The 72,089-nt window shown below is 37.9% G+C and overlaps 1 protein-coding gene across 1 annotated transcript; it reads left to right on the forward strand.

Moving 5' to 3' along the window:
- Nucleotides 1-1,940: 1,940 nt before the first annotated feature.
- On the forward strand, nucleotides 1,941-46,952 carry LOC137251795 (dipeptidase 1). The gene is made up of 3 exons (XM_067786657.1): nucleotides 1,941-3,351; nucleotides 41,223-41,797; nucleotides 45,668-46,952. The coding sequence occupies exons 1-3, from the start codon at nucleotides 3,037-3,039 to the stop codon at nucleotides 46,563-46,565; spliced, it is 1,788 nt and encodes a 595-aa protein (XP_067642758.1). The 5' UTR covers nucleotides 1,941-3,036; the 3' UTR covers nucleotides 46,566-46,952.
- The last annotated feature ends 25,137 nt before the right edge of the window (nucleotides 46,953-72,089 follow it).

Below are 72,089 nucleotides of genomic sequence, written 5' to 3' on the forward strand. Positions count from 1 at the left end.
CATACTTGTAAGGGATTTTTTTATTGAATGTGACAAATCGTTATTCTTTTTAATCAATGGAAGAGCAATACTTTCCAATCCGTAAAAGATTGCGCCGCTTTCAATAAAGTTTATATGCAATTCTACCCATCATATTCAATATTTATGTATATACATGCATGCAAAAGTGTGTCTAAAATTCAGATCCGAATAAACTTCTTTACAACATTTTAGCATTATTGAAGATTTATTACTTTTTATGACACATTTACAACAAAGCTTAACTCGGTGCATGTTTTGTGTGTGGTATTCGCCTGGCATACATATATATATACATACACAAGCAAAATCACTTAATATTACTTGCACAGATACTCTCGATTGGACGTTGTTATCGCTATTATTGCTGTTATTGAGGTATTTTAAGTTTATTGTTAGCTAATAAGCCAATTTGTAGACAGAAATTATTTTGAATGTAGCCACACAAATAGATTCTCAATATTATAGCTTAAAATTATTTTAGTTATGAGTATAAACGGACCTTAAATTATTTGATGTTTGTTAGGGCTTTAAAGATTTACTTTTACGTTGGCAGGATTAAAAAAATTTCAAATTAGCATTTAAACGCATTTCAGGGGGATATTGTTTGTGGACATATGAGCCAACTATTCGTCGAACTCCTTCCGCGGTACTCACTAAAATTTGTATTTATAACATTCATAAACCCTAGAACTAGTATTGTTTTGCTATACCTGTAATATCAAGGTATCAGTCTATTAAAATGTTTATATATGAACGTATGACAGCAATTGGATGACAAATATTATTTTTAAATATACTGGCACGCAGTCATAACACATAAGTTGCGATGTATAAGTGTTATTGTGAAGTATTTTCAAAGTGGTCTAATAGAGACCATTTTGCATTATTGGATATTGGAGTTATTTATTCAACAGTTTAGCAATACGAACGTTAGTATAAGGATACAAGTAAGCGGAATTTCCCTAAATTCGTTACAATATGTAGAGTCTAACCACTACTGCTGGCCACTAAGTATGGGTCCAGCTTATCACGTATCTATCTAATGTAAACTCCACCAAATAACACTACGCCCGCTGATATCAAAGAGTGGAAGCGATTTAAATTAAGTAAGGCAAACAGAACAATTGAAGCGTCGCATACATATGTAAATATAAATATTAATATTTGTAAGTATGTATGCATTCACCTTTCAAAAAGAGTGTATTAAAACAAACAACTGGCAAGCAAAGACAATTTATGTGCATTCTCAATACGACTACTTACATTCACACACACATACAAATACATATAAATAGAAAGGTACAACAGTTGGTTGCGAATAAAACTAGTGGAAAGGTTGCAATTCTCCCATACTTTGGTAGCGAGAAGAACCTTTGTCTACACATTTTTCGAGGAGGCTATATTTGCACAGAGCTAGAGGAGAATCCAAATAATTCATTAAAAACTAAGTTAGATCTCTGTAATGTACAAATAGAATATAATATAATTTTATAGGTTGTTAAACTTTCAATTACCAGAGCGTTTTAGAATAATGGAAACCAAATAAAATTACAGTCTTGTTTGATGCGCCTTTTTTTTTAAAGGATGACAGTCAGAGCAAATCATCAACAGACATTTTCATTGCAGAAAGTTGAGTAAAAGCTCTCAGAGAAGAAAAATCAACAATGCGCAGAATCTGCATTTCATATTCAACTGCTAAACATTAGCAAGAAATTTGAACTTTTAAAACAATATTTGGACGCTGATCCCTGGGAAGGCAGCACCAAAAGTTCAAAGAAAATGTAGGTAGGTCTTTCGTTTTTGTGGAAACTGAAGCAAGTACCCTCTGGAATCTGTCAAAAGAATTTCCAAAAAATGCCAAGGCGAGAGCGCGAATTTTATGTTGATAGCAGTTCAGTCATTATTCGGTTCTTCTTTGTTAAAGTTGTACCTCAATAAACTGTCGCGTCGCGAAATATAAACATTTCAATGAACGACCGGAAAGGGAAGTGTGAGCGGAAGGCATTTGAGTGGGCGAAGAAAAATTTGTAGCAAAATGTGATGAATAAAGTGAATTACCTGCAGTTACGTTCCGTGAAGCATACACGTAAATATACAAAATGGTGTGCCTAAGATACGAAAGCTTTAGCAGTTAATTTTAAAAGTATGAAATAAAAAAAATTATATATTTTTTGCAAACAAAACTTCGCTCTTTTTGGTTTTATGAAGATATGTGTCAAATTGAATTGATGCAGCGTTCTGGCAGTGCTGGAGCTAATGTGGCTACAGTGGTTCCCATCGTGATGATACCGACTTCAATGGTATCACCAGGCAACGCAGTCTTGACAACAGCAGCGGTAGCCCCACAAAAAACTGTCGACAACGAATTAGAAAACAGCGAGCACATCTATAAGATCCAACCTACACAAGTATTTTCTACATCCGCCTCTAATTCGCATCCAATTGCCCAACACCAACACAGTCCTCTTGGCATCCTCAGTGGTGGCACAAAATTGTTACAACCACAAACACTTTTGATCCCAACTATCGAGCAGCAGCAGCAACAACAACAACCACAACAGCATCAGCAGAGTTCACACCTGCAACAACATCCACAAACTCAGCAACAGATTCCACAAACACAGCTCCAGCAATCATTACCACCTACTCAAAATATAATTTATTCGGGCACAATCACCGCATCGTCCCGGATGCCAGACACAATTGAAAGCGCAACATTACCGCTTAGCTCCGCTCCCGCCAATATTGATGTCAACGTTAATGGGACAGGTATCTTAGTTGGCGGTGAAATTGATTTCGAGGGTAGTGAGTATGGAGGTAGCATATCTGGCACCACCTGTATACCACATTTTCGTTTTGGTGGATGCAGTATGATGCTTCAGCCTACGTTAACTGCTAACAACAATGTAGCTAGTGGACATCACCATCAACACCTACATCCTCATCATCAACAGCAACAACAACATCAAAGTCAAAATCAAGAGCTAGAAGCCGTCGTTGCACTGCTTTTCACAAATGATGGGCACATTTGCTTCAGCGGCAGGTGGTGCAATCAACTCGGCACGCTTCTCTGGAACACTCGGCTCACTAGCCGGAGTGAGTTCAGGACTATCAAATACATTGGGACGCGGCCGGCGGGCTTCGAGCTATCACCGTGGATCTATGCGTCAAACAGCTAAACGTGTTTCATTTAAGGGAGATAATTTAGCACGAGAGGGCATAAAAGGCGAGCAGGAAATACATAGCCATAGCGATGGTGATAGCGTTGATGGAACGGATGCCCTCAGTAATTGCTCATATATGCACTTCAATAACTTTATGGACTACCAGGTGTGTATGCATACCAAATTGTCTGCTTCTGATTCATTTATTACACCCTAACACGTACACAAATATATTGTGTGTACCTGAATACTTAAATGCACATCAAAGATGGCTTGCAAAACCGCTTTTCTGATGAAACTAAGGATATGTTTTTCATCTTTGCTTTTATTTGTGCTTTTTGTATACAAAATAAAACAAAACTGTGCAGAAAAATATTTGACATCTGTTTTCAACTTGCGGCCAAGAATGCTTTAGAGTATTTCTTGTTGGTTGTTAAGCTCGCGTGCAAAACTGAAAAAATGATTTGTATTCAATAACTCACTTAACCGTTATTTGACAATTTTATTTATTTTTATTTTCGCACATTGTTTTTAAGATTTTAACAGGAGGCTGAAAGTGCTTAGAGCTCTGACTTTCCAGCGCTCATTTTCCTTAATATGAGCTCTTGATTGATTCTGCGTATGGTCCGTTTTATAAAGTTACAGTTAATATTGATTAAGCTTTAGTCACCGATCTGGTGGATGATAGAAATGCACATAAAATCTTACGTTTCACGCTTTCAAGTTGTATTGTCCTCCTCTAGCTGCTGAACTTAATTTAAATAATAATCGGAAACAAATTTCCGCAAGTATTCCCCTGAGTTCAGGCTTGAAAAGTACTTAATCTACCAAGTGGCTCATTGGCTTCCATTGCACTATACGGCAACACTCAATTTATTTTGTCAATTGACCAGTAAGAAAGGACAAAGCGTCTGATTTTACTTATTCAAATGAAACTGAAAATATAATTTTTTTAAACTTTCGCATCTGAAAAATTTAATGTTCATCATACGCCCTGTACAACAAATTAAAATGCTGAACATCACATTTTTCAGATTCGAAAGTTTAAAAATTTAAGATTAATACAAATAAAAAAATTGAAAACCTTACGATCCTTGCGAATAAAATATATGTTAGTCGCTTTGATAGGCGTTATCTCTCATAAAAAGTGCAAAAATAAGAAAACCATTTACTAGTTATTGACCCACGACTATTTATAATTTTAGTCGCGAAAAAAAATCTAATTTTAAATATGTTTTTACAAGGCATGCACCTTAACGTTAAGCTAATCGCTTATCAAAAAATTTCCACCGTTTCCGTTGAAACACTTCGAAATATTATCGACTAGCCTTTACCCGCGGCCCCGTCCGCAAGGAAAAAATAAAATATATGTGCTATTCACGTTAGCCTGCTTATCAAGTTATCTGTTTAAAAATTATTTTTGTCTTATGTATTATATTTTTGTAATTTAGTAAAAAAAAAGAACTAAATGAGAAGATAAGCTGAATGGCACGATTTCATGAATAGTACAATACAGTTTTTTCGAATTAAAAAAATACATTTTGTTTTTAAATTAAATTAACTGATATGAAAGGGGTAAAAGAATTACTACTCATAGTTTTTAAATTAAATTAACTGATATGAAAGGGGTGAAAGAATTACTACTCATAGAACAAAGGTGTGAAACTACAATTAGCTAAAACTAAAGAGAATTTTTTAGATGATAATAGTGTAGCTTTTTCGGGTTTTAGTTGATTAAAATATTAAGTGTAATTATAGTTATAACAGTTCCTTACACTATTATAGAACAAAAATGATCCCGACGGGATCCCGGACGGGTCCCGAAAATTATCCAGAAATGATGCCGGAAAGGTCCTCAAATGATCCCCAATAGTCCCGAAAAACGGCTCCCGAAAACCATCCAGAAATGATGCCGAAAGGGTCTCCAAATGATCCCGAATTAGTCGAGAAAAAGTCACGAAATGACCCCGACGGGATCCCGGACGCATCCCGAAAACCATGTAGAAATGATGCCGAAAAATACCCCAAATGATCCCGAACAAGTCCCGAAATGACCCCGACGGGATCCCGAAAACCATCTAGAAATGATGCCGGAAGGTACCCCAAATGATCCGGAAAAAGTCCAAAAATGACCCCGACGGGTCCCGGACGAATCCCGAAAACCATCCAGAAATGATGCCGGAAGGGACCCCAAATGATCCCGAACAAGTCGCGAAATGACCCCGACGGGATCCCGGACGGATACCGAAAACCATTCAGAAATAATGCCGGTAGGTACCCCAAACTGATCCCGAAATATTCCCAAAATGACCCCGTCGGGATCCCGAACGGATCCCCAAAACTATCCAGAAATGATGCCGGAAAGGTCTTCAAATGATCCCCTAATAGTCTCGAAATCACCCTGACGGAATCCCGGACGGATCCCGAAAACCATCCAGAAATGATGCCGAAAGGGTAACCAAATTATCCCGTATTAGTCGAGAAAAAAAGTCCCGAAATGACCCCGACGGTCTCTCGGACGAACCCCGGAAACTATGCAGAAATGATCCCGAAATAGTCCCGAAATGATCGCGACGGGATCCCGGACGGATACCAAACCATCCCGTGATGTGATCCCCGATGTGATCCCGGTAGGTACCCCAAATGATGCGGAAATAGTCCAGAAATGACCCCGTCGAGATCCCCGACGGATCCCGGAAACTATACAGAAAAGGAAAGGTCTTCAAATGATCCCCTAATTGTCCCGAAATTACCCTAACGGGATCCCGGACGGATATAGAAATCCATCCAGAAATGATGTTGAAAGGTTCCCCAAATGATCCCGTATTAGTCGAGAAAAAAAGTCCCGAAATGACCCCGACGGTATCTCGGACGAACCCCGGAAACTATGCAGAAATGATCCCGAAATAGTACCGAAATTATCCCGAACGGATCCCGAAAACCATCAAGAAATGATGCCGGAAGGGACTCCAAATGATCCCGAAAAAGTCGCGAAATGACCCCGACGGGATCCCGGACGGATCCCGGAAACCATCCAGAAATTAATTTATCTCTCAAGGGTACGCAAATGATCCCGAAAATACCCCGACTGGATGCCGAACGGATCCCGAAACCCATCCAGAAATGTTGCCGGAAGGGTCCCTAAATGTTCGTGAAAAAATCCCGAAATGATCCCGGAATAGTCTCGAAAATATCCCAAAATAACCCCGACGGGATCCCGGACGGATCGCGAAAACTATACAGAAATGATCCCGGAAGAGTCCCAAAATTATCCCGAAATAGTACCGAAAAAGTCCCGAAATGACCCCGGCGGGATCCCGGACGTATCCCGAAAACCATCCAAAAATGATCCCGGAAGGGTGTCGATATGACCCCAACGGGATTACATATAAGGCGAAGCTAATTGTAGAACAATTTTAATAAGGCAGCAGGCGCGTTGGAGTGAATGAAGAGTTGCAAAGAAACATACAGGTAAAGCTAATAAAAGCGTGCTAATAAAAACAATTGATGGAGGGCGGATGGCGGGAGGAGAAGTACCGCTGCTCGTTTTTCCAAAATTTTTTAGATCTCGATCTGTATGTGCCAGATACCAAAAAGTATTGATTTAGGAGTAAATTTATATTGAGTTATAACAATTTATAGATTTTACGGCAGAGGGGTTAGAAAGGGGTGGAGGTGTCACTGCTCACTTTGTAAGCCCTCGACTTATTTGACCCATTGAGTCTGTGGTATTGGTGAAGGCCAGTCAGTATACATAAAGTTATAATGTGTAAAAATAATTAAAAAGTAATTGCTCAAAGGGGTCGTGGGACCCCACCCCTCTTTCCATGTTCGAAAAAGATTTCGCTAGTAGACTACTGTCTGTGTCCCAAATTTCATCAAAATCCGTGTAGCCGTTCTGGCGTGATTCAGTCGCAAAGACTAAAAAATATAATAATTAAATTATAACTGTTCGTAAGGGGCGGAGTCCTCCCCCCTTTTGAAAAATATATAGCTAGTAGATCCTTCTAGACTATTGGCTATATGTGTGCCAAATTTCGTCCAAATCCGTCCAGCCGTTCTTGCGTGATTGAGTCACAAAGACAAAGGTCTGGACAAACATCCAAACATCCAAACATCCAAACATCTAAACATCCAAACATCCAAACTTTGCCATTTATAACATACTAGCCTTTACCCGCGGCCCCGTCCGCAAGGAGAAAATAAAATATATGTGCTATTCACGTTAGCCTGCTTATCAAGTTGTCTGTTTAAAAATTTTTTCTGTCAATGTATTTTATTATTTAATACAGTAAAAAAAAAGAACTAACTGAGCTGATGGGCACGCTTACATGAATAGTACAATACACTTTTTTCGAATTAAAAAAAATACATTTTGTTTCTAAGTTAAATTAATTGATATGACAGGGGTGAAATTATTACTACTCATAGAACAAAGGAGTGAAACTACAATTAGCTAAAACCAAAAAGAAGTTTTTAAATGAAAGCAGTGTTGCTTTTTCGGGTATTTAGTTGGTTAAAATATTACAAAAATTTTAATTATAGTTGTAATAGTTCGTTACAGGATTCATTTAAAAATAGAACGAAAAAGCTGTGATATATTAAAGATAAAACATACCGAATTTTAATTACGATTAATTTGCCGTAAATCCACGGCCATGTGTGCTGAATTACCGGTTTCGAAGAGACCTAAAATGATCCCGGAAGTGTCCCTAAATGACACCAAACACGAAATGATGCCGACGGGATCCTGGACAAATCTCGAAAACTATCCAGAAATGATGCCGGAAGGGTCCCAAAATAATTCCGAAGTAGTCACGAAAAGTCCCGAAATGACCCTGACGGGATCCCGGACGGATCCCGAAAACCATCCAGATTTAATTCCTGAACGGTCCGCAAATGATCCCGATATAGTCCGAAAAAGTCCCGAAAAAACTCTGACGGGATCCCGGACAAATCCCGAAAATCGCCCAGAAATTATCCCGGAGGAGGCCCAAAATGATTCCGAAATAGTAGTCACGAAAAAGGCCCGAAATGACCCTGACGGGATCCCGAAAACCATCCAGAAATGACTCTGGAGGGATCCCCAAATGATCCCGGAAAAGTCCACAAACCATCCAGAATTGATCTCTGAAGGTTCCGCAAATGATCCCGAAATAGTCCCGAAAGTCACGAAAAACTCAGACCCATCCCGAAAATCATGAAGAAATTATCCTGGAAGGGTCCCAAAATTACCCCGAAATAACTCTGACGGGATCCCGGACAGATCCCGAAAATCATGCAGAACTGAGCTCTGAAACGTCCCCAAATAATCCAGAAATAGTCGGGAAAAAGTCCCGAAAAAACTCCGTCGGGATCCCGGACAGATCCCGAAAATCACCCAGAAATTATGCCGGAGGAGTCCCAAAATGATTCCGAAATAGTCCCGAAAAAGTCCCGAAATGACCTTGAGGGGATCCCAGACCGATACCGAAAACCATCCAGAATTGATCTCTAAAGGGTCCGCAATTTATCCCAGATAAAGTCGCGAAAAAACTACGAAGGGATCCCGAACAAATCCCGAAAATCATAGAGAAATTATCCCGGAAGGGTCCCAAAATGATCCCGAAATAGTCCCGAAAAGGCGCGAAATAACCCTGACGGGATCCCGGACGGACCCCGAAAACCACCCAGAAATGATCTTTAAGGGCAACTGACCCCGAAATAGTCGTGAAAAAGTCCCGAAATTACCCCGACGGGATCCCGAAAACCATCCAGAAATTATCCCTGAAGGATCCCCAAATGATCCAAGAACAGTCTCGAAACTCCCTGACATTTTCCCGAAAAAGTAAAAAAATAAACCCGACGGGATCTCGGACGGATCCCGAAAACGATCCAGAAATGATGCCGGAAGGGACCCTAAATGATCCCGAAAAATTCCCGAAATTCCCCCGATGGGATCCCGGACGGATCCCGGACCATCCAGAAATGATGCCGGTTGGTACCCCAAAATGATCCCGAAATAGGCCAGAAATGACCCCGTCGGGATCCCGGACGGATCCCCAAAAGTATACAGAAATGATGCTGGAAGGTGAAAAATTCCCTTAAAGAAAGATGAAAAATGAAATGATCCCCTTATAGTTCCGAAATCATCCTGACGGGATTCCCGACGGATCCCGGAAACTATCCAGAAATGATGCCGGAAAGGTTCCCAAGTTATCCCCAAATAGTCCCGAAATTACCCTGACGGTATCCCGGACGGATCACGAAAACCATCCGGAAATGATGGCGAAAGGGTCCCCAAATTATCCCGCATTAGTCGCGGGTTCCGAAATGACCCTGACGGGATCCCCGAAGGATTCCGAAACTATCCAGAAATGATGCCGGAAAGGTTCCCAAGTTATCCTCAAATAGTCCCGAAATTACCCTGACGGTATCCCGGACGGATACCGAAAACCATCTAGAAAAGTGGTCGGAAGATACCCCAAATGATCCCGAAAAAGTCCTGAAATGATCCAGACGGGATCCCGGACGAATCCCGAAAACTATCCATCTAGGTACCCCAAATGATCCCGAAATAGTCCCGAAATGACCCCGCCGGGATCACGGGCGGATCCCGAAAAAGTTCTGAAATGACCCCGACGGGATCCCGCACTGATCCCGAAAATCATCCAGAAATGATGAAGGTAGGTACCCAAATGATCCCGAAATGGTCCCGAAATGATCCCGACGGGATCCCGGACGGATCCCGAAAACCAACCAGAAAATGCCGGAAGAGACCCCAAATGATCCCGCAAAAGTCCCAAAATGACCCCGACAGGATCCCGGACGGATCCCGAAAACCATCCAGAAATGATGCCGGGAGAGACCCCAAATGATCCCGCAAAAGTCCCAAAATGACCACGACAGGATCCCGGAGGGATCCCGTAAACCATCCAGAAATGATGCCGGAAGAGAACCCAAATGATCCCGCAAAAGGCCCAAAATGACCCCGACAGGATCCCGGACGGATCCCGAAAACCATCCAGAAATGATGCCGGAAGAGACCCCAAATGATCCCGCAAAAGTCCCAAAATGACCCCGACAGGATCCCGGACGGATCCCGAAAACCATACAGAAATGATGCCGGAAGAGACCCCAAATGATCCCGCAAAAGTCTCAAAATGACCCCGCCAGGATCCCGGACGGATCCTGTAAACCATCCAGAAATGATGCCGGAAGAGACCCCAAATGATCCCGCAAAAGTCCCAAAATGACCCCGACAGGATCCCGGACGGATCCCGAAAACCATCCAGAAATGATGCCGGAAGAGACCCCAAATGATCCCGCAAAAGTCCCAAAATGGCCCCGACAGGATCCCGGACGGATCCCGAAAACCATCCAGAAATGATGCCGGCAGGTATCCCAAATTATCCCGAAATAGTCCCGAAATGACCCTGACGGGATCGCGGACGGATTCCGAAAACCATCCAGAAATGATGCCGTTAAGGTCCCCAAATGATCCTGTATTAATCGAGAAAAAATTCCGAAATGACTCCGGCGGGATCCCGGACGGATCCCGAAAACCATCTAGAATTGATACCGGAAGGTACCCCAAATGATGCCGAAATAGTCCCGAAATGACATCGACGGGATCCCGGACGGATCCCGAAAACCATCCAGAAATGATGCCGGAGGAGACCCCAAATGATCCCGCTAAAGACCCAAAATGACCCCGACAGGGTTCCGGACGGATCCCGTAAACCATCCAGAAATGATGCCGGAAGAGACCCCAAATGATCCCGCAAAAGTCTCAAAATGACCCCGACAGGATCCCGGACGGATCCCGTAAACCACCCAGAAATGATGTCGGAAGAGACCCCAAATGATCCCGCAAAAGTCCCAAAATGACCCCGACAGGATCCCGGACGGATCCCGAAAACCATCCAGAAATGATGCCGGGAGAGACCCCAAATGATCCCGCAAAAGTCCCAAAATGACCCCGACAGGATCCCGGACGGATCCCGTAAACCATCCAGAAATGATGCCGGAGGAGACCCCAAATGATCCCGCTAAAGTCCCAAAATGACCCCGACAGGGTCCCGGACGGATCCCGTAAACCATCCAGAAATGATGCCGGAAGAGACCCCAAATGATCCCGCAAAAGTCCCAAAATGACCCCGACAGGATCCCGGACGGATCCCGAAAACCATCCAGAAATGATGCCGGGAGAGACCCCAAATGATCCCGCAAAAGTCCCAAAATGACCACGACAGGATCAAGGACGGATCCCGTAAACCATCCAGAAATGATGCCGGAGGAGACCCGAAATGATCCCGCAAAAGTCCCAAAATGACCGCGACAGGATCCCGGACGGATCCCGTAAACCATCCAGAAATGATGCCGGAAGAGACCCCAAATGATCCCGCAAAAGTCCCAAAATGACCCCGACAGGATCCCGGACGGATCCCGTAAACCATCCAGAAATGATGCCGGAGGAGACCCCAAATGATCCCGCAAAAGTCTCAAAATGACCCCGACAGGATCCCGGACGGATCCCGAAAACCATCCAGAAATGATGCTGGAAGATACCCCAAATGATCCCGCAAAAGTCCCAAAATGACCCCGACAGGATCCCAAACGGTTCCCGTAAACCATCCAGAAATGATGCCGGAAGAGACCCCAAATGATCCCGCAAAAGTCCCAAAATTACGCCGACGGGATCCCGGACGGATCCCGTAAACCATCCAGAAATGATGCCGCAGGAGACCCCAAATGATCCCGCAAAAGTCTCAAAATGACCCCGACAGGATCCCGAACGGATCCCGAAAACCATCCAGAAATAATGCTGGAAGAGACCCCAAATGATCCCGCAAAAGTCCCAAAATGACCCCGACAGGATCCCGGATGGATCCCGTAAACCATCCAGAAATGATGCCGGAGGAGACCCCAAATGATCCCGCTAAAGTCCCAAAATGACGCCGACGGGATCCCGGACGGATCCCGTAAACCATCCAGAAATGATGCCGGAAGAGACCCCAAATGATCCCGCAAAAGTCCCAAAATGACCCCGACAGGATCCCGGACGGATCCCGTAAACCATCCAGAAATGATGCCGGAGGAGACCCTAAATGATCCTGCAAAAGTCCCAAAATGACCCCGACAGGATCCGGGACGGATCCCGTAAACCATCCAGAAATGATGCCGGAAGAGACCCCAAATGATCCCGCAAAAGTCCCAAAATGACCCCGACAGGATCCCGGACGGATCCCGTAAACCATACAGAAATGATGCCTGAAGAGACCCCAAATGATCCCGCAAAAGTCCGAAAATGACGCCGACGGGATCCCGGACGGATCCCGTAAACCATCCAGAAATGATGCCGGAAGAGACCCCAAATGATCCCGCAAAAGTCCCAAAATGACGCCGACGGGATCCCGGACGGATCCCTAAAACCATCCAGGAATGATTACGGAAAGGACCCAAACTGACCCCGAAAAAGTCCCGTAATGATCCCGGAAACCATCAAGAATTTATCTCTCGAAGGTACGCAAATGATCCCGAAAGTACCCCGACGGGATCCCGGACGGATCCCGAAAACCATCCAGAAATGATGCCGGAAGGGTCCCCAAATGATCGCGAAATAGTCCCGAAATGATTCCGGAATAGTCCCGAAAATGTCCCAAAATAACCCCGACGGGATCCCGGACGGATCCCGGAAACTATACAGAAATGATCCCGGAAGTGTCCCAAAATGATCCCGAAATAGTCCCGAAAAAGTCCCGAAATTACCCCGGCGTAATCCCGGACCGATCCCGAAAACCATCCAGAAATGATCCCGGAGGGTCTCGATATGACCCTTACGGGATTACAAATAAGGTGAAGCTAATTATAAAACCATGTTAATAAGGCAGTAGGCGCATTGGAGCGAATAAAAAGTTACATAGAAACATACAGGTAAAGCTAATAAAAGCGTGCTAATAAAAACAATTGATGGAGGGCGGATGGCGGTAGTAGAGGAGAGGACCACTGATCGTTCTCCAAAATTGTCTAGATCTCGTTCTGTATGTACCAGATGCCAAAAACTATTGATTTAGGAGAAAATTTATATTGAGTTATAACAATTTATAGATTTTACACCAGAGGGGGAGATAAAGGGGGGTGGGCGGTCGGAGGGTGTCACTGCTTACTTTGTAAGCCCTCGACTTATTTAACCCTTGAGTCTGTGATATTGGTGAAGGCCAGTATACGTAAAGTTATAATGTGTAAAAATTATTGAAAAATAATTTCTCGAAGGGGTAGTGGGACCCCCACCCCTCTTTCCATGTTCGAAAAAAATTTCGCTAGTAGACTACTGTCTGTGTCCCAAATTTCATCAAAATCCGTGTAGCCATTCTGGCGTTATTCAGTCGCAAAGACGAAAAAATATAATAATTAAATTATAACTGTTCCTAGGGGGCGGGGACCACGCCCCTTTTCAAAAATATATAGTTAGTAGATCCTTCTAGACTATTGGCTATATGTGTGCAAAATTTCATCCAAATCGGTCCAGCCGTTCTTGCGTGATTGAGTCACAAAGACAAACGTCTGGACAAACATCCAAACATCCAAACATCCAAACATCCAAACATCTTCACATCCAAACTTTGCCATTTATAATATATATTAGACTAGCCTTTACCCGCGGCCCCGTCCGCAAGGAAAATTTTAAATATATGGGCTATTCGCGTTAGCCTGCTTATTAAAAAAAAAAAATAAATGTAAGGCGCGATAACCTCCGAGGAGATCTAAGGCCGAGCTTCTCTTCCAATTTGCGTCGTGCTCCTCTTGATTTTCCCTACAAATTGACCGGATGGGACCTACATGTTTTATGCCGACTCCGAACGGCATCTGCAAGGCAGACGAGTTTTCACTGAGAGCTTTTCATGGCAGAAATACACCCGGAGCGCTTGCCAAACACTGCCGAGGGGCGACCCCGCTTAGAAAAATTTTCTTCTAATTGAAAAACCTTATTTCTAAAATTTTGATGTTGCTTTGCCCGGGAGTTGAACCCAGGGCATACGGTGTGATAGGCGGAGCACGCTACCATCACACCACGGTAGCCTGCTTATTATCTGTTTAAAATTTTGTTTTCTGTCTAATGCATTTTATTTTTGTAATTGAGTAAAAAAAAAGAACTAAATGAGCTGATAACCTGATAGGATCCCAAATGATCCCGAAATTATCCAGAAAAAGCTACGATATGACCCCAACGCTATCGCGGACGTATCCCGAAAACCATCCAGAAATGCCCCGAAAGGGTCTCCAAAAGTTCCCCGAATAGTCCCAAAAAAACCCGAAATGAGAGCGACACGATTCTAGACGTATCCAGAGAACCACGCAGAAATGATCCCTGAAGGTGTTCCAAAACGATCCCGAAAAGGTTCCGAAATTACCCTGACGGGCTCCCGGGCGGATCTCAAAAACCATCCAGAAAATATCCAGGAAGGGTCCCTAAATTATCCCGACTAACTCCAGAAAAAGTTCCGAAATGGCTCCGAGGGGATCCACGATGGATCGCGAAAACCATACAGAAATGATTCCGGAAGGATTCCAAAATGATCCCGAAATAGTCCGGAATTGACCCAGATGGGATCCCGCACAGATCCAGAAATGATCCCGGAAGGGTGCAAAAACTATCCCGGAAAAGTAACAAAAAATCCCGAAATGGCTCCTACGGCATCCCGGACGGATCCAGAAATGATCTCGGAAGGGTCCCCAAATGATCCCAAAATGGTCCCGAAATAACCCTGATGGATCCGGCAAACCATCAAGAAATTATGCCGGAAGGGTCCCAAAATGATCCCGAAATAATACAGAAAAAGTCACGAAACGACCCCTAGAGGATCCCCAAATGATCCCGTATTAGCCCCGAAAAGGTCCCGAAATAACCCCGACGGGATCCCGGACAAATCCCGAAAACCATCCAGAAATGATGCCGGAAGGAATCCCAAATGATTCCGTAAAAGTCCCGCATTGATTCCGACGGGATCCCGAACGGATACCGAAAATCATTCAGAAGTGATGCCGGAAAGGTCCTCAAATGATCACCTAATAGTCCCGAAATGACCCTTAAGGGGTCATGGACGGATCCCATAAACCATCCAGAAATGATCCCGATATAGTCCCGAAGAAGTCCCGAAATGACCCTGACGGGATCTCGAACGCACCCCTAAATGACCCTGACGGGATCCCGGACAGATCCCGAAATCCATCCAGAAATGATCTTGGGAGGGAACCCAAATGATCCCGAAAAAGTCCCGCAATGATTCCGAGGGGATCCTGATCGGATACCGAAAACCATCCAGAAGTGATGCCGGAAAGGTCCTCAAATGATCACCTAATACCAAAATGACCCTGACGGCATCCCGGACTGATCCCAAAATCCATCCAGAAATGATCTTGGGAAGGTCCCAAAATAATCCCGAAATAGTCTCGGAAAAGTTCAGAAATTACCCTGACGGGTCCCGGACGAATCTTGAAAGCCATCTCTAAACGATCTCGAAAAAGTCCCGAAATGACCCTGACTGGACCCCGAAAGGATCCCGAAAACTATCCAGAAATAATGCCGGAAATGTCCTCAAATGATCACCTAATAGTTCCGAAAAGACCCTGACGGGATCCCGAACGGATCCCGACAACTATCTAGAAATGATGCCGAAAGAGCCCGCAAATGATCCCGTATTAGTTGAGAAAAAGTCCCGAAATGAACCCGACGGGATGCCGGACGAATCCCAAAAACCATCCAGAAATGATGCCGGAAGGGACACCAAATGATCCCGAAAAAGTCCTGCAATAATTCCGACGGGATCCTGAGCGGATACCGAAAACCATCCAGAAGTGATGCCGAAAAGGTCCTCAAATGATCACCTAATAGTCCCAAAATGACCCTGACGGCATCCCGGACAGATCCCGAAATCCATCCAGAAATGATCTTGGGAGGGTCCCAAAATTATCCCGAAACAGTCTGGGAAAAGTCCAGAAATTACCCTGACGGATCCCGGACGAATCCTGAAAACCAATCTTAAATGATGCCGAAAAAGTCCCGAAATGACCCTGATGGGACCCGGAAAGGATCCCGAAAACTAACCAGAAATGATGCCGGAAAAGTCCTCAAATGATCTCCCAATAGTTCCGAAAAGACCCTGACGGGATCCCGAACGGATCCCGACAACTATCCAGAAATGATACCGAAAGGGCCCGCAAATGATCCCGTATTAGTCGAGAAAAAGTCCCGAAATGACCCCGACGGGATGCCGGACGAATCCCAAAAACCATCCAGAAATGATGTCGGAAGGGACCCCAATGATCCCGAAAAAGTCCCGCAATTATTCCGACGGGAATCTGAACGGATACCGAAAACCATCCAGAAGTGATGCCGGAACGGTCCTCAAATGCTCACCTAATAATCCCAAAATGACCCTGAGGGCATCCCGGACAAATTCCGAAATCCATCCAGAAATGATCTTGGGAAGGTCCCAAAATGATCCCGAAATAGTCTCGGAAAAGTCCAGAAATTACCCTGCGGGTTTCCGGACGAATCCTGAAAGCCATCCTTAAATGATCCCGAAAAATCCCCGAAATGACCGTGACGGGATCCCGAACGGATCCCGACAACTATCCAGAAATTATGCCGAAAGGGTCCGCAAATGATCACGTATTAGTCGAGAAAAAGTCCCGAACGAATCCCAAAAACCATCCAGAAATGATGCCGGTAGGTATCCCAAATGATCCCGAAATAATCCCGAAATGACCTCGTCGGCATCCCGAACGGATCCCGACAACTATCCAGAAATTATGCCGAAAGGGTCCGCAAATGATCACGTATTAGTCGAGAAAAAGTCCCGAACGAATCCCAAAAACCATCCAGAAATGATGCCGGTAGGTATCCCAAATGATCCCGAAATAATCCCGAAATGACCTCGTCGGCATCCCGGACGGATACCGAAAATTATCCAGAAATGATGCCGGAAAGGTCCACAAATGATCCCCTAATAGTCCCGAAATTACCCTGATGGGATCCCGGACGGATCCCGAAAACCATCCAGAAATGATGCCGGAAGAGCCCCCAAATGATCCCGAAAAAGTCCCCAAATGACCCCGACGAGATCCCGCGCGGATCCCGAAAACCATCCAGAAATGATGCCGGAAGAGCCCCAAATTATCCCGAAAAAGTCCCCAAATGACCCCGACATACTCCAGAAAAGGTTCCGAAATGGCTCCGAGGGAATCAACGACGGATCGCGAAAACCATACAGAAATGATTCCGGAAGGATCCCAAAATGATCCCGAAATAGTCCGGAAATGACCCAGATGGGATCCCGCACAGATCCAGAAATGATCCCGGAAGGGTCCAAAAACTATCCCGGAAAACTAACAAAAAATCCCGAAATGGCTCCTACGGCATCCCGGACGGATCCAGAAATGATCTCGGAAGGGCCCCCAGATGATCCCAAAATGGTCCCGAAATGACCCAGATGGATCCGGCAAACCATCAAGAAATTATGCCGGAAGGGTCCCCAAATGATCCCGAAATAAAACAGAAAAAGTCACGAAACGACCCCTAGAGGATCCCCAAATGATCCCGTATTAGCCCCGAAAAAGTCCCAAAATGACCCTGATGGGATCCCGAAAGGATTCCGAAAACAATACAGAAATGATGCCTGAAAGGTTCTCAAATGATCCCCTAATAGTCCCGAAATGACCGTGACGGGATCCCGACAACTATCCAGAAATGATGCCGAAAGGGTCCGCAAATGATCCCGTATTAGTCGAAAAAAAGTCCCGAAAGGACCACGACGGGATCCCGGACGAATCCCAAAAACCATCCAGAAATGATGCCGGTAGGTATCCCAAATGATCCCGAAATAGTCCCGAAATGACCTCGTCGGCATCCCGGACGGATCCCGAAAATTATACAGAAATGATGCCGGAAAGGTTCCCAAATGATCCCCTAATAGTCCCGAAATTACCCTAATGGGATCCCGGACGGATCCCGAAAACCATCCAGAAATGATGCCGAAAGGGTTCCCAAATGATCCCGTATTAGTCGCGAAAAAGTCCCGAAATGACCCCGACGGGATCCCGGACGGATCCCGACAACCATCCAGAAATGATGCCGGATGAGCCCCAAAATGATCCCGAAAAAGTCCCCAAATGACCCCGACGAGATCCCGGACGGATCCCGAAAACCATCCAGAAATGATGACGGAAGAGCTCCCAAATGATCCCGAAAAAGTCCCCAAATGACCCTGACGATATCCCGGACGGATCCCGAAAACCATCCAGAAATGATGCCGGAAGAGCCCTCAAATGATCCCGAAAAAGTCCCCATATGACCCCGACGAGATTCCGCACGGATCCCGAAAACCATCCAGAAATGATGCCGGAAGGGTCCCCAAATGATCGCGAAATAGTCCCGAAATGATTCCGGAATAGTCCCGAAAATGTTCCAAAATAACCCCGACGGGATCCCGGACGGATCCCGTAAACTATACAGAAATGATCCCGGAAGGGTCCCAAAATGATCCCGAAATAGTCCCGAAAAAGTCCCGAAATTACCCCGGCGTAATCCCGGACCGATCCCGAAAACCATCCAGAAATGATCCTGGAAGGGTCTCGATATGACCCTTACGGGATTACAAATAAAGTGAAGCTAATTATAAAACCATGTTAATAAGGCAGCAGGCGCATTGGAGCGAATAAAAAGTTAGATAGAAACATACAGGTAAAGCTAATAAAAGCGTGCTAATAAAAACAATTGATGGAGGGCGGATGGCGGGAGTAGAGGAGAGGACCACTGATCGTTCCTCCAAAATTGTCTAGATCTCGTTCTGTATGTACCAGATACCAAAAACTATTGATTTAGGAGAAAATTTAGATTGAGTTATAACAATTTATGGATTTTACACCAGAGGGGGAGATAAAGGGGGGCGGGCGGAGGGTGTCACTGCTTACTTTGTAAGCCCTCGACTTATTTGACCCCTTGAGTCTGTGATATTGGTGAAGGCCAGTATACGTAAAGTTATAATGTGTAAAAATTATGAAAAATAATTTCTCGAAGGGTCGTGGGACCCCCACCCCTTTTTCCATGTTCGAAAAAAATTTCGCTAGTAGACTACTGTCTGTGTCCCAAATTTCATCAAAATCCGTGTAGCCATTCTGGCGTGATTCAGTCGCAAAGACGAAAAAATATAATAATTAAATTATAACTGTTCCTAGGGGGCGGGGACCACGCCCCTTTTGAAAAATATATAGCTAGTAGATCCTTCTAGACTATTGGCTATATGTGTGCAAAATTTCATCCAAATCGGTCCAGCCGTTCTTGCATTATTGAATCACAAAGACAAACGTCTGGACAAACATCCAAACATCCAAACATCCAAACATCCAAACATCCAAACATCTAAACATCCAAACATCCAAACATCCAAACATCCAAACATCTTAACATCCAAACTTTGCCATTTATAATATACTAGCCTTTACCCGCGGCCCCGTCCGCAAGGAGAAAATAAAATATATGTGCTATTCACGTTAGCCTGCTTATCAAGTTGTCTGTTTAAAAATTTTTTCTGTCAATGTATTTTATTTTTTAATACAGTAAAAAGAAGAACTAACTGAGCTGATGGGCATGCTTACATGAATAGTACAATACACTTTTTTCGAATTAAAAAAAATACATTTTGTTTCTAAGTTAAATTAATTGATATGACAGGGGTGAAAGAATTACTACTCATAGAACAAAGGAGTGAAACTACAATTAGCTAAAACCAAAAAGAAGTTTTTAAATGAAAGCAGTGTTGCTTTTTCGGGTATTTAGTTGGTTAAAATATTACAAAAATTTTAATTATAGTTGTAATAGTTCGTTACAGGATTCATTTAAAAATAGAACGAAAAAGCTGTGATATAATAAAGATAAAACATAACGAATTTTAATTACGAATAATTTGCCGTAAATCCACGGCCATGTGTGCTGAATTACCGGTTTCTAAGAGACCTAAAATGATCCCGGAAGTGTCCCTAAATGACACCAAATAGTCACGAAATGATGCCGACTGGATCCTGGACAAATCTCGAAAACTATCCAGAAATGATGCCGGAAGGGTCCCAAAATAATCCCGAAGTAGTCACGAAAAGTCCCGAAATGACCCTGACGGGATCCCGGACGGATCCCGAAAACCATCCAGATTTGATTCCTGAACGGTCCGCAAATGATCCCGATATAGTCCGAAAAAACTCTGACGGGATCCCGGACAAATCCAGAAAATCGCCCAGAAATTATCACGGAGGAGTCCCAAAATGATTCCGAAATAGTAGTCACGAAAAAGGCCCGAAATGACCCTGACGGGATCCCAAAAACCATCCAGAAATGACTCTGGAGGGATCCCCAAATGATCCCGGAAAAGTCCACAAACCAACCAGAATTGATCTCTGAAGGTTCCGCAAATGATCCCGAAATAGTCCCGAAAGTCACGAAAAACTCAGACCCATCCCGAAAATCATGCAGAAATTATCCTGGAAGGGTCCCAAAATTACCCCGAAATAACTCCGACGGGATCCCGGACAGATCCCGAAAATCATCCAGAACTGAGCTCTGAAACGTCCGCAAATAATCCAGAAATAGTCCGGAAAAAGTCCCGAAAAAACTCCGTCGGGATCCCGGACAGATCCCGAAAATCACCCAGAAATTATGCCGGAGGGGTCCCAAAATGATTTCGAAATAGTCCCGAAAAAGTCCCGAAATGACCTTGAGGGGATCCCAGACCGATACCGAAAACCATCCAGAATTGATCTCTAAAGGGTCCGCAATTTATCCCAGATAAAGTCGCGAAAAAACTACGAAGGGATCCCGAACAGATCCCGAAAATCATAGAGAAATTATCCCGTAAGGGTCCCAAAATGATCCCGAAATAGTCCCGAAAAGGCGCGAAATAACCCTGACGGGATCCCGGACGGATCCCGAAAACCACCCAGAAATGATCTTTAAGGGCAACTGACCCCGAAATAGTCGTGAAAAAGTCCCGAAATTACCCCGACGGGATCCCGAAAACCATCCAGAAATTATCCCTGAAGGATCCCCAAATGATCCAAGAACAGTCTCGAAATTCCCTGAAATTTTCCCGAAAAAGTAAAAAATAAACCCGACGGGATCTCGGACGGATCCCGAAAACGATCCAGAAATGATGCCGGAAGGGACCCCAAATGATCCCGAAAAATTCCCGAAATTCCCCCGATGGGATCCCGGACGGATCCCGAACCATACAGAAATGATGCCGGTTGGTACCCCAAAATGATCCCGAAATAGGCCAGAAATGACCCCGTCGGGATCCCGGACGGATCCCCAAAAGTATAAATGATGCTGGAAGGTGAAATGATCCCCTTAAAGATAGATGAAAAATGAAATGATCCCCTTATAGTTCCGAAATGATCCTGACGGGATTCCCGACGGATCCCGGAAACTATCCAGAAATGATGCCGGAAAGGTTCCCAAGTTATCTCCAAATAGTCCCGAAATTACCCTGACGGTATCCCGGACGGATCACGAAAACCATCCGGAAATGATGGCGAAAGGGTCCCCAAATGATCCCGCATTAGTCGCGGGTTCCGAAATGACCCTGACGGGATCCCCGAAGGATCCCGGAAACTATCCAGAAATGATGCCGGAAAGGTTCCCAAGTTATCCCCAAATAGTCCCGAAATTACCCTGACGGTGTCCCGGACGGATACCGAAAACCATCTAGAAAAGTGGCTGGAAGATACCCCAAATGACCCCGAAAAAGTCCTGAAATGATCCAGACGGGATCCCGGACGAATCCCGAAAACTATCCATCTAGGTACCCCAAATGATCCCGAAATAGTCCCGAAATGACCCCGCCGGGATCACGGGCGGATCCCGAAAAAGTCCTGATATGACCCCGACGGGATCCCGTACGGATCCCGAAAATCATCCAGAAATGATGAAGGTAGGTACCCAAATGATCCCGAATTAGTCCCGAAATAATCCCGGACGGATCCCGAAAACCAACCAGAAATGATGCCGGTAGGTACCCCAAATGGTCCCGATATGACCCCGTCGGGATCCCGCACGGATCCCTAAAACTATCCAGAAATGATGCCGGAAAGGTCCCCAAATAACCCCCTAATAGTCCCGAAATTACGCCGACGGAATCCCGGACGGATCCGGAAACCATCCAGAAATGATGCCGGAGGAGACCCAAAATGATCCCGCTAAAGTCCCAAAATGACCCCGACAGGGTCCCGGACGGATCCCGTAAACCATTCAGAAATGATGCCGGTAGGTACCCCAAATGGTCCCGATATGACCCCGTCGGGATCCCGAACGGATCCCTAAAACTATCCAGAAATGATGCCGAAAGGGTCACCAAATGATCCTGTATTAGTCGAGAAAAAGTTCCGAAATGACTCCGACGGGATCCCGGATGGATCCCGAAAACCATCTAGAAATGATGCCGGAAGAGACCCCAAATGATCCCGCAGAGGTCCCAAAATGACCCCGACAGGATCCCGGACGGATCCCGAAAACCATCCAGAAATGATGCCGGAGGAGACCCCAAATGATCCCGCTAAAGTCCCAAAATGACCCCGACAGGGTCCCGGACGGATCCCGTAAACCATCCAGAAATGATGCCGGAAGAGACCCCAAATGATCTCGCAAAAGCTCCAAAATGACCCCGACAGGATCCCGGACGGATCCCGTAAACCATCCAGAAATGATGTCGGAAGAGACCCCAAATGATCCCGCAAAAGTCCCAAAATGACCCCGACAGGATCCCGAAAACCATCCAGAAATGATGTCGTGAGAGACCCCAAATGATCCCGTAAAAGTCCCAAAATGACCCCGACAGGATCCCGGACGGATCCCGTAAAGCATCCATAAATGATGCCGGAAGAGACCCCTAATGATCCCGCAAAAGTCCCAAAATGACCCCGACAGGATCCCGGACGGATCCCGTAAACCATCCAGAAATGATGCCGGAGGAGACCCCAAATGATCCCGCTAAAGTCCCAAAATGACCCCGACAGGGTCCCGGACGGATCCCGTAAATCATCCAGAAATGATGCCGGAAGAGACCCCAAATGATCCCGCTAAAGTCCCAAAATGACCCCGACAGGGTCCCGGACGGATCCCGTAAACCATCCAGAAATGATGCCGGAAGAGACCCCAAATAATCCCGCAAAAGTCCCAAAATGACCCCCACAGGATCCCGGACGGATCCCGTAAAACATCCAGAAATGATGCCGGAAGAGCCCCAAATGATCCCGCAAAAGTCCCAAAATGACGCCGACGGGATCCCGGACGGATCCCGTAAACCATCCAGAAATGATGCCGGAAGAGACCCCAAATGATCCCGCAAAAGTCCCAAAATGACCCCGACAGGATCCCGGACGGATCCCGTAAACCATCCAGAAATGATGCCGGAAGAGACCCCAAATGATCCCGCAAAAGTCCCAAAATGACGCCAACGGGATCCCGGACGGATCCCGTAAACCATTCAGAAATGATGCCGGAAGAGACCCCAAATGATCCCGCAAAAGTCCCAAAATGACGCCGACGGGATCCCGGATGAATCCCTAAAACCATCCAGGAATGATTACGGAAAGGACCCAAACTGACCCCGAAAAAGTCCAGTAATGATCCCGGAAACAATTAAGAATTTATCTCTCGAAGGTACGCAAATGATCCCGAAAGTACCATCCAGAAATGATGCCGGAAGAGACCCCAAATGATCCCGCAAAAGTCCCAAAATGACCCCCACAGGATCCCGGACGGATCCCGTAAAACATCCAGAAATGATGCCGGAAGAGCCCCAAATGATCCCGCAAAAGTCCCAAAATGACGCCGACGGGATCCCGGACGGATCCCGTAAACCATCCAGAAATGATGCCGGAAGAGACCCCAAATGATCCCGCAAAAGTCCCAAAATGACCCCGACAGGATCCCGGACGGATCCCGTAAACCATCCAGAAATGATGCCGGAAGAGACCCCAAATGATCCCGCAAAAGTCCCAAAATGACGCCAACGGGATCCCGGACGGATCCCGTAAACCATTCAGAAATGATGCCGGAAGAGACCCCAAATGATCCCGCAAAAGTCCCAAAATGACGCCGACGGGATCCCGGATGGATCCCTAAAACCATCCAGGAATGATTACGGAAAGGACCCAAACTGACCCCGAAAAAGTCCAGTAATGATCCCGGAAACAATCAAGAATTTATCTCTCGAAGGTACGCAAATGATCCCGAAAGTACCCCGACGGGATCCCGGACGGATCCCGAAAACCATCCAGAAATGATGCCGGAAGGGTCCCCAAATGATCGCGAAATAGTCCCGAAATGATTCGGAATAGTCCCGAAAATGTTCCAAAATAACCCCGACGGGATCCCGGACGGATCCCGTAAACTATACAGAAATGATCCCGGAAGAGTCCCAAAATGATCCCGAAATAGTCCCGAAATTACCCCGGCGTAATCCCGGACCGATCCCGAAAACCATCCAGAAATGATCCCGGAAGGGTCTCGATATGACCCTTACAGTATTACAAATAAGGTGAAGCTAATTATAAAACCATGTTAATAAGGCAGCAGGCGCATTGGAGCGAATAAAAAGTTAGATAGAAACATACAGGTAAAGCTAATAAAAGCGTGCTAATAAAAACAATTGATGGAGGGCGGATGGCGGGAGTAGAGGAGAGGACCACTGATCGTTCCTCCAAAATTGTCTAGATCTCGTTCTGTATGTACCAGATACCAAAAACTATTGATTTAGGAGAAAATTTAGATTGAGTTATAACAATTTATGGATTTTACACCAGAGGGGGAGATAAAGGGGGGCGGGCGGAGGGTGTCACTGCTTACTTTGTAAGCCCTCGACTTATTTGACCCCTTGATATTGGTGAAGGCCAGTATACGTAAAGTTATAATGTGTAAAAATTATGAAAAATAATTTCTCGAAGGGTCGTGGGACCCCCACCCCTCTTTCCATGTTCGAAAAAAATTTCGCTGGTAGACTACTGTCTGTGTCCCAAATTTCATCAAAATCCGTGTAGCCATTCTGGCGTGATTCAGTCGCAAAGACGAAAAAATATAATAATTAAATTATAACTGTTCCTAGGGGGCGGGTACCACGCCCCTTTTTAAAAATATATAGCTAGTAGATCCTTCTAGACTATTCGCTATATGTGTGCAAAATTTCATCCAAATCGGTCCAGCCGTTCTTGCGTTATTGAGTCACAAAGACAAACGTCTGGACAAACATCCAAACATCCAAACATCCAAACATCCAAACATCTTAACATCCAAACTTTGCCATTTATAATATAATATTAGATATTAGATATTAGATAGATAAAGAAATTATCAAGATAAATTGTATCTCGTTTTTAACCGAAAAGAAAAGCTTTCGTTAACGTTAAAAACGTTAACAAAAACGTGATACTTTATGTTTGAATTGTGCTGGCAATGCTATAGCCATGGTGAAGCCGTAACGTGGTAACAGCGAGCGGACATACACACAAACTCCATGTAATTTGTTTGTGTAATTCGTTTGTGGTAATGTCAAAAATACTCTGAGAAATGTTCGTACTGTCAAAATCCATGAGAAAAGTTGCAATCAGTTTGGCTAATGCTTTCACCTTTAATGACTCCGCCATCAATCAGCTTTGCTAGCATAGTTTGAAATTAATAATCAACATAAACGATTTGATTTCGTTTTGATATGGCAGAAAACGAAACAAAATCATTTCGTTAATTTGACGTTCTTAACGCTAATAAACGAAACGAAATGACTTTGTTTCGTTTATTAACGTTAATTATCGTAACGAAATGACATCGGTTCGTTGGTTAAGCATGCCTGGTTTTTACAAACTTATTGAACGGCATTTTAGAAGTACTTGATTCTGCTGCCTCTATTATCGTTCTAATCACTGAACTGTCGAATAAAAAAACTCAACTATTCAGCATAGCAAAATGTTCTTTATTTTCAACACTACTAGGGTAGCAGTACTTCATAATTAAATATTTCGCGTACTTCAATTACACCGTTTTCAAATCAAGCACCAATGTCTGCAGCTTAACTCATACGCCACGTGCTACTAATTCATCGGGTGTTTTAGTACGGCACTTCATGACACTTTCAATTTAGAATAATAAATTGTTCAGGCGAAGCGAAAGCCTTTTCCGAATATTATGCCTTATGCGTCTGCAATCATGTCGGGCAGTGTTATATTGAGGAGCATGTCAGATAATCCTTATAAAAATAAATTTTTAGGGTGCATTTGGTAAAACATCAATTATTTGTGTTATAAAAATCTTGATTCTATATAAATACATTTGTTTTAAGCTATTTTTCAAAGAAGTAAATGCGTATGAGTATCAAAATAATAAATATGCATAGGTATATGGTTAAATGAAATCAATACAAATATTTAATAAATATGCATTTCAATATTTAGATATAAATCAATAAAATTCTCGAAAGTCGACAAAGCAAAAAAAAAAAAAACCCTGCCCAAATTATTCGCAGAGCAATCAACTGAATATTTGTTGGTGTTTTTTCCACTTTAGCTCTCGTTACCAAAAAGGCCGTTTATCACCGCCATAACTCACCTGCTGTCAACTTCTACTTAAGAATCATATCCTCAAGCTCATGCACACAATCAGTATATACATATGTATATATATGTTTGCCAAGAGTAATTCTCATCATTTGAAAAGAAGAGAATATGCAGCACCATATGTAACTATCTTTACTGCTCCCTTAATCTAAGTGTCCTTTTGTTCATTACTTACATACTTTTTCCCTCATACAGCTGGCAGTATGCGTATGTATCTACGTACATATGTTTGATTTCTTATCATGTGAAAGGAATCCGCAAACTCAGTTCATTTCAGTCTCTTATCGCACAAAAATATGTTATTGATGTTATTTTTCAACGATTGTGGCCTCATTTGTTGGTATGTCTGGTCTTTATCTGCCTTAGTAATTTTTCACTTTCAATGGTTTTAGTTGTGGCAACTTCGCTGCTTTCAATTGGCGTTTGCTTTAATTTTTGTGCTTACCCGTAAAAGCAGTTTTGTTCAGTTGAGAATTTCTGATCGTCGTCAGTGCATTTATTCAAAGAGTTTTTAAATCGAGAATATCTACTGTTGCCTATGATTTCCCCTTCTTCATTTTTCTTGATTTGGCTTTTTTTTTAGTGTAAGAATTTACTTGTGCTTATCCATTGCAAAGCGACCTTTTTTAAATCACCATTTTAGATTGAGTGAGCTTAAAAAAGAGCTATTGTGGTACTGAAATGACTTTCAATTTTTTTCCAAAGAATATATTTGTTGAAAGTTTTTGGCCAACCGTCGCGAGAAATTTTGAAGAGCGGTCGTCCCTCGGTAAAACCTTCAAATGAACTTCTTCATGCAAAGTCTTCTCAAAAAATCATTCATTAGTCAACATAAAATTCGTTTTCATTGAAAAATTTATAATAATTTATAAATCTGGGCTTGTGTTATATTGCTATTAATTAACATTTGATGCATATGAAGTAAACCGCTTAATCAGTGTACTGGAATGTAAAGTCCTTTTCTCAGAAGATGTATTGAATTTCTCCAACTTTTCGCTTTTATTGATTTAAATTTTATGCCCATAACGCACAATCTTTTGCTCTTATGCATTTGTTCAGTTTAAGGAATTTTTTCATATATATTGAACAGATTTTTTATTATTCATTGCTCATTGCTTAGTAGTGCATAATATTCGCTTGTCATAAATTTGTATAACTGTTTTTTACCACGCTTCACATAGCCACGTGCATACATATCGATGCTTAATATAAGTAAGAGACTGCTCATTCGTCTTGAAATTTGAATGCCGGCAACTCTCTATAATGTCGTAAAGAATTTATGGCTAATTTCGTTCTTCATCGTTAACTATTGCACAAATATCGTTACCATTGGCAATTCTGATTATTAGAATTTTATTTAACACCCATGTACAAAACGTATTTAACTCCTACATCTTTCAATAAGTGAGCTCTTACCCTTCTACAAACAATTTTTTCCTACAACGTTATATGCAAATGCTTTATCACCTTTTTATACTCAGTTGAGCAGAGCTCACAGAGTATATTAAGTTTGATTGGATAACGGTTGGTTGTACATATATTAAGGAATCGAGATAGATATAGACTTCCATATATCAAAATAATCAGGATCGAAAAAAAATTTGATTGAGCCATGCCCGTCCGTCCGCCCATTAACACGATAACTTGAGTAAATTTTGAGGTATCTTGATGAAATTTGGAATGTAGGTTCCTGAGCGCTCATCTCAGATCGCTATTTAAAATGAACGATATCGGACTATAACCACGCCCACTTTTTCGATATCGAAAATTTCGAAAAACCGAAAAAGTGCGATAATTCATTACAAAAGACAGATAAAGCGACGAAACTTGGTAGGTGAGTTGAACTTATAACGCAGAATAGAAAATTAGTAAAATTTTGGACGATGGGCGTGGCACCGCCCACTTTTAAAAGAAGGTAATTTAAAACTTTTGCAAGCTGTAATTTGGCAGTCGTTGAAGATATCACAATGAAATTTGGCAGGAATGTTACTGCTATTACTGTATGTACGCTTAATAAAAATTAGCAAAATCGGAGAAGGACCACGCCCACTTTTAAAAAAAATTTTTTTTTTAAGTAAAATTTTAACAAAAAATTTAATATCTTTACAGTATATAAGTAAATTATTATAAACATTCAACGCCAGTAATGATATGGTGCAACAAAATACAAAAATAAAAGAAAATTTCAAAATGGGCGTGGCTCCGCCCTTTTTCATTTAATTTCTCTAGGATACTTTTAACGCCATAAGTCGAACAAAAATTAACCAATCCTTTTGAAATTTGGTAGGGGCATAGATTTAACTGTTAACTGTTTTCTGGGAAAATGGGCGAAATCGGTTGATGCCACGCCCAGTTTTTATACACAGTCGTCCGTCTGTCCTTCTGGATGGCCGTTAACACGATAACTTGAGAAAAAATCGACATATCTTTAATGAACTTAGTTCACGTGCTTACTTGGACTCACTTTATCTCGGTATGAAAAATGAACGAAATCCGACTATGACCACGCCCACTTTTTCGATATCGAAAATTACGAAAAATTAAAAAAATGCCATAATTCTATACCAAATACGAAAAAAGGGATGAAACATGGTAATGTAATTGGATTGTTTTATTGACGCGAAATATAACTTTAGAAAAAACTTTATAAAATGGTTGTGACACCTACCATATTAAGTAGAAGAAAATGAAAAAGTTCTGCAGGGCGAAATAAAAAACCCTTAAAATCTTAGCAGGTACTACATATATAAATAAATTAGCGGTATCCAACAGATGATGTTCTGGGTCACCCTGGTCCACATTTTGGTCGATATCTGGAAAACTCCTTCACATATACAACTACCACCACTCCCTTTTAAAACTCTCATTAATACCTTTAATTTGATACCCATGTCGTACAAACTCATTCTAGAGTCACCCCTGGTCCACCTTTGTGGCGATATCTCGAAAAGGCATCCACCTATAGAACTAAGCCCCACGCCCTTTTAAAATACTCATTAACACCTTTCATTTGATACCCATATTGCACAAAAGCATTCTAGGGTCACCCCAGCTCCACCGTTATGGCGATATCTCGAAACGACGTCCACCTATGGAACTAAGGATTACTCCCTTTTAAAATACTCTTTAACACCTTTCATTTGATATCCATATCGTACAAACGCATTCTAGAGTCAACCCTGATCCACCTTTATGGCTATATCCCTAAATGGCGTCCACCTATAAAACTATGGCCCACTCCCTCATAAAATACCCTTTAATGCCTTTCATTTGATACACATATCATACAAACACATTCCAGGGTTTCCCTCGGTTCATTTTCCTACATGGTTATTTTCCCTTATGTTGTCACCATAGCTCTCAACTGAGTATGTAATTTTCGGTTACACCCGAACTTAACCTTCATTACTTGTTTTTTTTTTTTGAATTTGCATCCTTTTATAAGCTTTTTTCTCTTGGGAATTACCATAGTTTTATTGGAAAAAATATCTACCAAATGTATATGTGTAGGTGTGTGTATTTGATTACATATACATATAAGTAAAAACATGCCTTCATTCTTAAATCGTAAAAGTTTACGACTTCGCAATGCTGCAGGACTAATTTCCGCTGGGAAATGGAATCAGAATAGCTTACAGATGATAAGATGGGCAGACCTTTGGGAAATCGGCGGCATTATAAAGATAATTGAAAACTATTATGTACATATCTGAACATGGTATATAGCGGTAAACAATGTGCGAAGACGTGTAATGCGAATATGGTTTATGTTAAGCAGTGGCTTGCAAACTTTTTGAAGTCGAAGACAACCCAAAAATCTAGCTAGCCCACCATGACTGATGATGATATATCCCGAACACTGGGAAAAGGTAGTTTGCTTCCTTACCATGCCCAAAGTGCGGTAAAAAAACGTCCGCATAATTCTTCGTCAATCATTCATTGACTACGAGCAGAAAAACTTTTTGTACTGAATTTTGATGCTACTTTTCCGAAGACATGAGCCTGAAGTTTTTTTTTTTTTTAGAAAAAATGCAGAAGAACATCATTCAATATCAGGTATTATTCATTATTATTTTCTTTCCGTTGTGGCAAAAGCCAAGCTCACAATAATTTTTTTGGCTGAAATGTTACTACGTTCTTACTGAAGTTTTAATATCTTATTTGTGCAAAGTAATATTTCAAAAACGGTGACCAATATGCACCAATAATTTAGTTAATTTTGTTGTTTAAGTCTACATGTAAAACACGCTCGTGACTACAAACACATTATCATATGTTAAATAATAAATACAGACAGTGGTAGTTTAACAAATTCTGCTGTGGTAAGTGGTGAATGTGACCCACTAGAATTTTTTGAAGCTTGCTTCACACTATTTTTCGTCCCTGCAACATCTTTATCTTAAAGTTGTCTCTGATAAAAGTAACACTTAAAGATCTAAAAATTTCATAAGCTTGCTTAAGTGGACATGTTGTCTGTGTAACTTCACTAAAGTTTAGTTTTTCAGATTGAGAGTTCTTAAAAATTTTGACTTTAAGTTGAAAAAAAAAAAATACCCAACAAACTGAACAAATTTGTGCGAAGTAGCTCAGTGAGGCTTTTTGTTCTTCTTTTAAAGAGAGTAATATTTAACCATACCATCAAAAACTGAAATGTAAGTCATCATGTTTAAGATAACAAAATATTTCAAAAAAGGCAGCTAACAAAGAAAGATAAACGTGGCTTTTCTCTATCAACAACCAATACAACCCCGTAAAGCTCAATCCAAGCAATATATGAATCCAGCCAGCCCTTTGAAAATTTTTCGGCGTGGTCAAATCGCCCTGCAGCGAATTGCACTAGTTCTGATTTTATCCAATAAAGAGACGATACCAATTCTAATTCTGTTCCTTGGCAGCGCTAATAACTAACATTTAAACACAAGAATGGCTACTGACAAGCGATAAGCACCAGTTCAAAGGTAGTCAATAAATCTGTAGTGCGAAACTGTTACTTTACATGACTGTCTATCGCTTTCTCTGCTAAGTGCATAGTGTTTAAATAGCACATATGTAACTCTTTTAAAGAAATATATCCGACTCGTTTTTTACACACCACCATTCTGGTTATGAAAAGCCCTACAGTGGCCACATCATTATTGCATCACATATCTATTGAGTAATTCCTTTTTACTAAAAGTCAAAACGCAGTAAAACCTTTCCGCTAAGACCTATTATACAGGAACTTACTCTTTCGGGTGCAGTCTCTCAAAATATGCAAAATTCCAACTGAAAATAAATAACCTTCGTATCAAGTTGAACGGATTCCACCAACAATCCCTAAAATGCCTGCCATGATTATTTTTCTAAGTAAAAGTATTCTAAAGTTCTCTAGAATCTCTTCATTTGCATTTTTGCGCTTTGGTATGCAGCTCATCATATTCAGTCGGGATTTTGTGTCCGGAAAAACAAAATTCATTTCAAGCAAGTTTTGCAAAACCTTTGCCCTAAGCATTTAATCACGTTAACTGCCAATTATTGGGTGTCCAAAAGTGAGCTGTTATTGATAAACTTGCAAGTAGCAGTATTCGAACCTACAATCTTTCGATTCCTAGTAGAGTGTTCTCAATCGTAATTTCATAAAAAAGTTGTTTGAAGTAGTTGTTAATTCGTTTGTACCTAAAATACTGGATAAAACATTTAGAAAACAACTTATGGTTAGCTAGCAACGTCATCAGCTCTCATTCTATAGGACGTCGAAATATGTGTTCACTTATGTTTGGATACAGTAAAAAATATGTGGTATTTTCTAACGGAATATGAGCCCAATAAACATAACAGCAAATAAGAATTGGATCGTCAACAGCAACGTCTGCTGTCTTCAACCGCCCAGCATCCATCAGTCGTCAAATAACGAAATGAAAATTGTTGTTATTGTTGTAATACAACGTAACTGGCATGACAACTTCTACCTCCAGCATTTTCCACTCAATGTGCACACCCTTTTTGACTTTTCTTGAAAACTTAAATTTGTCGTCATTTTAAGCCTCTTCTTCTGTCATATTCACTTCCTTCTACATAATCCCTACAGTGTTTTTCATGTACTTTTTTTGTGTGCTATATATTTTTTGATGCTTTTGTGAGAATTTAACGAAATCTCAACTGCAAGTCTTACCAAAAATGTGCACTGGCAGCTACGACAGCACCAACAAAGCCAACAATGCAATAAAGGACACAGAAACTATTATTGCACGTTACGGATGCGGTCGCTATGGAAAAAGCAACAGAGACGAGCCACAGCCATGTGACACGAACAACAATTGAAAACAACGCGAAGAAATCTATTTCATTGTGGAATTGACTTTTGCTGTTTCGTATCTCTGTTGGCTGATGTTGTCATTTCCCCTGTTGATGGTGCCATTTGCAAGACCGCTTGCTGATAAACAAAATTTTGTTGTTGCTTTTGCGTCGTTCAAAGGGATTTTTTTGTTTACTTAGTGCCTTATAAACAGTTATCTGTATTCAGTTTCTTTAGTTTGGAAGCTTTCGGGTGTCATTTCTTATATTGGTTTACGTTTTTCTCTTATTCCGTGAGTGGGTGATTCACCAAATATGCTCACAAATCTAAATATTTATAAGCATTCTGACCTTTAAATGTTTTAAAATTCATTCGTCGACCATTACCATAATTTGTTGATGTTTACGGTTACTTTCTTTATATAATGTTTTATTTACTTTTTGTTTATATTTTACAAAAAAGTTGTGGATTTAGTTGTCCTTTCGCTCCCGCTCGCCCCTTCTATATATTTAGCTCGTTACCATTACGAGTTTTTAAGAAAAAAATTTTACCTCGACACAATGACGCCAATTAGAATATTTCTTTATTTTAGCTTGTAAGGTAACACAATACTTATTTATTCTTGAGATGGCCTAGCACTTTGTACAATGCAAATATGATTTCTCATATACATATATGCAAGGAATATAAGCTAAAGGAAATATTTCTTCTTTGTCCTCTGCATGTTTCCAGCTCTTGTTCAGTGGATCCGTTGTTTAACATTTCATTGTTGCATAATTTTCAAATAATATTTGTTATATATACAAAGGCATTTATTTTTCTTTGTTGGCCTTTAACGTTCATTCAAATTTACGTTTTGTTTATTGGTTTTAGTTCGCTTTTCATTTTTGTAACAAATCTTTAATTTAGATTATATTCAACTTATTCACTTACTGTTGTTGCTGGAAGCTCAAGAGCCTCAAGTCTCCCTCAGGAGTCATAAAATGCTCAAGCCCAGCCAATTCCATTTACTCTTGGGCGTTATTTCCTTAACCCTGCACTGACATTTTAAATACAAGCAACTAACACATTTCCTTATATGCGAATTAAATTATTTTCAGTTTAGGTTTTTAGGAAGGAAATTAAATCAAAGCATTGGAATGCTGTACCAGGTCTATGTCTACGAAACCTCTGGCATATGCTTCAAACACTGCTCAATGATAAGAGAACAAGTAAATTTTAATATCAACCGTCTTAAAATATTGAAACAGAAAATGTGTAAATGCACAAGCAATCGCACTTGGTGGCTTCAAAGTACTATTACAACAGAAAAGTCGAACGTTTTTGAAATTGGGCGTGGCAGCGCACTTTTTGGACGAAGCATTCTTCTACGCTTCGGGAGCCATAACGCGAAGAGAAATTCAGCTATCGCGACTAAATTGGGTACACAACCTTTCAATATAACTGTGAATATTTCATTTTAAAAATGACCGAAATCGGTTAAGGACCAAGACTTTTTAACGAATGACAAAAGGGCGTAATGGCCAATATCTATGCTAAAATTAATTTTATATCAATGGCTTTCTACTTTGAAAATTTTATGATGACAGTAAGTACGAAAAAATTACTATATTTAAACTTGGGCGTGGCACCACTCTGTTTTTCATAACCGATTCCCAGCATTTCGGGAGCCAAAACTCAAAGAAGAGTTGAAATATCGTGAAAAAATTCTTTATAAGGAGAAATAATTCCATTAAATGTCAGAAAAAGAGGTAAATAAGCATAACTTATTTTGATAATACTTAATATCAATTAACTAAACTTGAATGAACCGTACGAGGAAAGTTGACGGCTGAGTATACGATGTTAGGTTCTACCCGAACTTGCACTTTCTTACTGGGGTTTTTACTATTTTTCGAAAACATAATTGCACCAAAATCCTTTTTTTTGTATTTTGATATGTTTCAATCTCTTTTTGCTGTACAACTAGTTTGGTGTTTTTAATATTACTTACCTGCATTATTCCATTTTTCCATTAAAAATATATCGTTGTTTTAATCAAATTCACCAAAAATAAATAAACTCGTACATTTTCCATTCAATGCAATTCATGAAATTGGCAAACGAGGACTGTGCTCCTCTGCAGCTGAAGTTTAATTTCAATTTATTTCATTCTATCCACGGACGAAAAAGTTGAATTACCCATTATGATCCAAAGTAAATATACTGTACCAAAAAAATTTTAAATTCAATTTACATATTAATTTGGCACATTTGTATATACATTAGGGTGGACCTAATAAATCAAGTAAACGTATTCTCAGATGGCAATACCTTGGTAAAAAAATATCAAATAGAAATCTTCGTTTAGATTGGAAATAGCTAAAAATTGTCGCACAAGGGTCAAAGTTAAAATTTCTCAATGGAGATTCCAAAATTAAAATTGATTTTTAATGCCTAAACTTGATAATATCCGGCCAAGAAAGTGTTTCCATCGGAACCGCCTAAGGAAGCAGAGGTAGGGGGCGGCTCCCACTCCGTTGGAAGGACCAGGTGGAAACAACTTTTACTTCGACCTATCTGCGCACTTCTTACCCGTCTCCTGTCAGGACAAATGATATATGTGATGTTTTTGACCAAAAAATTAACGCTTTAAAGAGTGAGACTGGAAAAAATCATTTAATTGATTTATAAGGACCACCTTGAAAAACATTTGTATTTACGTACATTAAAATGCAAGTAGCAGGTATGTAATTTATTACATTTAACTTTTTCGAAATATTGATAGCAAATTTACTGGATTTGCTAGAAGCGATAGGAGAAAATCGTGCATTTTCATAACACAACACGACTAGTCGCTACAACACACAATCGCACCATAGTGGACTATTTCAATAACATGGCTGGATTAACTTGCGGCTTTTCATGATGTAATTAAAACTTTTTAATTTGCCAAAAAAAATCCGGTAATTGTTTTACTCTCTACATGAAGTAAACGGTTAGATATGCTATGTAGTTATCGTTAGCTGGCTACCCCAAATATTAAGCTTTACATGTTTTATGTCCAACAAATAATGTTTTTACCTTTTGCATTAATTTTTTTCATCTCTTTTGTAGAAAAACCGTGAAATATTTTTCGCACGGTTGCGAATTTAATTTCCATGAAAAATCCAAACGCAATAAACAATACATGTAATTACAAAAATTTTTCACATCTTCCAACTTTATTGTATTTTTACTTTGCATATTTTTTATGCGTGAATTTTCGATTAAAATAGCAAATAATAAAATAAATTTACTTTAATGTAAAAAAAAAAATAAATAAAAATGTAAGGCGCGATAACCTCCGAAGAGATTTAAGGCCCAGCTTCTCTTCTTCACTTTAATAGTGGTTTTATATTGTGACATTGACCTCAACATAAGGATGTGATCTAGGGCAACGGGCTCTAGCAGACAAAGTAATGCGTGGGACGAGATTGAATTACAATATTGTATTATAGTATGTATTCTCCGTATTCAGATTAATAAACATACAATTAAAAGGGCGATTGCTTACCAAAAGTAGATTTTATAGACCAAAAAACAAAAAAAGGTCAAGATTTCACTAAGCAATTTAATTTTCAACCCGTTTACCAAAAAAATACAGAAAATTGAGCTTGGTTGTTATTGCTTGCTAACGCAGATTTGCGCTAGATGAGTTAATGGAGCTGTGGAATTAAAAAGGAGAAGAACTAAATCTTTTAATAGAACTTATTTAGCCAGTAAACTGCAAAATACTTTTCTAAGCAAATTTCCAATTGGAAACTTATTTCACTTTTAGTCTATAACGTTATTTTAATATCTGAAAGGGAATAGTGTCGACGTATCGTTATTTTTTTTCTTTTTAATTTTAAAACTCTGACTTTAAAAATGCAAAAAAAAAACATTTTTATGCACTAAATTTGAGTTTACCTTGTGAAGGTATAGATAAATAAAATGTAAGACGCGAACAGATTTTAGGCCGAGCTTCTCTTCCAATTTGTGTCATGCTCTTTTTCATTTTTCCTACAAATTTACGAAACTGAACCTACATGTTTCACGCCGACCCTGAGAGGCAGCTGTAAGGCAGGTGAGTTTTCACTGAGAAACTTTTCATGGCGGAAATATACTCAGAGTGCTTGCCAAATCACTACCGAGGGGCGACGCAGCTTCTCTTCTAATTAAAAAGCCTTGTTTCTAAAATTTTCATGTTGCTTTTTTAGTCACTTTTGATGTTTGCCGATAAAAGAAGAAATAAGAAATGGGAATGCAATAACCAATATAAAAAAACAATTAAGGAAGGCTAAGTTCGGGTGTAACCGAACATTACATACTCAGTTGAGAGCTGTGGATACAAAGTAAAGGAAAATCACCATGTTGTAAAAAGAACCTAGGGTAACCCTGGAATGTGTTTGTGTGACGGAAGGTATTAAAGAGTATTTTAAGAGGAAGTGGGCCATAGTTCTATAGATGGACGCCTTTTCGGAATATCGTTATAAAAGTGGACCAGGGTTGACTCTAGAATGAGTTTGTACAATATGAGTATCAAATGAAAGGTGTTAATGAGTATTTTAAAAGGGAGTGGGCCTTAGTTCTATAGGTGGACGCCTTTTCGGAATATCGTTACAAAAGTGGACCGGGGTTGACTCTAGAATGGGTTTGTACAATATGGTATCAAATGAAAGGTGTTAATGAGTATTTTAAAAGGGAGTGGGCCTTAGTTCTATAGGTGGATGCCTTTTCGAGATATCGCCATAAAGGTGGGCTAGGGGTGACTCTAGAATTTTTTTGTACGATATGGGTATCAAATGAAAGGTGTTAATAAGTATTTTAAAAAGGAGTGGGCCTTAGTTCTATATGTATACGCCTTTTCGAGATATCGCCATAAACGTGGACCAGGGGTGACTCTAGAATTCGTTTGTGCAATATGGGTATCAAACGAAAGGAGTTAATGAGTATTTTAAGAGGGAGTGGGCCTTAGTTCTATAGGTGGACGCCTTTTCGGAATATCGTTACAAAAGTGGACCGGGGTTGACTCTAGAATGGGTTTGTACAATATGGTATCAAATTAAAGGTATTAATGAGGGTTTTAAAAGGGAGTGGCCCTTAGTTGTAATGTGAAAGCGTTTTCGAGATATCGACCAAAATGTGGACCAGGGTGATCCAGAACATCATCTGTCGGGTACCGCTAACTTATTTATATATGTAATGCCACGAACAGTATTCCTTCCAAGATTCCAAGGGCTTTTGATTTCGCCCTGCAAAACTTTTTCATTTTCTTCTACTTAATATGGTAAGTGTCACACCCATTTTACCAAGTTTTTTTCTAAAGTTATATTTTGCGTCGATAGACCAATACAATTACCATGTTTCATCCCTTTTTTCGTATTTGGTATATAATTATGGCATTTTTTTCATTTTTCGTAATTTTCGATATCGAAAAAGTGGGCGTGGTCATAGTCGGATTTCGGCCATTTTTTACACCAATACAAAGTGAGTTCAGATAAGGACGTGAACTTAGTTTAGTAAAGATATATCGATTTTTGCTCAAGTTATCGTGTTAACTACCGAGCGGAAGGACAGACGGTCGACTGTGTATAAAAACTGGGCATGGCTTCAACCTATTTCGCCCTTTTTCACAGAAAACAGTTATCGTCCTAGAATCTAAGCCTCTACCAAATTTCACAAGGATTGGTAAATTTTTGTTCGACTTATGGCATTAAAAGTATCCTAGACAAATTAAATGAAAAAGGGCGGAGCCACGCCCATTTTGAAATTTTCTTTTATTTTTGTATTTTGTTGCACCATATCATTACTGGAGTTGAATTTTGACACAATTCACTTATATACTGTAAAGATATTAACTTTTCTTTTAAAATTTGAATTTAAAAAAAAATTTTTTTAAAAAGTGGGCGTGGTCGTTATCCGATTTTGCTAATTTTTATTAAGCAGACATATAGTAATAAGAGTAACGTTTCTGCGAAATTTCATCATGATATCTTCAACGGCTGCCAAATTACAGCTTGCAAAACTTTTAAATTACCTTCTTTTAAAAGTGGGCGGTGCCACGCCCATTGTCCAAAATTTTACTAGTTTTCTATTCTGCGTCATAAGTTCAACTCACCTACCAAGTTTCATCGCTTAATCCGTATTTGGTAATGAATTATCGCACTTTTTCAATTTTTCGAAATTTTCGATATCGAAAAAGTGGGCGTGGTTATTGTCCGATATCGTTCTTGAGTACCCTGGAACCTACATACCAAATTTCATCAAGATACCTCAAAATTTACTCAAGTTATCGTGTTAACGGACAGACGGACGGACGGACGGACGGACATGGCTCAATCAAATTTTTTTTCGATACTGATGATTTTGTTATATGGAAGTATATATCTATTTCGATTGCTTTATACCTGTACAACCAACCGTTATCCAATCAAAGTTAATATACTCTGTGAGATCTGCTCAACTGAGTATAAAGATATGAGTGCCATAAACCAAAAACGCGGTGTAGCGATATTAAGGTCAATACATTGGTGGAGCACGCTTCCACCCCATCATCATATGTGACCCGGTCTATGAAAAGGTGGCTTATGACTCAAAAAGGAAATTGCGAGAAAGAGCTATTAGCAACTGTTTTTTTGTGAGAAACAGCTGTAAGCAGCTGTTGGTTTTTTTTTTAGTCATAAGCCGCCTTTTCATAGACCGGGTCACATATACAGAATAATAATTAGTTATTGTCTTTTGACGTAACTTTCATCGCTCTGTCAAAACACCTGAAACTAAGCTTAGTGTCAACTACATTTTGATTATAATTACGCCCCTTACTTTTTAAAGTAGAATCATGATGATTTGAGAGTTGAACCGTTAAATTTGCTCAATTGCTTGAATGAGGTTTCAATGAGGTGATGGAAATTAGAGCTTGTTGAACTTGTTCGATGGACGAACAAGAAGTGCAATAAAAATTCATCTCCAATTATAAAGCCTTTCAATCAGTCAAAAAACTAGTAAAATCATACGAAATAAAGTTCATATGGGAGGCCCAGGGAATATTCCAATAGAGAAGCGATTATTCGATGATTTTAGAATTTTTATCGCCACGGAAAAGTTTTTTGTGCTATGTTTTATTTTAACAAGAAAATGCTCCCTGTTCCCTCTTGGGTTCCTTATTTATGTAGCATTTGCAGCTTAAATGAACGATTTTTCAAGAGACGATATGTGCGTTTTTAGTATGTATATGAAAAACCGTCCGTTAATATTTTTTCCACATCAGCATGTACGCAGGTAACACCCTAGAAACACTTGGCCTATCAACTTAATAGTGGTTTTTGTCTATTGAATTTTGTTTGTGTAAAAGATTTAAATATATTAACACATAAGTATATAACCGGATAAGCACGCCTACATTAATGGCTCAACTGTGTTTTTTAAAGTGTACTATGGTAAATAATTGCCCCATTGAAGCGATTCCTTTAACCTTATAATCAATTGCCACGGTCTTCACAATCTATACAGTCATTTTACTTAGTACGACTATAGGAATTATAATGATTTTTGTACATTCATTGTAAACTTTGATGGCCGTCAATATTGATTGAGCCCAATTGAAAACCCCTTTGCATCGAGAATAAATATTTGTGAAAAGTTGCAATAGCACTTTTAAGCATTGCTCTCGGTTGTTTTAAGATTTCTGACAACGTCGCTGCCAAATATGTAGGTATGTGCATATGTATGTTTATAAAATACTGAATATTACAATATAACACACAACTTTTTCTTTAAGTTTTGGCAAGCGAACTTATTACCGGACTTTGTGAAACTATTTGAACTCCAAATTTATATGTACAGATGCAAGTAACCACTTATTCGTACATACATACTTACGTAGACTGCGCATTCAATGCGAGTTTTGTGGTTTAACACAAAGAAAACGATAAGCCTTTTATGATTTTTGGCAACAGTTTGCGTATCTTGGGCAGCATTTCGACTAAATTCTGAATTTATTGCCTATCGGCTTTCACACATAACCGAAATTTCCGCTTAGATTAGTGCGCGACCTAAATATAAGTGCAACCAAAACGCTATTCAAATAACAACTTTCACGACATAATGTTCTTGCTTCTTTTTTGTAGACGACCGGCTTTGGTGGACTACCTGATGTCACCGAGCACTCGAATGCACGTCGCACACTTTCCCACCAAAATTCTATTTCGAATAGTGATTCCGGTGGCGAAATTGCCAGTATTGAAAAGTCAAAAGGGAACTTTGACGACATCCGACCGCCACCACTTGCCCACCCTGCAAATATCAAACGTAAATCGAAAGCAGCGCATCAAGCAGTCAATGACAGCTGTGCCAGAGTAAACCATTTCAAATTTCGACGTTGCTCTTGTGGCATTTTCTTAACTCTGGTCGCCGCATTATGCCTGCTTACCATAGCTGCGATGCTTGCATACCAACACTCTATGGCGCCAAGTCGCAATTCGCATGCCCAAAGACTGAGAATAGTAAGACGTATATTGAAAGAGGTGCCATTGGTAGATGGTCACAATAACTTTGCATGGAATGTCCGGAAGTATGCACAAAATAGTCTGGAGTTTGTACACACGAGACAAGATCCCAATGCAGCGACTCTATGGACACGAACAGCATGGACGCAAACAGATATGGAGAGGCTGAAACAAGGACTTGTTGGCGCTCAAATGTGGTAAGTAAATACATATATTTTATGCATATGAAAGTCTTTATGTATACTGCGTGGGTCAGTTGACGTTTAAACGAACCATTCACATAATTGGCTATTAAAGCTCAATTTATGAGTGAAAGTTAAAAGTTGAGTTCAGTTCAGCCTTATACATAAACTTTGCTTTTAATCTTGGTTGATGCGACCGAAGTCGCAATCTTGAACTGCAGTTAGCAACAGTTTAAACTCGCTCTGCAAAACTGCACCAAAGTATGGGCATAAACCCGATTGCTTCGTCATCGTTGGCCGTCATCAAAAGTTTCAGTCTAAACTGCAGGATAGCCACAGCTGCAGGTGACATCGTTTTCATATCGTTGACATGCAATCCATGCATAAATTAATACTAAAATAATTGGCAGTGCACCCGGCAAAGTGCCAATTAAATGTTTTCAACTAATTTTCATTCTGAAATCATATTTCAATTTTATATATTTTTTATACTCAGTTGAGCAGAGCTCACAGAGTATATTAAGTTTGATGGGATAACGGTTGGTTGTACATATATAAAGGAATCGAGATAGATATAGACTTCCATATATCAAAATAATCAGGATCGAAAAAAAATTTGATTGAGCCATGTCCGTCCGTCCGTCCGTCCGTCCGTTAACACGATAACTTGAGTAAATTTTGAGGTAACTTGATGAAATTTGGTACGTAGCTTCCTGAGCACTCATCTCAGATCGCTATTTAAAATGAACGATATCGGACTATAACCACGCCCACTTTTTCGATATCGAAAATTTCGTAAAACCGAAAAAGTACGATAATTCATTACCAAAGACAGATAAAGCGACGAAACTTGGTAGATGAGTTGAATTTATGACGCAGAATATAAAATTAGTAAAATTTTGGACAATGGGCGTGGCACCGCCCACTTTTAAAAGAAGGTAATTTATAAATTTTGCAAGCTGTAATTTGTCAGTCGTTGAAGATATCATGATGAAATTTGGCAGGGACGTTACTCCTATTACTATATGTACGCCCAATAAAAATTAGCAAAATCGGAGAAGGACCACGCTCACTTTTAAAAAAAAATTTTTTTTAAAGTAAAATTTTAACAAAAAATTTAATATCTTTACAGTATATAAGTAAATTATGTCAACATTCAACTCCAGTAATAACATGGTGCAACAAAATACAAAAATAAAAGAAAATTTCAAAATGGGCGTGGCTCCGCCCTTTTTCATTTAATTTGTCTAGGATACTTTTAACTCCATAAGTCGAACAAAAATTAACCAATCCTTTTGAAATTTGGTAGGGGCATATAGTTTATGATGCTAACTGTTTTCTGTGAAAACGGGCGAAATCGGTTGATGCCACGGCCAGTTTTCATACACAGTCGTCCGTCTGTCCTTCCACATGGCCGTTAACACGATAACTTGAGTAAATTTTGAGGTAACTTGATGAAATTTGGTATGTAGGTTCCTGAGCACTCATCTCAGATCACTATTTAAAATGAACAATATCGGACTATAACCACGCCCACTTTTTCGATATCGAAAATTTCGTAAAACCGAAAAAGTGCGATAATTCATTACCAAAGACAGATAAAGCGACGAAACTTGGTAGATGAGTTGAATTTATGACGCAGAATAGAAAATTAGTAAAATTTTGGACAGTGGGCGTGGCACCGCCAACTTTTAAAAGAAGATAATTTAAAAAAAAAATTGGATTGGTTTATTGACACGAAATATAACTTTAGAAAAAACTTTATAAAATGGTTGTGACACCTACCATATTAAGTAGAAGAAAATGAAAAAGTTCCGCAGGGCGAAATAAAAAACCCTTAAAATCTTGGCAGGTATTACATATATAAATAAATTAGCGGTATCCAACAGATGATGTTCTGTGTCACGCTGGTCCACATTTTGGTCGATATCTGGAAAACGCCTTCACATATACAACTACCACCACTCCCTTTTAAAACTCTCATTAATACCTTTAATTTGATACCCATATCGTACAAACAAATTCTGGTCCACCTTTGTGGCGATATCTCGAAACGGCGTCTACCTGTGGAACTACGGATTACTCCCTTTTAAAGTACTCATTAACACCTTTCATTTGATACCCATATCGTACAAACGCATTCTAGAGTCAACCTGATCCACCTTTATGGCTATATCCCTAAATGGCGTCCACCTATAGAACTATGGCCCACTCCCTCATAAAATACTCTTTAATGCCTTTCATTTGATACAAATGTCATACAAACACATTCCAGGGTTTCCCTCGGTTCATTTTCCTACATGGTTATTTTCCCTTATGTTGTCACCATAGCTCTCAACTGAGTATGTAATGTTCGGTTACACCCGAACTTAACCTTCCTTACTTGTTCTAAAGAAACATTCACAATTAGTGCGTACCGAAAGAGGACAAGAGAATTCGTGAATTTTTTCTGGTTTTTCTCTCTGTCTTTAACACGTGCCACAAGCTTATCAGTTGGCTCATCCTAATTCGATCCATAGAAGGATTTTATTATCACACTCACCAACCAAACAAAAACAAAATAGAAGCCCCAGAACACCATCTACATAATGAGGCGAGAATACCCCCCATCAGGGAGAGAAATGAGATGCTAACCAAACAGTTCCTGTTGAATACCCAGAAACCTGGGCATCCCAACAGACATCTGATTGATCAGCCAACACCGCCTAGGGGCTTAAGGAGTCATCTGCGTAAGCATTATGAGGAAATACGGCACTTGAGAACTCAGCCGTATGAAGCAAAAAACACAAGCAGGTCCTCAGTGAACTCCACAAACAGGCGCCGGACCTTTATCCCAGGAATTGCCCGTTGAATCCAGTACTCAAAGAGCAGTACCCGAAACTTGCGGAAGAATAACGCATACTCCCCAGGGACACGCGAGCCACTCTAGCTCAACTTCTTTCTGAATACTGTAACTGGCTGAGCTATCCAGAATCAACCCCGACATACAAATTGTATGCCCCGTTTGCAATGTGTCACCACATGACACCAGCCATCTCTTTAATTGTAATGTAGAAGCAACGACTCTAACAACCCTTTCATTATGGTCCACCCCTGTTGAAACAGCAAGTTTCCTTGGTCCCCGTTAGAGGATATTAATGACAATTTGTGATCGGTTCAACAACAACAACAACAAAATAGAAACCAGAGCATCAACACATCCAAGCAACCACGAAAGTAACATGTGAAACTCTTAGCTATTTTGGCATCTACCTGACAAGCTTTCCGTGTTCTATTTGGCATTTACAATAGTATACCTAACCTACACGTATAAGTTTGTAAGCATTCACACCAACCCAAACCGAACAACAAGTAGCTAATTCAGGTGCGGTATGTTGTTTTAGTTCGTAGAATTTGTTATTCGCTTTGATGTACTCGTAGTTATCTTCACCTCTTTATCCGTTCAGTTGCAAAGCATTGGGGTTTTGTGGTTGTTCTAACTTATCTATCCACAATCGGTACAGTATTTCCACTCAGTGTAATTGAACGGCCGTCAAACATGAGTAATGCACGTACACTTCATGGTGATACTTGCAACATGTGTCGATTGGGAGTGAAATTTAGTACGGCACAATGTTACATATTTATATACTCGTACAGGAATTTTCGATGAGTTGAAATTATGTACAGTGTTTTCACCTTCTCTGGTTTTATGAGGTGTTAGTTTGTTTATGATGCGCGTAAACGTAGAATTTAGTGAAAACTTTTTTATATATGCTTGTGTAACAATTTGTGTCAAAATTTTTGATTTGAAAATCCTTTAGTGATGCAAACAAATGTACATATTGCCTTTGTAGATGGTAAACTACGGTCACATTATTCTTCCATCATATTTCATATTTGCAGGTCAGCATACGTGCCATGTGAGGCATTAGGCTTGGATGCCGTACAAATTGCAATTGAGCAAATTGATATTATACGTCGCCTAACTGATATGTTCAATCTTGATACAGTGTTGGTAAGCTCTGCAGCAGATATTTTAACAGCACGAAAGCATGATCAGATGGCTTCGTTGATTGCTATCAAAGGCGGGCATGCGATTGGTTCATCGTTGGCGGTTTTACGATCATTCTATTCAGTTGGTGCACGCGCCCTCAGCCTCACGCATAGATGTGATCTCTCATGGGCCAGTTCAAGTGCCTCAGAATCAGAGAGCGGACTATCCGCCTTTGGGAAATCCGTTATTCGTGAAATGAACCGACTTGGAATGATGGTCGATTTATCATATAGCTCCGATGCAACTGCGCGTGATGTCTTACACGTAACCCGTGCTCCAGTTATTTTCTCTCACTCGGCTGCACGGCAATTATGCAATTCCACGCACAATATACCAGACGATATTCTTCGGTTGGTTGCAGATAATGGTGGTCTCATTATGGTTAGTTTTGATCCTGAAGATGTTGCACGTGGTCAGCAGGCATATATCAGCGATGTTGTTCAACATATCAACTATATTCGTGCAATCGCTGGTGTGCAGCATGTGGGACTAGGGGCTGGTTATGACGGCATTGAAATTCCACCTGTAGGTCTTGAAAATGTATCAAAATATCCCGAATTGCTGGCGACATTATTGCAAGACCATAATTGGAGTGAACAAGATATAGCTATGTTAGCTGGTAAAAACTTTCTACGCATCCTAGAGACTGTAGAAAATGTACGCGACTATTGGAAACGAGCCGATATTCAACCACTCGAACAGACTGAACCACAACCAAAACCCCATTGTCACCATAAATCGTCGTGACCACAGCTAGAAATCTTACGCAAAAAATATGCTGCCCAACGACAACAAATCACAAAACGAAGCGATCTCAAGCTGCTAGCATTTGGATTGAACAGAGCAAATAATCAAAGTATACATATTCTTGTCATATTTGATGTGGGCCTAGACTTAATAAAAATTAGTGTTGTAGATAATTCTTCTATCTATAGGCCATATTATGCAAGGATTATGTAAGTATAAAGCATGGTGTATCTATATAGTTACATGTATTATCATGTATGTATGTGTGTGTTTGTACAGTTAGAAATATTTGAAATAGTACAAGTACACGCATAAATAGTATGATTTAAGTAAATATTTGTTGTGAAAATAAAGTCTGTTAAGAAACTACTCAATAAATGAATATTTATTTACTTGAGTAAAACTAAATAAAATGCAGAAATATAAATAAAACATTAAAATATATATATATATATACATATGAATACATAGGTTCAAAGGTGAATAAATTAAGCATTGTGCAAACAAATTTGAAAAGCATATCCATTCAAATTATTAATACTTTTAACACAACTAAATAATTTAAGTTTAATTGCTTTTTTTACTAGCAAAATAAGAAGTGAGCATAGCGCATACATCGACATTAATTGGCATGTATGAATGTAAATGCATATATATGTATGTATGTCTATATACATACATATGTGTGATTATGTACCTTTATGAGAAAACAACAATATGTAGATTCATTATGTATATGAATACATGTTTTATTTAAACAATTTCTAGTCAAAATATATAATTTAAATTTTCTAAAACAAACGTAAATAGAATGTGCCAAATAGATAAGCATTGCAAATGTAAAATATATATAAAAAAATTAAATTAGATTTTATTTTCTAGAGTGCCTCACTGAAAAAATATTATAAAATTTGGTAAGCCTTCACAGATTAAGTTTTAATAAATTAAAGTAGCTTCTGAAAATATTTTTGCTCATAAAATTTCCGACGGTAATTCTGTTTGTTTTTTTTTTACTATGGACGGCAGCATAGATGCTTGTTTGAGAAAATAAAACAATAAACTAAACAAAATTTAATGTAAGTATTGGTCAAAAGATATGCTGCTATTTGTTAGTGAGAAGTTTTACTACGCCAAAAGTATAGCGAGAGCGATAATCTTTCAACTAATGCCTGATTCGGGCCTACCTTTCGAAAAGAAACTAAACACAGCTTGAAAATGTTACAATTTAGATTTCGTTGACACATTTTTTTATATTTGGTACAAAATCTTCGAGGTGGAGCATTTAGGCTGGAAGCAGTTTTCTAACGAGAATTCAGCAACATATTTTAAAATTTTATCCAAAGGAAAGTGCTTGAAAAATCATTTCGGGAACGCGTCCCAAACCCATCAAATGAATTTAAACTTAGTATAAAAGAACAAATAAATTGAAAGCCTTCTGGTATGGGTATGACTTAAAAATTGTCAAAGTATAAGTCCGTTATTTCGGGAACGCGGGAAACATGTGTTAAAGCTATTTTCATTAAAGGCGCAGATGCCATTAAGGAGCCTTTCTGAAAAGTACTTTAACAGGAAAATCAGGCGTCATATTGAAACTAAACTGATTTGTATAGTAAAGGAAGATAAATCAGCTTAAGTGCTATAACTGGATGCCATAAACAGTTAATAAGTCACACAGGGAATGCTGATTTAGACGACATCAAGATTAGAATCATACGTCATTCTTAGTATACAAAATGATACCCACAGCAGTCATATCTTATTAAAGAAAAAAACTGATTTTATATAATACCGAGGACAAAATTTCGCATAAAGATGTCAAATGCCTTCATCACCAGTACGCTTTAGGCACGCTGCGCTAACCATTTAGCTATACAGCGGTTGTTTGTTTTCTTAGCACCCTTCGAAATGGATCTATCTGCGCAGCTTTGTCAGGTTGTCTGAAAAATTTTCTACTTACTATTCCAAAAAGAAAGTACAATTTTTCAAATTTTTCAAAAATTAAAAAATAACAATAATTGTCATTATAAAAAATTTTTGTTCTGGCCTTGAGCTCGTATCGAACCATGAATCATAAAGTTATTAATTTTTTTTTTTAATATAATCGTCATTAGGGAACACAAGATAAATCGACTAAAATTTAATATTCTATTTAACGTCAAATTTTCGAAAGAATCAGAATGCATTTTGAACGTTAACAGCATTATTTTTAGCAAATTTTTCTAAATAATTTTTGCGCTACTTTCACTATATACATATTAAATGACATTTTGTGCCCTGCACGTTGCAGACACATCATGTGGTGACAAAATCCATCTGTGAAAAACTTGGTCTTCATTATTGAGCTGATTTTTTCATTTCTACTGCTACAAAATTTTCAACCTCAATGATTTTGTGGCATTCATACATTCTTTAAAGCTTCTACTCATATATTATTATTATTATTATAACTTCTAACAAATATTTCTAAATGCTACTTTCTTTTATGAAAGTGTCCAATTATGAAGATACTTTAAAACTCAAAACGTTTGCGCGGGCGTCTTAAAACACAATGTTTTTTATTTCATATGTAAGTGGTTGGGGTATGTGAGGCATTCTTTTATATATATACATGCATGCCCTTACTTATAAAGAATAAAAAAATGTTTATAAAACCCCTATAATTTGAAATTCGTATAGAAGTTTTAAAAAGTTTTATAAACCTGAAGTATATTTTATGAATAAGCGCGATGGGCTTCGGATATAAAACATTTTATTCGAGTAATTTGTTTGAATGTTGCTTTGTATCGTTAACAAGACAATCTTCAACGCACCACGTGATTTTCAATATTACGTACATTGCATTTATTTTCCTTTGTGAAACAATTTTATATTGGATAGGAGCCCTGAAATATTGCACATATTTTTTACTTTATTCCTAAGTTAAACAGAGTAAAAGCAAAGCTTTTAAATAGTAGACAATTTTTATAAAAAGCGTTACCCCCTTACCCTTCAATTCCTTGAATAAGAGTCAAATGTTGCTAAGAGTTTGAATTTGTTATGCCTAAATAAATATTTAGTTTTATAAGTCCACAAATTTGTACTGGGGTACTAAGTGATTCTATGATGGAAGACTACTACGTGGGTCAAAACTCTTTTCAAGGCGTATACAATTATTGACGAACTGCCCGTACGTAGGGATGAAAAGATGTGAGTAAACGCAATTACATAAGCCATTCTGAGTAGATAACGCTACATTCGTGGTATTGTTTTATCCCTACAATTATGGGCTGCAAAAAATCAGCGCCATTTGTTGAAAAACTTGTTCGACAGAGGGAACAAGAATTGAAAAAATCGTCGGTGGTTGTCTAGATATTCCAACCTTAAAGTTCAAGAAACACTTTTCAGTTAGATAAATTTGAGGTTATGTCACTTATAGAATTTTTTGTTTTAAGATCATTATTTCTGCTGAAAGTACCACTCGTACTCTTCAAAACTAAGCCTTTAGAAAATCTTTTTTGGTTTCTAAGAAATTGTCAATTGAATTACTTCAGTTTAACCAATTCGTTAATGTGTTGGAATTTTATGTCCAAAAACTATAAAGAAATTTATACAGTTTGAGTTTCGGCGAAATCGCGAGATGTCGGGATTGATGTTTCTGATCCTGAAAAAAATTGTCATCCCTAGTTCATACCAATTGTCTCAAAGTATAGTTAAGCCTAATAGCATTGATCACCTGATTGTGTGATTGAAAAATTTCGCAAATCGCTAAAATTTCTGATTCCGTTGCACAGTGTAATGAAACACTCAATTATGTATATGCAGGCCGAACTCATTCTGCTCAATTTCCGAATAAACATGTTGACGTTGCTGTGGTAAAGGCTGCAACACGACCTTCACCTTTCACATAGAAGTACTTTTTGACACTTGTACAAGTATTTAGTTTTACATATCGTTAAAAATTTCAAAAAAGCAGAAACTTCCGCTCCACTTTTTTTCAAAAGTGGCTATTCATAAGGAAACTTCTTTTCTGTTGTCGTTCACATTGAAGTACAATGACGAAAGGCTGAGAGAAAACCAACATTAAAAAGTGTTGCAAGGTTTCGTACGGAATTTTCCGGACGAATAGGGCCAGCTTTTTATTTAACTATTTAACTGACATTTTTCGTTCGTTCGTTCGTTCTATAATAAAATTTTCTTGATAGGAGTTAGCACATTTTACGTCCGTCAGCACGAACTTGTTTTTGTTTCATCGGTATAGGCTTGGGAGAAAATTCTTGTTCTGTGAAATGATGCTGTGTAAAAATGTATTTACATGTAGTAAAATATTTTTTTTTTCAGTTTTTATGTTTGTTTCACAACTTTATAGAATAAGAAGTCCCGTCCTGCTTTCAACCATAAAAAGATCTACATGAACTGCAACGGCTCACTGTGAAGCATTTGTTTTCAAAAACTTCACAAACAAGGTCGTTAATTCTTTGTTTTTGTTAATATGTGTGAGCTGAGTGAAGGTAGGGCGTGGCAATATAATTTTATTCTGGCACAAACATCGCAAGTTGAACCAAATGTTGTTGTGGTCGCTCAAAAGTTGTTCAAGAAAATCCAAACAAAGTCGTATCGAAATAAGATGCAAAAAAATTACAACGTCGACTTATGACGTTTTCATATTAGCCAAAAAAAAATTCAACAATTTAAGTTACGCACACTCGTATCTGATCAAATGTGAGCCACGTATAGATATAAATTTGTGTTGGTTTTAGAAAAAGTCATTCGCATGAAAATGTCAATGTTTATTTCACCATAGCAAAACTGAAAAAATGGGAACTTAATATATATATTATATTAGCAAATAAAGATTATCTGTAGATAATACTCTGTTAAAAAAAAAAGCATACATATATACATACATTAAAATAATTAATTACTCCGAAAGGTTTTAAATACACATAAACGAATGAAAATTGAACGAGGATATTGTAGTTAATCATAATTTAAGTGACGCACACACACGCACACAAATAAAAGCACCAACACTACAACCATAGGGATCATTAAATCGCTGCCGGGATTAAAAATTTAAGCTGCAGAAAATACTTATTAAGCATTCAAATTCAATTACACACATACATATATACTCGTACATTTCTACATACATACATACAAACTGATATTAGTACGTACTCGTACATATGCGAACGCATACTGTAAATCTTTTAACATAGATATGTTTATAGTACTTTATTTACGATGTAGTTTATTCAAGGACAAATCACATTCATCGAAAGAAAAGCAACTACAGTGAAATGCATTTAATTGAAACACAAAGCTCCCTGCGTCAACGCATTCACCATTCACCATCCACCACACATCAACACACTCACACAATTGCATTCAAACAGTTTAAATTGCAATAAAATAATAAAAAAAAACATGATTAATGAAAAAAAAATATATATATATATAAATGTAGTCACTGGCTTTTCGTTTCATTCATCGAAAATTCTCTTCTTGGTTTGATAAATTAGCGACACTAATTGACATTTCATGTACGTAAGTATGCAAGTAAGCTGGATGTGTTTGTGTAAAAAAAATGCAAGCCAATTCCAATGCGAATTTAATATTTAAAGAAGTCTATAATTGAAGTTTGAAATTTAAAAATATGTTTTCCCAACTAACTTCAAAAAATGAAGAAAGAATTTGTGTGCTTGTGGATGAATTGGCCTCTGGCAAAATTTATACCATGATCGGATTTGCATTTTTTGGTCCCATCTAGTTTGAGCCTTCTAAATATAAATGACGTCTTCCGTTTCGAAGTTTATCAAAATTGGGAAAATAAATATGTGCCTAAATGGGAGTATATACACATATAACTATCGACATTTTTTATCGTTGCAGGCTGCAATCAAGCGAAAATAGGTATAAGGCTTCATTGCTACTAAGTTCGAAAATAGTTGAAAATTCATACCGTTAACTGCTTACATAGAAAAGATATCCCTCTTGCATTCTTATTCCAAAAGCATAGGTGGTTCCCCTGCATGATTTGACATCTCAACGTAGTCAGCGTTGGTTATTGTTGTATTACACTCCAACTAATTATACCTTGCCAAAAAGTTGCAGGTCTAGTCGAGCATAATTAAACTACATACTTAGAATTTCGTATACACCCTCAAAATCTTGATTTATTGTCAAAAAATTTCTTTTTAATAGGAGGAGGCTCATTTGGCCTATAACTCCCTCAAACTCGAAGTGCTCATAATTATGAATCCAAAAGGAGTCGTAAATATGTATGTAAGAATTACGAGCCCCTGAAAAAATTAAACATTTATTTATAAAAGACTATATATGATAGAAATTATGACCGTATGTCAAAAACTTATAATACTAGGTTCAAACACACACCAAATTGGCAATTTATACTGTTTGGGCAATTTATTACGCAATTTGTCATATACTAAATTGTAATAATAAATTGCCAATTTAAAAAAAATTGCGTAATAAATTGTTTCAAACTGCAAATGCAACATTGTAAAGTGTGTTTATTGAGTATATTTAAACGTCAGTTACGCATGGCTGAACTATATGGTTGGCTCATCTCATCAGCTGATTTTATGTCTTTCATTTCACCGGAGTAGGGATTGTCAAAAGAAGATGGGAAAATCAAAATGAAACCAACACATTGAACACATTTTCTTACAACACACAAAAATTTCAAAGTTTTATGTTTTCTTTCCATTCCATTCACCTAATACCAACACGCACATTTTGACAGTCTCAAAAAAGATATGTTGTTACTGTAGAGATGAGCCAACCAGCTATCAAATTACTATTGTGTAAGCTAAATAGAGTTGTATGAACACCACTCCATTTAAATCGAAATAGCCTCAATTTATTTTTCTGTTTGAACATAGTATAAGTGTATTCTCTTTGTCTACAAACCATAGAAGAAGTAAAGAGTTTTCCATTTTACTGCGAAAAGTTGTTTACATAATTATATAAATAAATGCAAGGAGCGGTAACCTTTGAAGATATGGCGGGACGGTATCTACAAGGTTTATACAGACTACGAACGGCATCTGTCAGACAGATACAATTGCACTGGAAAGCTTCTCACTCGGAGTGTTTGAGAAATTACTGCCGAGAGGCGACCCCGCTTAGGAGAACATTATTTGAGTTGGAAAAACTTGTTTCTAAATTTTTAATGTTGCTTGGCCCAGAAAATGAACCCAGGATGCTTGGTGTGGTAGGCGGAGCACGCTACCACCACACTACGACAGCCGTCATTTATATTTAAATCTTGGTGCTAAATGCAGGATGTGATCGGAAGGACATTACTTGTGGAAGGGGTGCGTTATTGCTCTTATATTTAAAAAGGCAACTTTTTTACAAAGCTTTAATGTTTTGGTTTCAAATTATTTCATTTAAAAAAGATTGGTTACTGATCTCGCTGAAGTTATGTTAACGCCCGGCTTGTGCCTTCTTTTGATATTGTGCTGGCAGCTTCCAGGTGATCGCGTTACAGATAATTCTACTAAATTGTGACATCAATTTTTATTCCTTAGTACCATCTTTTTCATTAGAGTGATTTCTGTATGGATTTTCCCTAAGTATTGTATGTATATGAATAAAATTTTCTAAATCTTTTATGAATTCGAATGTTTGTCCCAGCATATTCAAAGCTAATTTTCCTACGATCCTAATTGTATGTCCTTAAAAAAGAAACGGTTTTGTGCTTGTGTATATTTATCCATTTTTTTTTTTCAGATTATCATAATAAATTCAACTATAAGTGAGTTTTTGGCAATTAATAATATTTTCCTCTAGGGCGATATACAATATGGGGTGCGTCTGTACGTATGCCTGAATATCAGCATTGAAATTGGTATATTTCACTTGCAGTGGACTTGCGTACAATTGCCGCATTGGATGCTAGTTACGGTACTAGTACCTATAGATTTCGGGTATTACAGATTGATGGAATCGATAAAAATCCGCCCAAGAGCGGTGCGCATTGTACTAGTGCCGAACTCAAAAAAATGCTGAAGTCGGTAGTTTGGGACTACTTAATACCTTTCGCTGCAGGGTGTATATCTATGTACGTATATTTTCCCCTTTATCAAACATCATAACGCATCTGACGCAAAAAAATACCAAGTTGCAGTGCTAACATTGTCACGTTTGCGCATTGGCTTTAATAATGGTTTTGTATGCTATTTGTATTTGTGTTGGTGTGCACGCAATGGAACGCGAATGCAATACACGATGCACATACAGGTGAAGGATGCCACATAAAAGTAGAAATTGTAGAAAAATATATATGTATGTATATGCTGGAAATTATGCAATAACCTGCGTTTGAACGGATAAATATATCTAAAGCTGAAAAGGAAAATTACCCTAACCACATACGCATTTATGTATATGAACATACATACATACATATGTACATATATTAGCAACGTTGTGAAGTTTTAGAGATATGAGCATGGGAATGTATGTGGGAAGAATTTTTTGGAGTCGGTAAAACATAGTTTCCTGATGATGATCTCAGAATGAGATCGAAATATCGACCAAATAAAATTAGAAATACAAACATTTAAACTGTGTTGAAATTTTTTAAACTGCCTTGAACTGATCAAAATTTAATAAATTATAATATTTGGAGGCAAACACAAATATTTTTAAAATTTTTTAGAAATATTTTAGTATAGAGCGATATTTTCTTTTGCTTTTACTTAACTACTAAAATATCTTTCTGCCTTTTTTCAAAATTTTTTTATTACATATTTAGATGCAAAGCAATATTAAGTAAATAATGCCACACGGTTTGAGATTTTTAGAATTAGCTCTATACTTCCGCATGACTTTCCAACAAATCGAAGGCTTCCTTATTTCTCTGCTTCCATTTGCTGGTGCCGACAAGACACCTTTCATTCGCATAACGTGGTCTAATCAGTCTAAACCAGCGTAGCTGTGTTGGTTACCCAGATAAAACCCAATAACTCTTCATGGTTGCATTAGGTATTTCTAGGGTATTAAGGAAGTTTGCACTTTATAACCCATTTGGATAATACCAGATATTTGTTAAACTCTAATTGATATTAAAAGTTTTGACTAACTACGGCAAATGGAAGCAAATCTCTAAAAAATTATTCCTAAAAATTTGTGAGCCGGATTCTTCGGATTTGCGAAAAGCACTGTGTATGCATCTCTCAGCATCTCTAATATGTTTGAATATGCGTACAACTCTTTGCAATTTTTAATACTCATTAGAATTCGAATGCAGAAAATGTTAGTGAAAGGCATTCAATACCTTTTTTCGTTGCACAAAAAGATGCAAATAAAATCTTTAATATTGGCAAAGCCCTAACATTGTCAATATGTGAACGTTTTGTATGTATGATTTTCAGGAAGGTTTATTAATGGACTGGCATTTAGGTTTTATATTACTCGGCAAACGTTTTGATTTGGTTGTGTTGAAGAGAAATATTTATGATTGCTGAAATATTAATTAATTGGAATTCACCCACACTTTTGCTTTAATTCTTGCATAGCTATGAAACGCACGTTCTAGTTAGAGAATTTTACATACTCATTATTGTTTCATTATCGAAAAAAGAAAATATATATATATTTGCGAGTTATTTATGCAAATACTTACGAGGTCAATTTGTCTAGCATAATTATTATGAATAAATTTATTTTGACTTCTTTGCAGTTTTTTTGCTGATACTAAATTATTAAGCATTTAATGCTCCATTGAATGAATTGGGAAAAAAGTAATTTGCTAAATGCTTAGTACAAAACCCAAATCACGCTTTTCAATTCTATTTGTCCTTCGTTTTTGTGCTGTCAGTATTTTGTTTTTATTCTGATCCTTTTTGCCAAGTTGCTACGCTTTTACAGCAATTATTTACACATTGCCAAAATGAATTTTATATGGACGCAGCTGTGATAAAGAATTATGGGTTGAATTTACGGATATAATGAAAGTAAATGGCACAAAAAGCGTTGAGGGATGCAAAGGGTATAAATAAAGTTGGCAAATTATTATATACAATAAATACAAACATTGAGAGTAATTTCTCATCCTTTAATTGATTTTAAGCCGCAAGTATTCGAATAGCCAATAAAATGGCACCTTTTTCCAAAACTTTTGTTTTATGTCCTTTCTGAGCGACTCTATTTTATATGATAATGCAGACGTTATGTAATAAATGCCGACAGATGTATAATTTACAAAAAGGATTTGACAAAAAAATTAAACGCTGGGGGTTTTTCTATATTAAACTTTTGGAACAAATTGCGAATGCCTACATCAATTTTGTCAACTCTGCGCAGCATTTTCCAAGTCAGATAAATTAATTCTGGGAACCTTTTTATGTCAGAAAATATACTTGTATAGATGGATTGGCAAACCTGCTACGGCAATCAAAACAGAGTTTTTCATGTTAAAATAAAGCGCAATCAAAGCCTCAGAGCCACAAGTGCTGGCACCCAATTAAATAGATCTGGGATACACTCAAGAGCTTGGGAGATCATCGGAAATTTGTTCGGCGTTTATCTAATTCAAGCAGTAAACATCTCATGATTATGAAGTTTGTATTACGATCTGAATTTTCTATGAAATTGAACCTAAGACGTGCGGTATGGTAGGCAGGCGCACTCCATGTCAAGGCGGCAATCGGCCCAGCTGATTATTCGGATAAATTTTGATTTTGTCCAAAAATCTAACTGGAGAAAAAGCTCGGTGATTCGTAATGTTGCTGGCATAACAACGTTCCTGTTATTTACTTATTTCTTTCAACCGTAATTTCTATATTTTAAAATGCTATGTACACAATGTTTGCTCCTCATTTGTTGTTTGCGTTCATTTAAATAATCTTAGCAATTAATCTTCATGCTGTTGTTGTTATGTTCGTTCATGGTACGATTGGGCATGCCAGCGGTTACTGTACAATCAACAAGTTAAAATTGAATTTAATCTCCCAGCAGCGAGGCAACAAATTTAGATCATTTGTTTTTGTATATTTTAGCTTTGGCTTGAACAAACAATCCTTTTAGTTTCTTCCAACTTCGCTTGTATATACATACATACATACGTACAAATCTAGGTGTAGATGTGTGTGCTTGGCTCCAGCTTGCCAATGCGCGTTGGTTTCTTTTTTTGTTTGGTTAGATAGCGAAAATTTGAATTTCAATCTAGAAAGCAGGTTTGCGAATTTATGTATATATGTATGTACGTATGTATGTAGCTGTGTATATACTCTCATAAATATCAGCGAAATGAAGTTGAGTTTTATTGCTTGAATATAATTAATGGGGTGTTTCATCGTTTAATTTGATATCTACACAAGTTTTGACATAAGTTGACATCATGTTTTGAAAATTTTTGCTTGATGTGTACCATGGCAGTTGCCGTGGTGTGGTGGTAGCGTGCTCCGCCCACCTAACCGAAGATCCTGGTTTCAAGCTAAGCAAAGCAACAAAAAAAATTTAGAATTTTTTTTTTTTAAATTAGAAGCAAGTTTTTTCAAGCGGGTTCGCCTCTCGGCAGAGAGTGTACTTCTGCCATGAAAAGCTTCTCAGTGAAAACTCATATGGAGTCGGCGTAAAACATGTAGGTCCCGTACCGCTAATTTATAGGAAAATTAAAAAGGAGCACGACGCAAATTGGTGGAGAAACTCGGCCTAAAATCTTTTCGGAAGTATCGCTCCTTGAATTTATTTATTTTTAAATTTTTTTTCGTTGCTATTATTTTTATTTAGGTGCCGAAATCAGCTATATGTACATTTTAAAAGGCATTTGAGCCTACTTATAAGATACGTCTGAGCTCATGGTCAATTTGTCCTTCGACCCAAGTACCACCTATAGCGATCCGTTCAATATTTTCATTACTTTCATTACACTTATTTGTTCATTTAATTTTAATTTTATTTAGTAACCTAACAGTCGGAAGTCACATTCGATGGATAATCCAATGGCAAATATAAAATTCACACTAAAATTTAAATTTAATGCAGTCAACCATTGTGAGGGTGGCTGGTGCTGGCTACAATTTCCAGAATAAACAAATAGGTGGAGCTTTCTGCGTTAGCTCCCGTACAGCGGCGATAAATTTAATGACCAGCCTTTGACATTTTTGTTTTATAAAAATCACGGCATTGTGGTTGTTTATTTAAATATGCACATTAACTTTTTGACATACGACCGCACTGCGTTGTTAGCTGATTATATTGAATTTATAGTGACTATTACATAGTGACAATTTAGTGTTCAATTTACCAACAAACATTTGTTTTGATTTTATGAAATTCACAAATTTAACATATTTTGCTTTTTGTACAAATAGGTCATGCTAATGAACTCCACTTTCGTTTTGTAAAATATACGCTGTAGGCATATTGGCTCTAATTTAATACAAAATTACTTTTGAAACTGGCAACAAAGTTTGATCAGAAACAATCGATACAAAACATTATTTCATAGCAGAACCTGTACATATGTATGTTGTATGTATGTACAAGCAAATGCATAATTGAATTTTAATTACCTCGGAAAAAGTCAATGTGCTAAGAGCAACCGCGAACGCCAGTTTGAAAACAAGAGGTCAATAATGAACTTATAGTTTTTGTTTTTTTTTAACATTCTATATATATACACATACACATGCATGTTTATTTCTAAAATAAAGATAATTATACATGTAAAAATTTTATTATCTGATCAAAGAAAAATAAATTTAAAAGTTATTATTTTTCCGATCGAGATAAAAAATTGTGAAATTAATTATAAAGTTTAACAAAATTACAACTTCTCCATGCTAGAGAGTAGCCATGGCATATTTAAGAAAATTGACTTCGTACTATTCGAGCATTTTGAAAGTTTAGTGGTGTCAAGGGGTGTTTGGTCAAGTTGTAATAAATCAGCAAGAGTTACGTACATCTTTCAAGTCCGAGAAAAAACCGCTTCCTATACAAATTTTTATATTTCATACTGTGACCAATATTAGCAACGCTAAGGGATACTATTATCTCTAAGCTAATACTAAACAGTGACTTGTATGCACATTAATTATTATGTCTACACATATGTCCAAACAAGCAGCGGAGAGCAACGCACAAACACATGCATATATCTGAGATACTCCCAAAATTAGGCAATTATTTGTGTAAGTATCACTCACATATACACGCGCATATGAGAAGCTATACACGTGCATCTGTAGTTATAATTTTATAGCTGGTAACTAAGTAAATTCTGGAAACGCCTAGAAGTATGGAACGAGGAAATCGAAGAGTATAAAAGAGCGCAATCTGAGCAATCGTGGATTCAGTTTGATTTAAGCACGCTATCTGTCGAGAAGTAGAAGTGTTATTGTGAAAGTAGTCTAATAAAGACCATTTTGCATTATTGAACATTGGAGTTATTTATTCAACAGTTTAGTGATTCGAACGTTATCAGAAGGTTGCAAGTAAGCGGAATTTCCCTAAATTCGTTACAATACTAACAGTTCAACTTCCCACGATTAGTCCTTCTATCGGGTTTTTACTCCAAAATAAAAGTCTCGAGTAAATTTTTCAGCAACATGCTGCATGCACACGTAGCAACTTGCGGATACCTTCGGAAACAATGTGCAAAAGTATATAGAAGAAAAATTGTGGAATTTCCAAATGTTAGTGTAAAATTTTACATATTTTATAAGGCCTAATTCTTGAGGGACAAAAGCATTTTAACAAACAGTTTAACTTAAAATGCAAATTAAAAGTAAACTAGAAAATTTGGGTCAATTGTTTGTTTGGAAAAATATATCTGCACGATGCCAGCTTTCAGAAAAATACCATACAGTGTTATTAGCAAGCGGTATTTATAATAAAACTTTTAGCTGCTACGATCCCTGATGCAAAACAATAAATTGCCTGATATGCGATGAGTAAATGAAAAATTGTATATTCAATTTATGTTCGCATACTAAAAATGGCGGTATATTCATATTTACTGATAGGAGAGATTTATAATTATTATCTTTTTTTTCAATTTCTCAGTTAAAGTTTTAGTTCACCTCAGCATAGTTTAAAACAATTTACATAAAATCGTTGGTGCTCTGCATATGTATGTATGTGTGTGCATAAACTGAAATCTGGCATATTCTTAGTTTTTCAACAATGTAGGTAAGACTTTCTATAAAATGACATTTTTCACAAACGAATTCCATTTTAACACATGTTCCGCATGAATTGGCAAAATTATCATAAGCTCACGGAACTTTCATGACACTGAAACACTTTTGACATAATATTAAAACATACCAACACACCTACATAAATTCACTTTGATAGGTCGACATGCTGCTTTCGTGTACATTCTTCTACACCTAGTTTGTATATTTATGATTCATAACAATACTCAATAGCAAGTCAAAAAAAAAAGACCAAAAGTACTACATACAAAACTGGTCGAAAGGAAAATAATATGCATAGTACCATATGAAGTGCAGCATTTAAAATAGGCAGCAAATAAGCCCAATGTGGCTGCTTGTATCACTGTATGTATTTTTGGGTGCCCATACATAGGAAAGCGTGACGGCTCCACTTTATAAAAATCAAATTATTTACGATATAGCCACGAAAAGACTTCATCCTAGCCTTTCCTCCTGCTTCCGTCGAGGCGTTTTAAAATTATTTTTAAACTAATATTTATATGCATAGTTTTAATGCTGATTGCAAGGCAGATTCATTTTTTATGAAAATCTTTTGATGGTAGGAATATATTGGGAGGGTTTGTCAAACCGCTGCCTAGAGGAAACCCTGTTTTGAATTCTTCGTTTCTAAAGCATTTTCATACTTATTCCCACTTTCTGCGGATAATTTGAGGATAAAAACAAATTACATAAAAAAAAACAAGTTCTATTGGACCTAAAATCTAAAAATTGCTAATAAATAATTTTCCGTAGCACATGGAAGTTTTCCTCAATTTTAAAGGAGTTATGAGCTTAACATCGCTTTTCATTTCCAAAACACGTTCACAAAATAACAACGAATCATACTAGAGAGTAATATATCGTGGAAGTTTAACGTGGTGGAGAGGGTGAAAACGCCTCGTTGGCGCTTTATGCATCTAAAAGAATGCTAGGGTGTACGCGGGGTTTATCACCCCTCTTTCTCAATGGGGTATTTACAGCGATTGTAAACCCTATTCTATACTATTGAGTTCCTGTTTGGTGGAAGGCTACACAAAAAAGAACCTACGTCAAAAAATTAGAGGAATATGCAGGCTATGATTACGAGAAACAACCACGACGGCTGCACTGTATGCCATTCTGCACATTCTACCTGGTAGCAAAGAACATAACAACTGCAACGAGGTTCAGTACCTCGGGGAAGCTTGAGCGCAGAACATACCACCATAGTAGTATAGCGTTATCAATTATAGAACGAACAGACTACCCGATTCCCTATCTGCGTTTCGAGGGGGGCTCTTAAAGCCACAATATAATTTTTTCGAAGTTTATTTTATTTATAGAATTATTGAAAATAAATTAGTTTTGACTGTCACTTGTTTCGACGCTTAAGTCAAAACGTACTAAATTTTGGACTCCATTAGGCATTCGATAAAACAATAATAAGGTAATTAGGAATTTGTATTTGGTATGGAAGAGTGAGGTCGATAAGGGCTTTAATATAGAAAACTTGACTGCTAATTCGAAAGAAAAATGAAAAAGGAGCGTAATTTGGAAGAAAAGCTGTGAGAATAAAAATATGGCATAACTTCAAGTGATCTTCATTACTAAAAAAGTCAGGTTAAATTGTCATTTTCAAAACAAGAAGTAGGTTGTGTAAATAGGCACAGTTAGCTTTTAGGATATAACTTTAACCCATACATATATCTTTAGTCGAAACCAATTTACACAATCTACGTCAGTTTTCGTTACGAAAGTATTTTTTGAAGCTCAAATGAGGCTGGTCCTTATAATTAATATAATGAGTTTTCCAGTCCTCAGGTTAAGGGGTGTTGTACAGGCTTCGCAGTTCAGTATACGCTATGAAGTCTCAATATATTAAAATATGAACTTTAGCCACTATGCGACACCTTTTAACCAGTTCCAGCCAGGACCAACATTTATATATGATATCACCTACCACAATATTATCGATATAAGAAAACCAAAAATTTAATTTTAATTTGTAGAGTCTCTGTACAGAAATCTATGCCACAACCCTTAATCATCTGCAATTATGACAAAAATTAACGCTGGATATTTTTGTTCTTGGAATTACCATTTCAATGGGTGAGATGGGAAATATTGTAATTTGATTGATAAGAACTACCCTAATGTGTATTCAGGTAGGAAAATATTTCATTTCTATAGACTTTTTAACCAACAATCTAAATTAAAATTCTCAAACATGCTTTGACCTTAATATATGAACATAGGAGTACATATTTCTAGCCAACAACAAGTAGGTTTATATTCTATTGTCTTCAAATATTCTGTTATTGTGCAGCATTAACACAACTAGCTATTCACGTGAGTTGTTGGTGTACTGGATTTATTGAAAAGCCAATGCAAGTATAATCAATTTGCATAAAACTAGCAAACATGCACAATATTATCTACATACATACATATTTGTACATATACTAATGTTCATATGTATTATATATGTATATAAGCTGTTACATACATATATATTTAGTAGTTAATTGGCACTAAAAATAAATAAATAAAGCTTAAAGCAAAATACGTAGAGATAAATTTAAAAATTTGTTTCGGTTTCAAACTCATCATTTCCATCAATTTGCATTTTTAATTTACAATCAGACTTAAATTTCAATAATTACTGTGAAATTATTTATATAAACGTTATTTTTTGCCTATTAAAGCTTCGAGGTTGATGTAAATGCGAAATATTTGTGCACATTCTTTGAAATCCTTCTCAGGTTAAATTTTCTGACAAACATTGTTGTTTAATACGTACGTATGTAAAAGTAAAAAAAAAATACTAACACACACACTCTCACATAGTTATTTTATAGAAGTTTTTGGTACGTAAGCTAAATTACTAAAAGCACAAAAACCTGTCCGTGCCGAGGAGTGCAGTTTTACACATAAAAAAGGAAATACCGACACATAGTTCAAAACGTAAGTTGTAACATTTATGCAGGTGAGTTGATATATCCTATGTATATAAGTATGTGTGCATTTACATTTGTACGTATATATGTATATCAAAACCAGTGAGCATTTTTATCTACCTTTTCTGCTACGTATCCGGATTTCATATTCAACGTAGTTAAAATTGCGGCAGTGTTTGATGTCGTACTGCACTTGTATTTGTTGTTGATATAAATATTTACTGCATATGAATTGTTTATACATATTATAGGAAGTAATCAAATTTATCAATATCTTTTGCTGCTACACTGAATTTGTCTTAAACTAAAAATTAATCTTTATTATCCACTTAACTTAAAAAAGAGAAGTAAGAGCACCTCCCGATTTCGTTGTAGGCGGTTAATTATATTTTCTTATTTTTCTTAGTTAAATAGTTCTTTTTAAAGTTTTTGAAACAATTTTTAATTCAATAAAAAATTTAACATAACCCTGTAGGTCTGGTCTGCCACTGTGCACAATATATGCGCTTTTAACTTTGAAAGTGGCGTCCTGCCACACGTAGGAAACGCAACGCCTTGAGAAATATTCACCGAAATTGTGGATAAGACAAGTGTGATAACTTCTGCATTGACATCAATATTACCAGTAGAACCGATCACATGATTTTTAATTTACTGGCGTGGTCTCATTCTGTATCTCTTTCCATCACCCGCTGAAGATAGCCGAACGTGTGCGCGCCGTCATATTGAACATCCTGTCAGAACGCTGCCAAACCGTTAAAAACATCTTGTCAGGCAATTGACGAATAAGATATCACACTTGTTTTATACACAAAGATATCCGATTTGATATATAAAAACATCTTGAAACATTTTAAGCAATTTATTTAATTTTGCTTTTAATGTGTACCTACTCTTTCATATTTTCTAATACCTTCAAACTGTTCTACGTCAATTTCGAAAAGCTAACATTTCCAAGTTTTTTTGTTCTTCTTTGTCAAGCAATTAAATAATGCATTTCTTTTACTTATTGAACCATCAACCTTAACGGCACATACATACATACAAACATATAATTTAAGAATGTAATATTTCAATTAGCAACGTTATAAATCACGAATTGTTTATTTTAAAAAGATTATTGCGCAAATGACATAAAGAAAATTAGTAAACAAGCAACAGATAAAATAAAATAAGAAATGCAACAACATCGACTATTAGTCAGCGCAATGGCAATAAATGAATTTGTAAAATATCAGCACTAAATATGTTTCAGAATGCACCTTTGGTCACCTCTACTTTCATCTTCAATACCTTCGCCCAGACGCACTGTGTATTTTATGAGGTTCAATGCTATATTTGTTAGTGTGCTGTTCCGAGTGTGGCTTCAATTTTGAAAAGTTTCAATTACAAACTTTCTCTTTGCAGCGCCTTCAACTTCTTTGCGCTGCTTCAAAGGAGCAAAGTATGCTATGTGAAAAAAAATTAGAGCTAAAAAAACAAGTAGAGTGAATAGATCCGCTTAATGTTTCGTAAGAGAAAAACACATTAAAAAATGTTTCTGGAAATCTTTCACGCAATTGCAGGAAAAGGTATGACGTGGAAAAAAGAGAACAAAAAAAGAATAAAAACAAATGGAAAACTTTTAAGTATCTGCAATATTCTGCTAGAAGACAACCCAAATGTGAAAACGTTAAAATAACTTTGACAGAAAGCAGGTAGGGTAGTTGAGAGGGCAGCATGAGCAACAACAAAAATCAAAATAATAAACTTTTGCTGCAACACTAAGAATATTGATGAACTTAGTTATGATGGGAAAAGGTAAGAAATATGAATTTGTACATAGCATATGGAGACCGGTATACACAAACAAAAATGTGTATGTATGTACTTAGTTACTATTGCAGAAGTCTCGGTTAAATTAGCAAACTTTTAGGGAGAAAAGAAAAAGCACGTAAAATAAGTTCAAGCCATTGTTTTTATCCAAAAAGTCGACAAAGATTCAAGTTTTAACTATCTGTTGGACTTTCCTTCAATTCAAACCGTATTTCTATATTATTGCATTAATATCATCGCATATCGAGATAGGAAGTTAAGTCAAAAATCTAAAATTTTGAAGCTTTGCTTACCATTGGGGTCATCGCGAAATTACCACAAATTGATCCCGAAATGATGCAGTCTTCAAATCATTCCGAATCCTGAAAGATTATCAGGAAATTGCCACAAATTTTCCAAGAAATAAGAACAAAAATGAATAGCTCTTACTTTAAGCATCGCCCTTTTTGTATTTATTGTAAAATTTATTTTATTTACTGAAACACATTGGATCAATCCCTTTCCACAAATTTATATATCGAAAATTTACCTGATGCTACACTTGCACTACTACATTTCCACAATCATCCTTAAGTAAGGCTTACATACGTTTCAAGCTAACCTAAGGTTTAAATCAGTTATTATCTTAATACATTAAAAGTGTGCTTGTCCTTCTTATCGATGATTCCTTACCCCTGACCTGGTGGAAGTAACTTAAATGCCGTTGACATTTTTTTTTTGAATACGCGACCGACTCTGGTCGGCGGATTCGGAGACCCTCATAATATATTTTCACCATGGAAAACTTCTAGGCAAAATGTAAAAGTAGCACACGGAAAATGAATTAAAAGTTCGGCCCTTATGCTATCGGGATATCTTTTCTTGCTGGGTAATTTTTTTTCCTCTCCGCTTAAAAGATCGAGTTAGGCCCAATTGCAGAACGGCAGGTTATCTTTGTAGCTCAGAGTTGTACCGAAATTCCGCTTAATTACAACCTTCTACTAACGTTCGTATCGCCAAATTGTTGAATACATAACTCCAATATTCAATAATGCAAAATGAAGTTTATTAGAGTACTTCACAATAACACTTATACTTCGCAACCAATAGCGTGCTTAAATCAAACTGATTGCCCATGCCTCAGCGGGTGCTGCTTTTATGCTCTTCGGTTTCCGTGTCGGCATACTTCTAGGAGTCTCTCCTTCTATAATTTACTACTTGTTTATCAGCTATAAACTACAGATGCACGTTTATAACTACTCATATGCGCGTGTATATGTGAGTGATACTTCGACCGATGATTGCATACTTTTGTGAGCATCCCAGATATATTCATGTGTTTGTGCATATCTGTCCGCTCCTTGTTTGTACATATGTGTAGACATAATGATTGATTTGTTTATGTAGATACAAGTGACTGCTTAGTGTCGGCTTAGATATGATAGTATGCCTTAGTGTTGCTAATATTCGTCACAATATTTTTATGAAGCAGCTTTCGAGCACACAATCAACAATTCCAGTCTCACGCTACTTAAAACTTACGTGGAATATTGAAATTCTTGAGGAAATTAAGCATCCATCATCTCTTCATTCAATCGTTATATTTCGTGTGACAACAATCTGGATAGGATTGAAGCAAAACGTGTTGACTGCATTCATGTCGTCTCAGACAGACGTTCATGCACACAACAACTTCCACAATCGCGCACTAAAGGCGAGTAAACATATTAAATCACTCATACGCCACGTCGACCACTGACTAGAGCAAAGTGGCAAATATACCCACAGTGGAACAAACAATTCACAGCGAGGCTTTAGTGGCATATTTTAAAATGAAGAATTCACTGACTTGTGTTGAGTAAAAGTCGTGAATCGAAATTTTAAACTTAATATGATAGTTCTCAAAATTTAACGAAGTGGAATCACTGTGAGGATAAACATTTGTGTATTGTATTTATCGCCGGGTATTCCCAAGCATATTGCTCCATGCACGTAATCATCCATTGCTTATCGGTGTAGTTCGCATTAAAAATAATTTCCTCATTGATTACCCACATAAAATGACCAGCTTGACCGAATTACATCATGACAGCGGTTAACGGTTATTCAAATGTAGCTATAACTATCATTAGTAGCCTGCACTTAACAGGCTACTAAGTAGATGGTGAGAAATCAGCAGAGCAAACAAAAATAAACTTTTCATGCTTAAATGCGAAAGAAACAGCAAAAAGTCAGATTTTGTTCGAAATAATTTGGTTTGGATAATGGTTTGATAAAATTTAATAATGAAAACGTCAATTAATAGCAAAAATAATTTTATTTACATTCAAGCTTTCAACAATTAATTTTCTTAAGATTATCTGAGCTTTGAGACTAGAAGTTTGGACTGCGAAATACGAACAGCTTAACAATTACAAAATACTATCGCTTAAAGTTTAATTGGTGGTTGTTTGCGGAAGAGTGATTTAATACAAACAACTTGTGAAAGTTACATAAACAAAATTCCAAACTTAAGTTCAAATTAGAAATAGCAAAGCGCTTCAATCCAGCCTGGTAGCGACATTCTTATTTCCTGTAACGAAGAAAACCAGAACCTTTAACATCTTTATAGACTTCTGCCTACAAAATTTGAGAAGCTAAGTACATTTCCTTGTAAGGTGAAAATTGCTCAAATTATGCTATTCGCACTTGTGAATGAACATACTAGCACTATTTTCTACAAAATTTCATTAAAATTTCCAACTTTTTTCTTTTTCGATTGCGCCAAAATTGCGTTAAAAAACGGTTAATTTTCAGTCAGATAATCTGCCATTTACAGTTGAAATAGGTTTATCTCTTTTATAATTATATTTCTTAGATAAATAACACAGGAACAATATTTGTATAGCCAATTTTGGATTTTTTGGTATTAAAGTCGGACATTTTGGAAAAATATTTGTACCGCATCTTTAAGATGACATAATCACAGATAATCAGAAAAGGACTACAAAGCTTAAGCAGACAAAAGAAGTCAATATAGACCGTTTTACTGCGTCTACAATTTTACACTTACCCACTATTTTGATCGCCTTCGCTTTTTTGTCAGGAGCTCCTTAAAAGTACATTTAAACAAATACTTTTCTACAAAATTTTTTCCTGTGTACAAAAAATCTCCAAAATTACAACTATCACATGAAAACTTCCAACAGCTCCTTGCAGAGTTCTTTTCCGCCTTTTTTAGTGTCTGAGGTCAAGACCCATCAATTGACACCCCTCCTTATACTTTTAGATGCGTGTTAGCTGTCGGCCACTGTTTTAGACTTACCACTCACTTCTTTGTATGGCAATTACCGACAAATAGTCGGAGGTTATTGTTTCTGCATTACTTGTCAACTAACTACCAGTCAACTTATTTCAAACTCCAAATTAGTTAGTTCTTTGTTATTTTTTATAAATACGTAGGTAGGTGTTATAATAAACAAATAAGTAGTTCCGATCAGCTATGCATTACGTGAAATCAGATGTGGACAAGGAAAAGCAACATCTATTTGAGTATTTTTTCGCAGTTTTTGGTGACAGTTAAAGTTCAAAAAATTTTGTGAAGTTAGGCGTGAAAACAGTAGAGAAATTTCATATTTTATAGTGGTTGCCAGGTCAACCGTTTCTACTTAGCTATAAGTTAGTTTGTTTCCGACATTCCGTTAAATAGTCCTGACAGTTGATTTAGCTCTCTCTGAATTGATATTTGACTTAAGGCTTCTGGAAGTTTCCAGCTTTTTTCCTCAAATTCCTTTTTTGACTCAAATAACTGATGTCTAGCGCAAAAGCAAGCTAAAATCATATCGAAATATTTTTTAAATTTAAACAAACGTTTTTTGCATTCGAGAGTATTAAAAGATCAGCTATTTTTTACCAGAGTTTTTGTAAAAAGTATCTTGGTTTCATAAAAATAATTTATTCATTTAGCTCATTAAAATTATAATGGATATTTTTATTGATCAATTCGCACCGATAATGGCACTTTTGCTCAATGTTGCTTATGATTATCGTGAAAATTATCTTTGGTTGTTGTTAGTGGCAAATTGAGGTTGCATTTGATCCAATGACGATGAGTTGAATTTTCTTTTTACTTTTTAAAAACACCTCAACATTTTTACATACATACATATATATACCCATATGCGCAGGTGCTCATATGTATATGTATGTCGCAATAGCATTTGTGCCCGTACATTTTGTGTTGTTCTTGCATTTGTTAATGTAAAATGGTTATTTCCATGGCAACTATACCTTTACAACATCATTTCTGCCATTATCGTAGTCGTTATAATAGTTTGATGGCAATTTGCGTTGCAGTCCATACCTTCATGCTATTCAAAGCTATTATCCCTCCTCTCACATTTCTTTTGCAGCGTTGATGCTGATAACAATGCAATCATGGTGAAAATATAAAAATATTTCGAATTCCATTTTCCAACATCCCCATCGGCGTTGCGCTCTTAAAGGCCTCGATCACAAGTGCAATTTTCCGGCGTAGACATGGTCATTATGCACAAATGCGCTCACTTCTTTTACACACCCACAACAACGTTGGAAATTACGCCCACAGCCATTTGCATTGTATTCTTATCGACCCAACTCATTTAGTGTAACCACAATGTAGGTGTGTATGAATAGTGCTGTGGCTGTGTATGTTTGTTAAATTATTGACTAGTTAACCTAAAACTCAATGCTGAAACATGAATAACTTATTTTGTTAGTGTACCTCGTTGTGTCGCCAGCCGTCAGGTTATTTGGTAAAAAGTGTGATTACAATGTAAAACTATAGGCATTTTTATTTTCAGAAAAGTATCGGAAAAACATAAAAGTTTCAAAAAGAGATTTTTTAAAGGACTTGTTGATTTGTCATTTTTTCATTTACTCGTATATACTTACAGTACCTGGGCGACCGAGCTTTGCTCGGCAACCTTTCGTTGTGCTGAGAAATCTTTCTAATAGTAATCTGTGAGAAATTGCAATTATTCATTTAAAAGAAAATTAATTAAAATTAAGTCGAATTATGTGTAAGATTTTTCACGAAGATTTTTAACTTTAATGTTCTCCTTTAAAGCTGTAATAGAATATGAGTAAGTAGAGTACTATGTTGTCTAACTACCCCAACCCTAAATGGCAACCCTACTCAAAAATGTCCCTATTGTAATTCGGAGTGAAATACCTTTCGTTTGATATCCATATCGGCATATCTCATGCAAATTTTTTTTTTAATTTCGAAAAGGTGGCAACCCTACTCAAAAATGTCCCTATTGTAATGCGGAGTGAAATACCTTTCGTCTGATATCCATATCGGCATATCTCAAGCAATTTTTTTTTAAATTGCGAATAGGTGGCAACCCTAAATGGCAAGCCTACTCAAAAATGTCCCTATTGTAATGCGGAGTGAAATACATTTCGTTTGATACCCATATCGGCATATCTCATGCAATTTTTTTTAAATTTCGAAAAGGTGGCAACCCTAAATGGCAAGCCTACTCAAAAATGTCCCTATTGTAATGCGGAGTGAAATACCTTTCGTTTGATATCCATATCGGCATATCTCATGCAAATTTTTTTTTTAATTTCGAAAAGGTGGCAACCCTACTCAAAAATGTCCCTATTGTAATGCGGAGTGAAATACCTTTCGTCTGATATCCATATCGGCATATCTCATGCAATTTTTTTAAATTGCGAATAGGTGGCAACCTTGTGCAACATTCTGAGTGGAAACACCTAGGTAGAAAGTCTTAGAAGGTGATACATTATCTCTGTGCCAAATTTCATTTAAATCGTTTGAGCCGTTGCCGATATCGTTCGGCTATACAAACAAACAAGAATTGCTCGTTTAAAGTTATAAGATATGTATATGGTCTCAATTTTCAAGGATATTTCATAAAATGAATGTATTTCACTTTTTAAAACTCGCTCAAATTATTGCTTTTGTGTGAAATTTACATTTTACACATGGACGACTCTAAGGTAGATTTGTTGCTACGAAAATTGTGAAAGCCTTTATATGCAACTCCAATAAAATTATATTTTAATTAACTAACTTGTCCTGCAAGCAGATATGCGTTAAGTTGGGTCGGTCCCCATACGATTTAAAGTTCCAAATAACTGGGCTTACAATTGAAACTTATAGTTATTGAGAGGGTCGCGAAATTTTTTTTTTACCTCTGTAAATTCTGAAATTGTTTATTATACATCTGATTTTTAAAATTCATATGCCTTTATTTTAGGTCTTTAACAGGTCTGTTATTCTTTATTATTCCCTTCTGAGCTCACAGTGGTTTTCATATAGTCGGTTTTTATTAGTTTAATGAAGCAAGGAGCCTAATTAAAGGGACTACTATTTCAATAGGCTGCTCGAAACCATTGTAAGCGCCATTCGTAATTTTTCAGATAAGCACAGAAAAGGTCTTTATTTGAAATAGATTCGAGCTTTCTTTTTAAATTTTTTTTCAGTTTATAACCACCTGTAAATAGTGGAAAATTCAATATGAGCAGGATTGATATTTTACCAACGAAAAAAAGCAACCCTAAAAGGACTCTGCAACAAATAAGTTATGTGGAAATTGCCGTTTATAACATTTTTCTAGCCTCTCATT

The sequence above is a fragment of the Eurosta solidaginis genome, chromosome 5 (genome assembly GCF_040869045.1).
Source record: "Eurosta solidaginis isolate ZX-2024a chromosome 5, ASM4086904v1, whole genome shotgun sequence".
NCBI classification, from domain to species: domain Eukaryota; kingdom Metazoa; phylum Arthropoda; class Insecta; order Diptera; family Tephritidae; genus Eurosta; species Eurosta solidaginis.

Coding starts and splice junctions, on each gene's coding strand:
- LOC137251795 (XM_067786657.1), top strand. CDS start 3,037: ATGATGGGCACATTTGCTTCAGCGGCAGGTGGTGCAATCAACTCGGCA. Junction 3,352..41,222: donor ATAACTTTATGGACTACCAG/GTGTGTATGCAT, acceptor TCTTTTTTGTAG/ACGACCGGCTTTGGTGGACT. Junction 41,798..45,667: donor CTTGTTGGCGCTCAAATGTG/GTAAGTAAATAC, acceptor TCATATTTGCAG/GTCAGCATACGTGCCATGTG.